Genomic DNA, 72,089 nt, shown 5'->3' with positions numbered 1-72,089 from the left:
CTGTGGTATAACGGTGGAGGGCTTTGAAAGACAGGCTTAGGAGTTTGAACTTTACTCCGTAAGGATACATTGAAGGAGCTGAAGGAGGGAGTGCTGGGATAGGCCAAGTTGTGTTTCAGGAAGATCATGACAGCATCAGCGTGGAGGATGGACTCATATTGGGTGATGGAAGGTGGGTGCCAGGAATAAGGTTGAGTGAAAGCCTAGGTGGAATGTTTGGGGCATCTAAACCTAGACAGGGGCAGTGACATCCAGGCTTCTCATACTGACCTTCAAGGGCCCATTACCTGGATCCTTCATAGCTTCGTCTCCAATGTCATCTGCAAATGCTAACACTATAACCATTTAGTCCCATTTTGGTCACATCAAACTGCTCATGGTCTCTGGCCCTGCCTGGGTTCCTAGCCCAGAGGGCCCCTCTCTTCTCAGCTGAGGTGAACTGACCCCCCATCTCCACCTATACTCATACCTACAGGGCTTGTATGCTCAGTTTGGCTTAGCTCCCTTGGTGCCATACTGACATGAGCTAGGAAGACCTGCCCCATGTATAGTTTATTTCCAGGTCCCAGCCCTCTTCAGTGTGTCCTAGCCTGCTGGGTCTCACACTGCTCTGCCCTGAGCTATGACAGAAGGGATTTTGATAGTTCATCCAGGCCCACAGAAAGGAGAGACAGAGATGGAACAGAGTGGGTGGAAACAGAGTGGGTGAGGCTCAGCTACCCACCTTTCCCTGCCTCACAATTGAATTAGGACTGTTCAATCAGCACTGGCCAGTTCTGTGCATGAGCTTATAGGAGACCGTATTTGCAGGGCTTATTACAAAAAGGCTTAAAATGCACCGACCTAGACCAACTTCTTTTCAATGCAAAAATGGAAGACAGGGTTGGAAAGATTTGTTCTTTCTCTTTGCTTCCTGGTCAGGCGCCTACAGGGGCCCAGGGGCAGGAGCTTAAGTGTGAGGGAATAGGAACCTTGTCCCAAGGCTTTGGAATTTCCATTCAGTCTGTTTCTGGGTACAGCAGTTGTTCAGTGCAACTTATTTTGAGAAACTCTATAATCCTTGACTCAGAAGGTGGTGGCTTTGTGAATCTATATTGAGCGGGAGGTGGTAAAGCAACCCAGTAGAGCCAAGACAGGGCTGTGGTATGTGGTGGTATTAGGGATGGGGGTGGGATGGAAGACTTGGCCAGCCTTCCTTCAGGGGAGCTGGGACAGGAAAACAACCTTCATGCTGCCACCAGGTGTCCATTCTCCCCTTGCAATAGTCCTGTGAGGTACTTCTTATTTTCAGAAGTCAAACTGAAAGTACTTCCTAAAGCACCTGCTCCTGACAAACAATATCTGTTTCAGGATTTATTTTTAGCCAATTTTAGCTGCCAACCAACCCTGCTCCACCCTTGGCAAAGACGTTAAAAAGCTACGGATTAAAGTGGGATCAGGCATCAGGCTCCAAGGTTTACCTTATCAGAGGGAAACACCTAGAACTGGCATATTCCCTTCTCTCCCACATTCTGCAGGGATAGTCAGCCTTTCCCTTGCTTGGCCAAAAGAAAGTGTGGCTACTTACACAGAAGAATGGTAGCTGCTTACAGAGTTCCCTCTCCCTATTGACTGTCAGTGGTGGAGCTGCCCCAATCTGATTGCACGCAGTAAGCAAGCCCTCCTTTACCTCATTTCCCCCATTGTGTGTCTTCTGCTTCTCCTAGTCTTAGACACACACCACGTTTATTCCCTCAGTGAGAGCTGGGAATGGGCCAACCAGGCAGTTTTCCAAAGTGCCAACCTATGATAGTTGCTAAAGCATTACTGTGCTCTAAAACATCACTGAATGTAGTTAAATGAAGAATAGCTTTACCAGAGCATCTGTCAAGGAGAACACTAAATTTGTTTCATCTATTCACTAAATAAATGTCAATTTGTGCCTATTCCATTCACTCATTCATTCAATAGATACTTGTTTAGCACCTTAAATGATTATGTGCTAGACACTGGTCTGGTGTAGGCATTGGGATATAGTAATAAGCAAGATAGACAAAGTCTTTGCCATGTTAGAACTTATATTCTAATAGGTAGATAGTCAATATACAAGGATCTTGGGTCAAGTTCTTCACAAACAGACACTGAGATGATCTGGGTTTAGTAATCTGTCATGAAATCAAAATTAAAGGTTATAAAGGGAGTAAAGAAATATGGGACCTTGTGGGACTGGAAAAGTTGAAACTTCTGGGCCTCGAACAATGGGACTTAAGGTGCAAAGTATATTTGGGCAACAAAGGTTCATTAAGATTTCATAGTTATACAGGAGGACTCAGGCTATGACAAAGATCAGCTTCAAATTATTACCTCCATACTGAACGCTGTGGCGAGATGGTCATAGGGTAGCCTCAGATGAGCTGAGAGAGGCATAAGGGTGAGGAAACAAAGAAATAGAATAGTGCTGAGACATGTGTCTAGGAAAGACTTTTGGGCTACTGGAACATGCAATTGACTGGAAGCAAATAGATTAGAAGCCTACTGTCTTTGAGAGAATTGTGTTGGCAGATAAATCATAATCCTGGCTAAAATAAACAATCAAAAAATACCCTGAAATATAAAACAGCTCTCAGGGCTCCAAATTTGCACCAGCAGGGAGCAGGCTGTGAATGTTGTGTAGTTCCAAGGAAGGCCAACTCAACGATACTCATTTCAGATGAGGCCATGGAAGAAAATGGACACGGAAGAATCTTCTTTTTTTTTATTTTGAGACGGAGTCTCGCTGTGTCGCCCAGGCTGGAGTGCTGTGGCCGGATCTCAGCTCACTGCAAGCTCTGCCTCCCGGGTTCCCGCCATTCTCCTGCCTCAGCCTCCCGAGTAGCTGGGACTACAGGCGCCCGCCACCTCGCCCGGCTAGTTTTTTGTATTTTTTAGTAGAGACGGGGTTTCACCGTGTTAACCAGGATGGTCTCGATCTTCTGACCTCGAGATCCGCCCGTCTCGGCCTCCCAAAGTGCTGGGATTACAGGCTTGAGCCACCGCGCCCGGCCTGGACGCGGAAGAATCTTCTAAAGGTGGAGCTAGGTACCAGGGAGAACAATGGACAAGGAAATTCCCCCAGAGATCAGAATTAAGATCTAATACAGAAATTTCCCCTCATATTGGTGCAGGTGGTTTTTACTGTGTCTATTCAAGCAAGATTTCATCATTGTGATGGACAAGAGACTGCTCTGTAGCTCCCATTCTTCCCTTACTGAAAGAGGATTTTAGAATGTCCTGTACTGTTCCTGTTTCTACCTCCATGTTGTATTTTTGGTGATGTTTAGTGGAACACAGATAGTTGTTTTGAGTTTCTAAGTCAACAGACCATAGGAGGTAGATCCAGACTTGCCAAAAAGAACTGCACATCTCTCAGAGATCCTAGACTTTGAGCTGGATGTGGTGGCTGAGTGGGATTTTTTATTTCTTGGTGTGTGTTTATATTCTAAGTGTTTAAGTATGGGAAGAAACGTGTCCACCGATATTTGTTGACGAATTTTGTATTTTTTTTTTTTTTTGTAGAGATGGGGTTTTGCCATGTTTCCTAGGCTGACCTCTAACTCCTAGGCTCAAGCCATCCGCCCGCCTTGGCCTCTCAAAGTGCTGGGATTACAAGTGTGAGCCACCATGCTCAGCTTGTCATGGAGTCTAACATGTAATTGTTTCTAGCATCACCATAATGCTAAACCAAATGCGTAATTACCATAATGCATTTGCCTGGCAAACAGATAACATTAGACCTAGAGGACTAGCTGTTCGCCAAATATTCATACAGAATTGACATTGGGATTGACTGTTTCCCAGCATCCCTTTCATTTGTGTAACTAGCTATCCCCAATGGAATATGAGTAGAAGTGATGTGTATCACTTCCAGGCTTTGATTTTTAAGAAGCTGATGGGGATTATCCACATTCTCTTCTCCTATCTGTCATCTGAATGCTGAGAATGCTGAGCTTCTAAGGAATACTAGAGCCAAAAGATGGCCCCTGAACACCACATGAAGGGACACTGCAAATCAGAAACATATACTTTGGACAATTTACATGAACAAGAAATAAATTTTCATTTTGTTAAACCACTGAATTTTGTTGCTGTTGTTGTTACAGCATTATGGTAATTATGCAGTTGGTTTAGCATTATGGTGATGCTTGAAACAATTACATGTAAGACTCCATGACAGGCTGGGCATGGTGGCTCACGCCTGTAATCCCAGCACTTTGAGAGACAAAGGCAGGCTGATGGCTTGAGCCTAGAAGTTATATATCAGCCTGGGCAGCAGGGCAAAACCCCCTCTCTACCAAAAAAAAAAAAAAAAAAAAAAAAAAAATTAGCTAGGTATGGTGGTGCACACCTATAGTCCCAGCTACTAGGGAGGCTGAGGTGGGAAGACTGACTGAGCCCAGGAGGTCAAGGCTACAGTGAGCTGTGGTGGTGCCACTGTACTCTAGCCTGGGTGACAGAGTGAGACTCTGTCTCAAAAACAAAACAAAAGATTCCATGATGGTGAATCAAGCATTTGTTAAGCCCGTAAATGATGTTCCTGACAGAAGCATGGTGGACAGAGAAGGCAAATCCATATCCAGATAAATATCTGCTTCAATGAGAATCAAATTGTTGCCCCCTCCATGAAAAGGAATCTAATGTAATCAACCTTCCAGACAAGTGCTAGACTGAGACCTCTAGGCCATGGTACTAGACTAAGGTTTCAAGGTTAGTCACTGCCTCTAAGAAATTGAATATTCAGCAGTAGTGTGGTCAGATCAGCCTCAGTAAAGGAAAGTACTTGTTGAGCTTATCTATGATCATAATCCTACCACCATGGTGATGTTCACAAACTCACTGAGAAAAATACTGGGGTGAGTCGGAAAGAGGTTGACTGACATTCATAAGGCATGAAATCTTGTACACTATTTGAGAGTCTCCTGCACTGTGGACACGTTTGGGAGAACATTACCATGGAATAAATATATTTTCACTCATTATGATTAGTTTGCTTATGTACATTTTCCCCAAAACTCCTTGTCACTAATCCATGAAGTCCATTCCTTCCAAGTTCCTGACTGCTTGAGCAAACGATTAGCCCTTGTCCATGAATTGGCTCAGATCCAGACCTCAGGTCATTTGTCCTTCCACACAAAGTTCACCAAGACAAATACCACTCAAAGCTCTGAATAGTGGAAGGATTTCCCTTCTCTATCGTCCTGCAGGGTCACCCCTAAAGTAGAGCTGTAACAGCAGTCCACTTACTGCTGGTGCCAGAATATTATACAAATCCCACCTGTAAACCAGATTATTTTAGGCTGGCATTGCAGGTAGGAGATGATGCAATTGAAACGAGCTCCCTGATTTCACAGGAGATGGTTGGATCCTGGAGTGGAAGAGGCAACACTCAGCCACCAGAGGTAGGGCAGGCATGGTTACCATAAAGAACATCAGGGCCGGAGTGGAATCAGCAGGTTTGATCCACAGGACTCACTGGAAGTATTAACCTGATTATGGGTCCCTACGAGCAACATAGAGGGGCAGCTCAGTAAATTCTTTCTTTGCCTGGGTAATCAAAGAAACTAGAAGTCTGACAAACGTAAGCCTGACACAAATCACCACGGTAGAGAATCTAGACCAGAATCAATTCAAAGACCCAGAGCTCCTTGAGTAAAAGAAAGGCTGGGCCGGGATTGGTGGCTTACACCTGTAATCCCAGAACTTTGGGAGGCCGAGGCTGGTGGATCACGAGGCCAGGAGTTCAAGACCAGCGCGGCCAACATGGCGAAACCCCGTCCCTAATCAAAATACAAAAAGTAGCCAGATGTGATGGCAGGCACCTGTAATTCCAGTTACTTGGGAGGCTGAGGCAGGAGAATCGCTTGAACCCAGAAGGCGGCGGTTACAGGGAGCCAAAATCATGCCATTGCATTCCAGCCTGGGTGACAAAAGCAAGACTCCATCTCAAAAAAAAAAAAAAAAAAAAAAAAAAAAAAAAGGCTGAAAACACTAGAGAAAGAACTCTGAGATAGTGTCACAAGCATGTACTACAAATCTTTCTATCCTTCCCCATGGAGGCCCTCCTACAGCCATTTCCCAAATAACTGTGCACCGGGGGAGGGGAAATTCACAGACCTTCTCAGAGATTATTGAACACTAGCTCTAAGCTAAATTCTGAGGACCCAGAACATCACTGTAACACACCAGTCAGGATGGGGGGATTTGGGGAATGGGTGTTATGACTTAGAGACCTTTATTTTTTCACTCTCTCAAGGGTATCAAGGTAGGTGGCTTCAGCTCAGGCTTCCTGCCTGACCAAGATAGTGAGGAGGAAATACATGGAATTTACATCTAAGTCCTTATCACAGTAGTCCCAGTAGGTCCACGAACACATCCTATAGTTTCCCCCCAAGTGCCTGAGTGTATATTGGTAATAAAGATACCAAAACAGTAATAGAATCTTCATGTTTCTCCCTGACCTGTAGAATGAGGACTATCCCAGTAGAAAGAAAGTAGAATCCTTGGAATTACCCAACCAAAATAGTGGACCAAAGCAATGCCCTATTTATGGTAGAATCACAGAGATTAGAACCACCATCAAAGTCTTGAAAGAGGCAAGAAGGGTGACCCCCACTATATTCCCATTTACTAGGACAAAGTTAAGGGGTAAATAAGTGGAGTTCCACATGATCCATACATTCCAACATTCCTGTCTCCCTAAATCATTGGATTCCTCCCTCTACATTATACCAAAGAATTACCATTGTTGCCGATGAGAAATCTGCTGTACATTTTTGTCTCTTCCATAACTTTTAGAAATTTTTATTATTTTTAATGTTTTACAGTTTATCTATAATGTGGAGCTTAGAAATCTATCATTTAACACTTGATGAGCTTTATGAAACTAGATACTAATTTCTTTCTTCAGTTCTAGAAATATTTCCACCATTCTATCTTCAATTATTGACTCTTTCCCATTCCCTTAATTCTCTCTTGAAACTCTTGTTAGACTATATTAGAGTGTTCCCCTGTCTTTCAATTTTTCTTTCAGGTTTTCTATCTTTTAATTCATTGTGCTGAAACTCTAAGAAAATTTCATCAGTTCTACTTCTCAAGTCACTCATTTTCTCTTCAGTTCTGTCAAATCTTAATTTTAATGCTGTTATTTTTCATTTTAAAGATATACTTGTGTTTTTATCTCCATGTTCTTGCTTCATAAATCCTGTTTTTCTTCTGTGGGTGCTACTCCATCCTTTATTTCTTTAAGAATTTTCAACGTATTTTAGTCTTTTTTTCAGATTTTTCTGTTATTTGTATTTTCTCAGGTGTGATTTTCCAGTTGGTTGTATATGGTGACTCATGGTGCTGACTTTCCTCAAATGCTTTGTCAAGTTCAAATTTTGAGCTTGTCTTCCATGGCACTTTTTAACAGTTTTATTAAGATATACTTCATATACCACACAAATCACCCATTTGAAGTATAATTCAATGGCTCTCAGAATATGTAAATATCTGTGAATCTACCACCACAGTCAATTTTTCATGACCCCTTCCATGACTTTTTATCCCACATGTACCCCTGGACTATGATGGCCTCACTGTATATAGCACATTTGCAGTTTCAATGCCCAGCACCAAAGTAGGGATTTTGTTTGAAGCTTGGCTCAAGACTCAGCCTCTGAGAAAATAGAATACTGAGCTCTGAACTCACCACAAAGGTCTGTGCCTGAGTATTATGCAGGTGACTTTTCCTTCTTAGCCTCTGGTAGTCACCTTGTTTTTGTGTGCAATTCCAGAAAAGAGGATGGAGCTATTCCAACTTCCTTCTTTAGGTATCCACTTATTCAGGGGTTCTGGTTCAGGCCCTTTGCCAATAATAGGACTCCCAACTAAAACGCTGGCCTCTACCCTTGCTTGGGTGTTGAAACTATGGCCTTGATGATGCTTATGTGTTTCCTCTTCCCATGGATCATGATGTTCCAGTCTTTGCCTGTGACTGTAAGTTCTTTCCATATATTTTTTTCTCCTTTTCTTAAGGATAGAAACTTTATTTTTGGTCCATGAAGACATCTCTTCCTAGCGTTTTATGTATGGATGGAGTTTTAAATACTTGATTTATCATATTGTATTAGTCCATTTCATACTGCTATAAAGAAGTGCCTGAGACTGGGTAATTTATAAAGGAAAAGGTTTAATTGACTCATAGCTTAGCATAGCAGGCGAGGCCTCCGGAAACTTACGATCATGATGAAGGGGAAGGGGAAGCAAGGCATCTTCTTCACAAGGTGGCAGGAAGGAGAAGTGCCGAGCAAAGAGGGAAGAGCGCCTTATAAAACTATCAGATCTCATGAGAACTCACTCACTGTCACAAGAACAGCATGAGGGAAATGCCCTCATGATTCAATTACCTCCACCTGGTCTCTCCCTTGACACATGGGGATTTATGGGGATTCCTGGAATCACAATTCAAGATGAGATTTGAGTGGGGACACAAAGCCTAACCATATCACATATATAATGTGGAACGGAAGTGTGAGGTTCAGCCTGTGCTCAATCCACCCCTGTGCTGTAGAATTGGTAAATGCCCTTTTAAACAATCTTCCAGCTGTCCCCTCAGGTGCTCAGGGTACTCATCTTGTCCTTGACTCCCCAGGATGTTTCCACTGGAGTACCCCATACTTTGAGCCATCATCCCTACAAGATAGGCTCTCTGGAAGCAAAATGTGTTCGCAGTTTTGATGCAAGGCCCTCTACAGAGCTAAAGGACCAATCTTATGTCTCCAGTACACTTACAGGTCAGAACTATTCCTGTCCTTTAACCCTGCTCCTGTAGCATGGGAAAGTGTGTGCAGGGGACCTCATAGCAGGCTGCTGTCTATCTTCATCTCCACATCCTTCTCTCTGGCCTGCTAAGATAAAAGGAGCACAGAGAATCTCATTAAAGCTGCACCTGTGATGGGACAGAACTTCAAACTAGGAAGGAGACACGGGATTGTAACTGATTCTATCACTAACTAGCTCTGAGGCCTTGGGAAAACCACTTTGTTGTCTCAGCTTCTAAAATGGGAATCATGATAACAGCAGTTTATTATGGCAAATTGCTGTCCATTTCATTCGTGCAGCAAGTATTTCAGAGACAGCCTGCCCTGTGGAATGAACTGGGTTCTGGTCTCATCTCTGTCACCAACTCTAACTCACTGGGTGACTTTGGGCAACTCACACAAGATGGAAACTCTAGGAGCAAAGATTTCAACTAAAAGAAAACTAAAACATTTCTAACAGAGCTACCTAATTATAAGCTGGACTGTATTGGGAAATGGCATAAGCGTATCTAATATTTATTCAGCAATCACTTTACTAAGCTATTATACTAAGTGTTTTACGTGCCTTGCTTCATTTAATCTTCACAGTAATCCTATGTGTTAGATACTTTTACAGATGAAGAAACAAGCTCAAAGAGGTTAAGTAGCAAGGCTAAGATCTGACCCCAAGATCCATGAAACCAAGCTGAGTACACTTAACCACTCTGCTGCTTTGCCAATGGAAATGCTCAGAAGAAGCTGGAAGACCATTGGCAGGCAGTGGAGAGATCATAGCAATTAGATTAGGCTAGATGACTGCTCAGCCCTGAGATTCTAGGACTCTTGCTCCTTCCAGGCTCAGTTTCCTGGAAAATAAGAGTTAAATGTGATTGCTAGCGGGGGCTCCTCACCATTATAAAATCCTATGACTCATGTGCTAGGGACAGAGGGCAACAGAAAAGTAGTGTCAGATGTACTCTCTGATGTCCCAGAGTATAGTCGGGAGGGCAAGTCATATGCACACAACCCCCATGGCCCAGCGCTCTGTTGTATGGGAAGGGAAAGTCAGTGGGGTGGATGGAAAGTGTTGGAAGGAATGAGCATGGGGGCTTGGAATGGCAGGGTCTAAGTAGGTGCCAGGGAAAGGAAGCAGAAAGTGCATGTTTGAAAACCAGAGGTGTTTCCCTTTGAAAGCTTAGCTGCTACACAGAGCAGCTCTATCCATGCCGTGACAGCTCCCAGACCCAGCTGTCAGAGGGCGCCTTTCACTCTCTCTAACCAGCTGAAGTGCCCTGGCTGTCCTGAACTCAACACCTCCACACTCTCAGCTCTCCTGCCTGAGCCCGACATGGGAGGCAGAGCGAAAGGCCGCCATCATTTTAGCTGCCCCCTCCCACTCCCAGAGAACCCACTGGGTTAAAGGCTGCTATACATGTTAAAATAGGGACCTCAACATGTGTGAGTGTGTGTGTAGTAATTTTTTATTTTCCTAAAATCTTGAGACTATTTTAGGGGGTAGGGAAGAAGACAGACAAGTTAGTGACAGGGAAGTCCTTGATTAACTGTTTCTTTCCACACTTTAATTTCCTTTCCCATCAAAAATTCAAATAAAACTGGGGGGTCGTCACAGTTTGTCAGCGGTGGTGGGGGGATGGGAGATAGGATGTCTTGGAAACATAGGGGGATATAGGGACATGATAGTAGCAACAAACTTGGATATTTCCCAAGCAGGGCCTTCAGAGCCACTGTCTGGGGAGGAAAGCTCTTTGGATAAAGCATTGTGTCTGTTGGAAAGTGGTCATATTTTCATGCTCAGTGAAAGTTTCCATTGGTGCTACATTTCACCACACACAGGCAGCACAAGGAGAGGAAGAGCATGCCCTTTTGGAAACTAGTTTGCAGATAAAGTGAATCGGCAAAAGACAAAGTAGAATCCAGAAAAATAAGAAAGAACAACTTCAGTTCAACATGGCAGATATTTTTCAGCATCTCTTGCCTGCTAACGTTGTCCTAAATGTTGCAAGGCACAAGGTCTCGGAGGTAAAGATCTATCCAGGTAGATAAGACTCACACACAGGAAACCACAGGAATTTTTTAAAATCCCTGTAAATGCTGGAAAGAATGCTATCAAATGTCAGAATGTTTTCCCTACACACATATACTTGTTCTAGCAGTGAAGGATAGCTGCTAACCTTGATGCTCCAGGCTTAGTCGGAATGTCATATGATTGTAGAGTGAGGAAAGCTACATTTCAAACAGGAATCATTGGCTCAGTCTGGATTCTCCAGGAAGCAGAGCCTGAGGCAAAGGCTGATGTACTAACACATCAATAGGGTGTATAGTTTTAGGGGCAACAATAGGGAATGAGGTGAGAAAGGCAGGTAAGGAGGCAGAGTCAATAAGCAGATGTGTCTTCAAGCAGGACACTGCTAAGTGTCACTGGCTGCTCAATCCACAGGACTGCACCCTTGAGAAGCCCTATCACCCAGATCTCAGAACCACCAGGGGAGTGGGACAGGGATGGAGACAAGGCTTCTGCCTCCCACTGATCAGAGGTTTGCCATGTGTTGCATTAGGCTCACACTTCAAGGTTGCCCATGTGTTGGGGAAAGTACTGAGCAGGGTTCTACCAGTTTCCTTAGGGAAATCATGGGGGAAGTCAGATGCAGTCAGCTGCGCCCATGTGAAATCGATCCACATGGTTTCCAGACAGCTGGAAGAAGAGGCAGGTGAGGTGGAGAGGATCTGTAGTAAAGCAGAGAAGAGTCTACCACACCCATGATCCCTCTACTGCATAATAATTGCCTGACCATAAGCTTTCCTCTCTGAATCGCCAGGTCCTGGCGCTGCATGAGGCATACAGCAGGCCTGCATCTTATGTTTACTAAATAAGTGAATGGAATACATTTTGTTGAATAAATGGTCACAGAGACCTGAAGCCTCTTAGTCATTCCTGACTTCTTCCTACCACCATCTCCCACCCCATACCTGACCAGTCACCAAGTCCTACTGCCTATGTCCCTAGCTCATGCTGACCCCTCTCCCAGCCTCCGCAGTCTGCCCTGTCTCACGTGCTGCGACTCTGAAGTGTAACTCAAGTGTAGCCCCGATCATCCCACTCCCAACACACAAGGAAACTCAACAAGTCGCTACCACTACAGAGTGAAAGTGTCCAGCGTCCCCCATTGCGCATCCCACCTCTTGGCCTCACTCCCTCAGGGCTTCTCCCAGCTCCTAGAACATACCAGTTCTACATTGATTCTGTTGCTGGTGTTTGTTTGTTTGTTTGTTTTAATTTGTGCCATTTTCTTCCACTGGAAAGTCTTCTCCTCTGACATAGGAAATCTTATTCCTCTTTCAAAGGCAATTTCAAGTGCCACCAACTCTATGAAGCCCTTCCTGAGCTCTTCCTCCTCCCCAGGTTCTCCCCTTCCTCTGAAGACCTTCAGTGCCATTTTTTCCTCTTACCACACTGAGCACTGCTCCCTGGTAATATGGCATTGTTCCCCTCCTCTACAAGGTCCTGAGTGGTTGAGGGCAGGCTTCTCTCTTACTGATATCCTCCCAAACGGTGCCTGCCCGTGGCCCTGACGTGGTGTGCAGTGGGCGCTCACCACACTGGGATGTGTAAGAAGAGTTCATGGGGGAAACCATGCCTCCCAATTCACTCTAGTGCTCCGCCATTCCCAGAGGCCGCAGCTGGTGGGCCATCTGCTGTCACACAGTTGGCTGCCAGGACCCTGGCATGGGCACCTCCTGCTAACCATATCCCATTTAAGGGTGACAGTCTGAGCCCAAACAAAACAATTTTCCCAGGCATGAGGATTGCAGAAACTGAAAGGCAGCTCCTGGCAGCCACCCCAGGGGAACACCAAATTTAGCCCAAAAGTTGAATATAAGTGTATTTTAAGTGTGTTAATTTCAAAAATAGCATCTTTACATTAAAATAGTTTACAAAATTAAGAGAATTAAAGCACCCCCACCAATCCACCAAATTGCTTTCATTTTTGTTTGTTTCCCTCAAGTCTTTGCTCTTATAAATGCCTTTTTTTTTGACATAGGGGTCTTGCTGTGTTGTCCAGGCTGCCCTGGGACTCCTGGGCTCAAGTGATCCTCCCACCTCAGCTTCCCAAATAACTGGGACTATAGACGTGCAATGGGATACCACACCAAGCATGAATGCCTAATTTTACACATCATAATCATGCTACACATACAATTTTGTGTCTTGCCTTTTTACTTAAGAATATATGATGAGCACTTAAGAGAAGTATAAGGCAGGTTTGAATCCCAGTTCTACTGCCTAGTCGCTGTGCAAGTTACTGAATCTAAGTCTCAGTTTCCTTATCTGTAAAATGGGGTCAAATAACCTCATAGGATTACTGTAAGGATGAAATAGCAATTCATAAAATCTCTTAGCATAATGCCCAGAAAACAGCAAGCACTTAATAATTGAAGGTGTATTTCATTATTATTATTAAAATACGCAAGGGTTTTTAAATTGGTAATCTTAACTACCAGTAATCTTAACTACCCGGTATCTCTGGGTGGAGCACCTTATCCTCAGACAGAGGCCAGGTGTACTCCTAAGTCTCCATATTGGTGTCATAATATGCGTTCTAGGATCTCTTTGCAAGACCTTTTTTAAAAAGTTTTCCTGCCCTGGTAAACAAGACTGATTGGTAGTTAAGATTACCAATTACCCAGTCAACTACACCCTACACAAGTTTTTATAATGGTTTCAAATGTGCAATTTTGCCTCAAACCTTTGTAAATGTAAACCCCTCCAGGTTATATTTTATCACATTGAAAGACAAGTCCCAGGAAGGTATAAAATAACTTTCTACCCTTCCCTGAATCCCCCTGTTGACTGAAGAGCAGCTGCTGCTGGAGGGGATTTAGCCTTGGCCAGGCTGCAGAGCCCAGGGCAATGAACACTCCTGAAAGGATCCTGCATGGTTCTCACTTTCTCTGAGAAACCCTTTGTTTGCAAGTACATGCACGCAGTCCCATAAGGGCCTTGAATTCGGGTAATGGAAAATTCAGTCAAGTTGAAGGGACTGACGGGGCTTGAGTCTTGTTTCCAAGCCATGGCCTCCCCGGGGCTGTGCTACCCTTAGCTGAAGGTGGTGATAGATAAAGAAAAGCATTAGCCTCCATCCCCCAAATCATCTCCCCACCCGCTGGCTTGATGAGGTGCTTAGAAGTCTCACAGTTGTCATTCCTTTGGTTTAAGGCTTTGAAGGTACTGTATCTATAAACATCATATTTATTGCCACCAATAGCTTGACTCAGTTCATTCATCCACACCTCTGTAATTCTGATAATGGGCCCCACAAGAGTACAAGAGCCTGCTTGTACTCTATCCAAGACGCTGTCCTAGTGCTTTGCTTAGTAACCCAGCTACTAGGATGAAGCTCCACTCTGCCCATGTCAGACTCCCTTCCCTGAGTCTGGAAGTCCAGCTCCAAATCCAGATCAGGGTCTGGAGCCTTACTGCCAGCTGAGACATGTCCCCAACAGTGCCTGCCTGCCTGTCTGGTGTCTTACACAACTTCCGTGGCCTGGCTTCCCTGCTATGTGCTCCTCCACCCTCTGCATTCCCCACCTCTCTGTGTACTTGATGTTTTGCTGCTTTGACTTTCCTGATGCTAAGGCTACTCTGGGCCATGCCCTGCTGACTCTCTCCCAGCGCCTTTGGATTCAGTCTTCTTCCAACAAGCCTGGACTAGACTGCCTTCTGAACCCGAGCACCCCTGCCTCCCCTCTCCAGTCGTACCCCATGGAATAGGCCAAAGTGTGTTATCAGAATTGATACTAGTGGATTCTGACAGTCTTCCTCATCACGAAAAAAAAATAGGGCTTTTAGAACTTAACATATATTTTCTTGTTTTAATTCAGATCTTTTACATATGCTCCTTTTGCTTCCTTGAGTGAAAAGATTTCAGTCTTTTGAATTTTTTGTAGAAAGAGGTATGTGTGTTTTGCTACAGTTGGTGCCAAACTGTGCTGTTTTAGTTACTGCTTGAATTCTGTCTTTCAAAAATGTTGGACCAAAGTGAGATAAGGGAAAACTGTATTCTGGAATTTTCTGGAAGGAATTTAGATTTACCCACCTGGGTTCTTCCCCTGCGCATCAGTGCCTGGCTTCTAAACTGTCACATCTCAGCTTCAATGTTACCTCCTCAGAAAGGACTTTCTGCTGCCCTATCTGAATACTAGAATCTCTCAGCCCACCTTTGTTAACCCCTTGTTTCCTTCATGACACTTGTCACAATTTAAATTATTTTATTTAGCCCTGGGTGTGGTGAATCACACCTGTAATCCTAGCACTTTGGGAGGCTGAGGCGAGCATATCACTTGAGGCCAAGAGTTTGAGACCGGCCTTGCCAACATGGCAAAACTCCATCTCCACTTAAAATGGTGGTACATGCCTGTAATCCCAGCTACTTGGGAGGCTGAGGCACAAGAATCGCTTGAACCCAGGAGGCGGAGTTTGCAGTGAGCCAAGATCGCACCACTGCCCTCCAGCCTGGACCACACAGTGAGCCCTGTCACACACACACACACGCACACACACAAAATTATTTTATTTATTTATTTGTGTTAGAGTGCCTTCCCCACCAGACTGTAAGATCCAAAAAGCAGGAACCATGTCTGGTTTCTAAAATTATACTCCTAAAGCCTAACAGAATGCCTAGCTGAAAATAGCTGGTCAGTAATTCTTTGTTGAGTGACAATATTTTCCACTTGAAACAACAATAAAAAACTATAGACCCTACCTATCTCTGATGACCATCAAGTGACCAATGAAAGGAAAAATCCCTAATCATATTCTACTTAAAAATCTAGGATTTTAAAAAATCTGTTTATTATCAAGGACCAACTGCAGGGGCTTCCAGAACTTCCTGAGGACTGGGACGTGGGCAGCTCCCTCCAGCCTCGCTGTTTTCCTGATTTCCACATTATGACATCAATCCTTCAAGATGCCTGCAAGATGCCTACTGTCCTTGTTCTTCTGTTTTTCTCTCTGGTATCGCAATTTGCTATTAGGAAGAAATCTGAAACCCATTCATACTATGATTTTACATAGGAGTATTATTAGCATTTAACCACTTAAACACTTGAGCCATTGGAATGAAACATTCTGGTAGACATTCTGTTCTTATCTGGCACTGGAGGAAGCAATTTAAGGAAATGGGCCTAAAGGGGCCTGCAACTCGGAGTGTGTTCACTTTATTATCAACCAGATTATGCTCTTTAGTGATGAAGCTTTAGAAGGGAGGGAGAAAGAAAGAAAATGAGAGTAGACATACATGAGGTTGAAATCTTACTATAAGTTCCTTAGTTTTTGCAGTCCGGCATAAAATGAACTATTAAATGTTAATGACTATGTTTATAAAAATGTGAGATGGACTGATTTTTATTTTTCTAGGAGAAAAAAAATGAGTTCCAGGTGCTTTCTTTAGTTAGACTACTGCGGTATCTCTGGGTGGAGCACCTTATCCTCAGACAGAGGCCAGGTGTACTCCTAAGTCTCCATATTGGTGTCATAATATGCGTTCTAGGATCTCTTTGCAAGACCTTTTTTAAAAAGTTTTCCTGCCCTGGTAAACAAGACTGATTGGTAGTTAAGATTACACTTCTGTTTGTCTTTCCTAATCTTCTCTCGGAAATGACACCCATTTGTTGGTGAAAGGCTAGGTGGTCGGTCCCTTGACCCTTTGTTTGCAGCAACAGTTATTTCTCTTCTTCCAAATAGATGAAATATCAATCAGGGAGCCAGTGAGAAGCAGCCCCACTCTCAGGGAACTCTCCTGGGCATCCGTTTACGTATCTGTAAAATGGTGATACAAAGACTTTCTTCACAGACTCATCCTTGGGGTCTATACTTCTCTAAAGCCTTCTCATTTTTTAGGTCCAGGTCAGGTCTCCCCTCTTTTCTGTGTAGTTTGTTAGTTTTTTGTTTTGTTTGTTTTTTATGTATCACCTCCTGGAGCCTATGGTTCCTAGAACTGATGATACATTAATTCCTGTTTAATTCTATTCTAATTGTTAGAATAGAATAATGTGAGTTAATCTGATCACATTAGGCAGATTGTGGGCTTGATAAAGAGAAGTTTTGGAATCATCCCTCAACATCCCATTTCCAAATACTGTGTATTCAAAACAATAACAAAAATAATCAGATAATAACAACAATTACCATGTAATGACTGTTATTTCCCAAGCACTCTGCTGAACTCTTTACAGTCAACTCAGATAACAGCCCTATGAGGTAATTAACAGCTCAGTTAACAGCCCATGAGATAGATATTAACGGGGCCCAGTTTACAGATGAAGAAACCAAGGCTCAGAGATTGTCTTGCTGGAGTCCAGATGTAAGTTATCAACTGGAATTTTAACCCTTGCATGCCTGACTTCAAAGCTCTTTGTATTACTGGCTTACTGATGGGTACAGTCCAAGCGCTCCCTTCCCCACCAAGTCTGCCATCCTCTTGTAGTCACAGCATGAAGTGGACAACAAAAGAGAGACAGATGTAGAGATAGATTTTATTTAGACAAATTACACATTTTACTTAATTTTTCCTTTCTAAAACCCTCACCATCAAAGATTGATCCCACAGAACTTCCAATTCAAGAACGCTCATTTCATAAAACATTTCAGAGATAGAAGGAGAGAAAATATTAATGCTAGGCAATAAAAGTGTCCCCTCCAGGGACCTGGGATGATCAGACATTCCTTCCTAAATGGCATCCTAGTCACTTTCCTCCACTTCCCCACTCTTATTTTTCTTTCCACCCAACAATAGCATCCAAGTATCAGCAGAGGGCCCAGAGACGGGCAGGTGAGTCAGAGGTTGAACCTCCTGAGCCTTTAGCCTCCTCTGTCCCAACCTCTCGTGCCTATCTGTTTAGGTTAATAACACCAAGACAGTGAGGCTTAGCCCCTCTGCGAGGCAGCCGGAGAGGAGAGCAGGAAGACACAAGTTTCTCTGTGGTTTCCTTTCCTTATTTCAGGACTCCCCTAGCCTTTACCCATCCTATCAGCACATACACACACACACACACGTGCATTTTAATAATGCAATAATCTCTCTATAAGTCTCAGTATCCAACAATTCTGAGCATCCTTTACCTTCATCCAAAACAACAGTAACCCATTATGGATCCAGTGAATATAGAAACAAGGCCAGTCCCTGGAGAAGGCAAGGCTTTTCTACAGCCCCCACTTGGCAGTCTCATTAGGGGCACTAGGGAGACATAGGAATTTCTGTGCTCTTTAAATAAAGGCCCTGCCAAGAGAGCTGGAGATTCCCCTACTATTTCCATGCCCCTGCTAAAGCCTCCAGGAGAAGGAGATCTGGGGGCCTCCATAGCTGTCATCACACCTTCTTTTGGCACTAAGTTGGCAGTCAGCAAAGGAAGTAAATAGGAGGGGAATATAGTTTTCCAGTGTTTTCTCTCCTATTTTATTTTCATCTTCACAGCAGAATTTTTTTTCCACAAGGGGAATCTGAGAAGTACAATGCTTTCTTTGTTTTAACAAGGCCTGGGGAAATTCCACTGGCCTCAGTGGCTGGGGATCTGGTCAGGGTTCGAGAGAGGACAACGGCTTCTTGGGTATTCCTGTCGATAAGGCCTTCAGGGAATGGCTGGGTGAACAGCCAAGGGAGAAAGAGAAGGGATGGTTTCTATCATTGGATTGAACTGTAAAGGAGCTGCAGGATGACAGATGTTGGCAGGAATTCCAGTGGAGTTTGTGTGTACAGTGACTCCCTAGCAGAACTGACATCTTCACAGGCTAGGTGTACACCCTGGCAGAAGGAAAGGTTGCAACATCACCAAGGTGCGGCATTTGCCAAAGGTATATACCAAGGCACTTGTAAAGTTGAGGCTGCTGGTAAAGTTCCAAGAAACCCTTTTTAAGACTGAGTAGAGGGAGGAGAAGCCAAAGGCAACCCAAAGCCATCTCACCACTACTCTGAGGAATGGTCCATGGAGACAATAGACTCAAGGAGCACATATAATGCAAGTTCCTTGATTCATGCTCTCTGTTGACTGGGAACTTTGAGCTCTTCCTTGGAGGAGGGAGGGTGATCAGGTCAAGGAGGTAGGAACTTAAAGAATGCATCTGGTATGTTGCTGGTATGTAGAGAGAGAGTCATTCTATCCCCCTGGCTATCCCTTCCAGGCCAGCTTTTGCCATGCTTCCTTTCCCTCCCTCTACCCTGTTTCATGAGTAACCTGAAAGGCTTCATATACTGGGTAGAGGGTGGGGAGGGAACTGCAGTCTGGGTAGATAGTCATGTCTCTTACTATCCCAGAGCCCTGATTGCAGTTTCTAGAATTAATGAGCAATGTCATTGAGACCCAGGGTCCAAAGGAGCCAAGCAGTGATGACAGTGAGAAAGCATCAGTTCAGAAGAGACACATCTTTCCTCTCTGAGCCTCCTTTGTTCCCACCTGGTCCTGGTCCTCCCATAAAGGAGGGTCACACTGATAGGTCATCTGACCTGGCCTTGCTGCTGGCCTTACTAAGACGTCGCTTGTCACTATGATAGCCATGGGGAAGGCGGTGACCTGGTGAGACTCCATTGGGCACCTCAGGCTTCTGGCCATAACGAACCTGGATGAAACCTTCCCCAGGAGTCTGCTCCTGACCTCGCACTTGCTCAGTGGCCAGGTTGTCTGTGTTTTGTTGGGAGGCCATATTATTGCTGAAGGGATTGAAGAATTTTCCCCCAGGGCCATTCTCCAGGCACTGATTAAAGTCGGGGGGTGGTGTGCAACTCTGGACCATGCTCACAGAGGGGCCAGAAAGCTGGCACTTAGCCACGTGCTGCCGCGGCTTGACAAATCGCTGTCTGATCTTCTTCCAGCCCAGGTGGTAGAGCTCAGCTAGGCTAAGGAGGAGGGACAGTGCTGCCACAGCCAGCATAAAGACAATGAAGACGTTCTTCTCTGTGGGCCGGGATACGTAACAATTGACCGGGTGGGGACAGGGACTCCTGCGGCAGACGTGCAGGGTGGTCAGGAAGATTCCGTAGATGAGGTACTGGCCCACAATGAAGCCCACCTCCATGGTGGTGCGGATCAGGATGCTGCACACATAGGTGTTGAGCAGAGAGCCCTGGAGGACAATCCTTCCATTCCCTTCCTCCCAGCAGGACAGTTCTGCTTTCTCAGCCACCGGGTACTCGTAAGAGCCAGAGCGCTGGACCTCTTTGGCCCTCTCGGCCTCCCGTAGCTTGCGCTTCTCCTGCATGCGCACAGTGTGCATGGCGTGGCCCATGTACACCAGAGAGGGCGTGGAGACGAAGATGATCTGCAGCACCCAGTAGCGAATGTGGGAGATGGGGAAAGCTTGATCGTAGCAGACGTTCTGGCAGCCAGGCTGAATCGTATCACACCGGAAATCAGCCTGCTCATCCCCCCAGGAAGACTCAGCAGCTGTGCCCAGCACGAGCATACGGAATATGAAAAGGACAGTGAGCCAGACCTTGCCTACTACGGTCGAGTGCTTGTGTACTTCCTCCAGGAATTCTCCCAGGAAGCTCCAATCGCCCATCTTGGCACAGCCAGGTCACAGATGGCAAAACTTCTGCAAATGGGGGAGAGAGAAAGAGAGAAAAGGAGGAGGATGTTCTGTGAAGGTCTGGAAGGTCTATCATGTTCTGGGATTCCACTGATCCATCCACTGGGTTCGTTAAGACAATGCAACTTAGAAGTCAAAGCAACCAAAGAAAAGCTCTCTCTCAGTTCCCAGCAAAAATAAAAAGAAAGAGAAGATTCAAAGTAGCCATATTAGCAAAATTAGAGCATGGCTCCCACACTTGAACGGATCTAGAAATCGAAGTGTGTTACAATATGGATTCTGCTCTTGCCCCAGTAATTCTACTTCAGGAGGTCTGGGATGGCCCCCAGGAATCTGGATTTACAACAAGTGGCCCAAGTGGTTCTGATGTAGGCAGCGAGGGACCGCACCTGGAGAAACACGATTATTAAAAAGAACACAGGATTGGGATCTGCAAATGTGACTCTGGGCATTTACCTCACGGAGTCTCTTTCTTCATTTATCAGACGGGGGTGGGAATAGCTACACCAGAGAATTCTGAGGATTAAGTGATATGAGGTATGTGATATTCTGAAAATCATTCCACAACTGTTCCAAATGTTTAAATGGCTGTTGGATGGAAAAGGAATATTTTTATGGCTCCAGAGGGCAGAACTAGGTGGAGGAGGAAAGAGTGAGGATGCAGTCGGCAAATTTGGCCCCTCAGGAAGCACTCTGCAAAAATCAGAACCGTCCAGCATAGACCAGCTGTGTTGGGAGGTGGCAAACAAAAAGTGTGCTTTGGTCACACTAGCTAACCGTATCACAGATAAGTGCTCACTTCCTCTGGCTGGTAAGGCAATGTTGATCTCCCATGCCTCAGTGCAACACAGCCATTCCAACCACACAGCTCAGCTCACCCTGCTGCTAAGTTTCTGTGTCTCACTTAGGTAAGGTTCTCACACACACATCTATCCACCCTTATGTCCAGAATAAATGTCTGAAAACTTTATGTCCCTTACAAAATCCTCCCTCATCTGGCACTTGTCTGCTTTTCCAGCCTCTTCCTGCCTGTCCACATGCGTTCCTTTTGTCCAGCCATGCTAAGTCTTTCCAAATGCCCTCCTTCTGTACCTCTACATGTCCCCTCACTCCTAGCTGAATCCCATTTACCTTTCAAAACTTAACCCAGTCATTGCCTCCTCCAACCCCCCCTCCTCCCTGAAGCTGAGCCTCTTCAGCTCCTGTGATGGTCCCCAGGACACTTACTTGTCTCCCAGTGCTTGCCGCCTTATGTTGTAATCCTCTGCCTGTCTGTGTTCTCCCAGTAGGGACTGTTTGAAAATGGGGAGTCGAGTCTTCTGTATCACCAGAGCCTGGCCCACAGTAGGTGTTTAATACATGTTAGTTGAGTGAAGGAAGGAGGGGCTGACAGGCACTGTTGTTTCCTACCCAATAGAAAACCAATTCCCTGCTTCTTGCCTGCCTCCCATTGGCAGGGTGAAAAAGCCAGGTATTGCTTTCTCAATCTCCTCTGCAGTTAGTTCTGGTAGGTGAGGTATGGGGAGAATCTAAAGTAGAGGGAATGCTCCAGAAAAGGTTTTTCTACCTCGCAGTAAATGGAGAGAGCCTCACTCACAGTGCTCCTATCCCGCTGTGACAAGAGGGAACCTCACTCACAGGCTCCCATCCCCTGGGGAACAGGAGGGAGCCTACTCACGGTGCTCCCATCCCCCAGTGAATAGGAGTGAGCTCCGCTTGCCCCCACCGCTTCCTGCCTGTGGACAGAGTTGTATGAACCAAGATGTCTAAAGCTGTCCAGAGAATCTCAGAAATGTCAACCAGTGCCCTGAGGCCTCTGAAGCAACTCTTGAGGCTCCCTACCTCCAGAAGTCTTACTTAGTGAATAATATATGTTCTTACAGTGTAAGTCTCTAATCACTCCTAACCAACAGGATGACAGAGATCTCGCAGGGAATGGAGCATACTATATTCCTTTCTTAGAATCATAAAACCTCAGATTTGGGTGGGACTTTAGAGGTTTGTCAAATTCAAAATTGACCTTCATATCTTTGCTGCCAATGTGCTCCTGGTTTCTGTCTGAACATTCTTCAGGCTTATGGGGAAAGATGGGGTCAGGGTGGTGCGTTTTATAGTCTGGGCTTCCTCAGCTCTTGAGTTGATTGTTGCCTTGACAGGGACCAACCTCCTGGCCCTGTCTTCTCTCAGACCCCAGGTTCCCCACCTTGAGAGTATACAGAGTCCCTGGGAATGAGGGAGTTCCTGAGTGAGCAGAAAGGGTCTTAGCTCTGCTCCTCTCTATATCAAAGACCCATCCATGTATTGAGGCCTTTCCTGTCATTTGTGATCAGACATCTGCCCCATTTCCTTAGGTGGCGAAGCGCCCCCTCTTTCAGCCTCCAAATGTGGAAAATTGTGGAGCGTGTGCTCAAAAGAAAAATGGCTGATTAGATAAGAGTTTGAATTGTCTGTCCTCTCTTCTGGGCACATATACAGTGTTCAGCACCTTCAGGGGCAGCCACACACGTGCGGTGACTGAACTATGGTGAGTGTCTGAGAAAAAGAAGGAGGGAGAGAAGGGGAGGAATAAAAAGAAGAGAAGAAAAGGCAAGGACAAGGGGGAGTTGGAAATGGAGAAAAAGATTATGTAAGGGTTAAGAAAAGACAGATGCGGGAGTTAACTTACTGAGGTTTGACAAATTTCTATTACCATCTGCTGGGCTTAGATAAATGATTCAATCTGTGTTTCACTTTCCTCACCTGCAAAATGGACATACTATTAACTCATAGAGTGCTATGAAATGATGCATACAAAGCACTTAACACAGTGTTCAGCAAATAAGAACTGAATCAAAGGTAGCCATTACTAGCAATGAGAGTGGTGGGGAAGGATGAGAGGTAGAAGAAGGAGGGAGAAAGAGAAATTAGAAAGTAGAGAAAGGTGCATTACAAAGGAGAAAAGAAATGGAAGCAAGAGTAGAAGGGGAGGAAATGAGAAGAAAATGGAAATAGAAAGGAAACAAAAAGAAACAAAGGTCATATTCTTCCAGGATTTGGGGCAAGTTTTCCACACTCAGTCCCTGAAGACTTCTCCCTTGATCTCACTCTGTCACTCATTCCTTGCAAGTCCCCAAGGAAGTATAAAAATAACTCCAGAAAGGGTCAAAGAATGTGACCCTTTGGTCTAGTCTGCCAAGAGGCTTGACTGCTGACTCCTTCACTGCTGTCCAAGGAATTCCACCTGGAAGAGGTAAAGCACAGGTACAAGAAAGGAACACCTTGGAAAACCAGAAAGGCAGTATTAGGAAGGATGTCTTACTGGGAGGGAACAAGAGACACTATCTGAGGAGGTATGGGGGTGAGGCAGACCTCCTGGGCCCAGGCAGAGGAAATAGGGTGAAGGGTTTTTCGTGTATGACTTCCTGCTGACGCTCAGGCAAGGTCAGAGAAACTTAAAATTGCTGCCGTGTGCCAGATGCTCAGTTTAGAATGTGAAAGGTCTCTGACTGTAGTTACTTTTCCAGCTACGTTGGCTCCCTTTGGATACCCCTATCTCAGGCACGGAAATTTGTAGATTAGATACTCAGTGAGTTTACTGGGCGTATAGCATATAAACTACTTTGTAGATTATTATCTGCTTCTTGGCAGGAAGTGTGTTAGGAGGGGCATAGGAAGCTGCCCATGCCATGAATAAATGCTATCAAACACAATGGCAATTTACCTCACTGCTTTAGCAGTTCTCCTCACTGGCTTCCTACCACTTAGAAAGTCTAAGCTGCTTAACTTGCCATTTGAAACCCTGTACAGTCTCATGCTGTCGTTTTTCCGCTTTTCCACTCACACACTCAATACTTAAGCTACACAGTTTCCCATGTACACATACACATCTCACCATTTCTCACCCACGTATCTTGGCTTCTTATGTTCCCTCTGCCTAGAATGTCCTTTTTTTCATTCATTTAATAAGTTTATTGAGTGACTACAGGGTGCCAGCCATCATTCTAGACAATGAGGATACAGCAGGAAGGAGGGGAAACAAACAAGGATTCCCTGCCTTCACTGAGTGTAACTGCCTTTATACCCCTTAATTAAGAGCAGACTTAATTAAGAGCATGTAAATACATGATTTCAATAAAACATGATGTGTGTTAACATTAAGGAAGTATAAGGTGTTATGGGAATGTGGGGCAGGAGCCTGAATCTGGTTTATGGGTTTTGGGGAGGGTCCTAGGGAATTGTGTTCTAAAGCCCTCTGAAACTGATACAAGTTCTGAAATCAGCAAGGCAAAAAGAGATGGTCCCTAGAACCCGGAAGAGAACCATCCCAACTCTAAAGGTTCTTCACTCCCAAACCTCCAACATCCTCTTTCAACATGTCCTATCCTGGGATAAAGCAAATTTTGGAGGGGCCACTAGGGAACTTGTTTGGCAATAGTAACATGATGCTAGATAAGAGGAAGAGGGCCAGAGGAAGGATTTTGTGTATAGTGAGCAGAAATCATTTTCTGCTTTTATTTTGTGTACTATATGGCCAAATGGCCAGAAATAAAACTCAGGCACCTACATTCTTAATCCAGTGTTCCTTTTTTTTTTTTTTGAGATGAAGTCTTGCTTTGTCACCCAGGCTGGAGTGCAGTGGCACCATCTCAGCTCGCTGCAACCTCTGCCTGCCAGTTTCAAGCAATTTTCCCTGCCTTAGCCTCTGGAGTAGCTGGGATTAGAGGCGTGTGCCACCACGCCCGGTTAATTTTTGTATTTTTAGTAGAGAAGGGGTTTCACCATATTGGCCAGGCTGGTCTCAAATTCCTGACCTCAGTTGGTCCTCCCGCCTTGGCCCCCCAAAGTGCTGGGATTACAAACGTGAGCCACCGCGCCCAGCCCAGTGCTCCTTCTTGTGGTGACATTGTGGTCTCCCTACATGGCCAGTGTTTTTCAAAAATCATTTCAGAGCAACCCGGATTAATCATAAACTCATAGCCAGAACCTTTTCCGCTGACTCTGCAAATCTACAGCAAAATGGAGAAGTCTTCTAAAATTGACCTCAGCCCTCTTTGGTGTCTCCTGAACTCCAGAAGACTCTAAATTACCATCCAGCATGCAGGATGCATTCTCACACTTGGTTATATATTTCCTTAGACTTGTTTTCTAAACATTTGTTGTCAGTCAACCTGCAGATACTTTGCTGAGTCCCCTTTATGTGCCCACCACTGTTCTGAGTAATGAGAACAGTCCCAAAGAGGTGCAAGGCCTGACACAGACTGGGCACTCAATGATGTCTATTAAATTAATAAAATCGGCAAGGCGTGGTAGCTCATACCTGTAATCCCAGCACTTTGGAAGGCCAAGACGGGCAGATCATCTAAGGTCAGGAGTTCAAGACCAGCCTAGCCAACATGGCGAAACCCCATCTCCAATAAAATTCAAAAATTAGCCCAGTATGGTGGTGGGCAGCTGTAATCCCAGCTACTCAGGAGGCTGAGGCAGGAGAGTCGCTTGAATCTGGGCGGTGGAGGTTGCAATGAGCTGAGATCATGCCAGTGCACTCTGCCTGGGCAACAGAGTGAGACTCCGTCTCAAAAAAAAAAAAAAAAAAAGAAAAAGAAAAATTAATAAAATCAGGCATGATTCCTTCTGTCAAGTATTTAACAGCTTTTTCTCTCAAATGGGTAGTATGCCTCTCAAAAGCCCTATGTCTTCTACTTTGTATTCTTATTGCATCAGGTTCTCTCATTTGGTACACAATAAATGCTTTCTTAATGATTGAAGAAAATGTTTGGCTAGCAGTAATATTGAAAAGAGGTCCTAAGGAGGCTCAAATCTTTCTTCTTAAGGTCAGCAGTAAAAATAAAGCCTCACAATAAGTAAAAAGAAAAGCTTACATACTGTTCAAAATGTGCTTCTACATTCTCTTGTTGGTTCCAAGAGAGCAGGTTCATATTTGTTCTGTTCAAGACCGAATACCTTCAGAATGTTATAGACATTCAATTTTTATTGTTGAATGAATGAATCCTCATAACCACTCTGTGGGGTGATTGTTATTGCCTGTGTTTTGCAGAGGAGGAAACATAGAAAAGTGATTCGTTCGAAGAAACAATTAATGGGGGAAGAACCAGGGCTTCATTCCAGAGTTTCTGTTCAAGTCTGGTGCATGCCAGAAAGTTTCATTCCGTCTTCCCTCCAAGAGTGGAGCTCATCAATTTTTAGACCTTCGAGAGGACTTCCCGGTGGAGATAACTCTTGTGGCGGAGTTAGGGGTATGTGATGTTTGTAGGGGTGTGGAGTGGGTGGAGGAGTTACAGAAGAGATGAGGGGATTTCAGACAAAAGCAAGATTGCATGAACAAATTCATTGAAATGAAAGCCAGCGTGGTTTTAGAGTACAATGAGCAGAGCATGGAGAGAGAGTGCAGAGCAGGCAGAAACAGATTGTGGAGGGCTTTAACAGCCATGCCTAGGAGTTTGGAGTTATTCTCAACTCACATGATAGGCCATGCTTGGTCCATGATTTGCTCCTGAGGGCCTAATCTGAAGCCTCTAAATGGGGTTGGGGATGTAAAGAACTGCACAATTAGTAATGTCCATGCTTGTAGCAGTCTTTTAGTAGTGGCTGCAGCATCAACTAGGTAGGCTGCCGATGACAGGTACCTCCCAGCACACTTGCTGTGACTGCACTCTCGTCTCTCCTGCTTAAGAAGGTATATTGCTAGTGAGTGAGGTGCTACCGTAGGGATGCCTTGAAAATTCTCTTCTTTCTATTGATTCCCGTTCTGTCCCATGGAGCCACACATCATAGCCCTTCTAATATAGTATTTTACAATAATTTCTGTGTCCCCCAAGTCAGCAGCCAGGCCTTGGGCTGAACCGTAAAGCCTTTGAGGTCTCACACACCTGAGAATTAGTTGCTCTACAAGCCATGTATTCTCTCTCCCACTCAACCCTGAGCTCTTTGAAAACAAACTGCTTTTCTGTTCATCACTGTATTCTCCTCCTGAAATTGCCCCCACCCCAAACCCCTTAGTGCTCAACATCACACCCTGCACAGTGTGGTATGTACTTCGTAAAAACAACAATGGATGAATTGATAGCATTTAAGTCTCTTAAAACACCTAATGCCAAATTGATCAAGGCAATTCTTTACCAGTTGCTGAAGAAAAGGATGAGAATGCACACAGAGGCCAAGCAACACGTTGGGGCCATGCTGCACGTCAGTGGAGGGGCCTCCCTGGGAAGCTGGCCTAGGGACACCTGCCCAATGACAATGGTGACCAGAACACCAGACAGATGGAAGCCACTGAGTCTTTCTTCTACCTGTGACAGAACCATTCTCTCAGCAGGACTGAATGTGTCTCAAGCAGAAATTCCATCACCGTGGACTACTCCCTCACTGCCTCCTCCCCTCATAGTACTGGGGAACTTATCCAAGTTTGTCAAAATTAGATGACAAGACCACTCCACAAAGTCTGAGTCTAATTTTGGACAACGACACATGTTCTGGACAGTATCTAACAAATCTCTGGTTCTCAATAAAGGTTGTTATTCATAGTAATAATAACAAGCCCCTGGGCCCATGCTGTAATTCCACTCGCCATACAGTGGAATGTGGCGCAGGGTAGAGTTCACTTGCTTCCCAATTAAGAGAATTCTGTTGTGAAAGGACCCAAAGGGCCTCACTTAAAGGCTGCCTGAGAAATAGTATCATGTCAGGGCAGTTTAGTTCAGAAAGTGTTTATCGAGCTCCTCCGTCATGCCAGACATCAAGGTAGCTTTATAAAGCAAAGCACCAAGCAGAATCTTCATGTCAGAACTCTTTTGTACCTCATTCATTTGTGTACATTTTTTTCTGATTTCCTCTCACCCCAATAATTTCTCCTTAAAATGGATATGTAGGGAGAATTACATGAGAGAGTGGTCTTGATCCTCAGCGACTTCAGTAATCTTTGTCATCCTTTGATATTCCCAACTACACCTAGTTTACCCAGTTACACACAAAAAAAGAATTTGGATATAGGTGATAATAACAATAATAATAATAATAGAAATAACACTCACTGACACCTTTCTATGTGCCAGACACTCTATAAGTGTCTTTCTATATCTGTGTTCATTTGCTTCTCACAACAACCTGAGGAAGTGGGGAGTATTCTTTTTTTTTTTTTTTTTTTTGAGACAGGGTCTCACTTTGTCACCCAGGCTGGAGTGCAGTGACACAATCACAGCTCACTGGAGCCTTGATCTCCTGGACTCAGATAATCCTCCTACCTCAGCCTCCCAAGTAGCCAGGACCACAGGTGTGCACCACCACACCCAGCTACTTTTTTTTTTTTTTTTTTTAAGAGATGGGATTTTGTCCTGTTGCCCAGGCTCGTCTCAAACTCTTGGGCTCAGGCGATCTACCCACTTCGGCCTCCCAAAGTGCTGGGATTACAGGCATGAGCCACCATGCCTGGCGTCTCATCTTTTTTTACAGGGCTCAGGGTAACTTGAGCAAGATCACACTGCTAGTAAGAGGTGGAGATGGAGTCAAACCCAGCTCCTAGTTCATCTGGCAGCAGTGTCCCTGCCTTAACAGTTGTGCTAAACTCTATCTAAATCACCTAAAGTTTCTTCTTTGGAAAATCCTAGCCAGTCAAAGGCTGGCCACTTTTATATAAGATGATTGAAGAGGGAATGTTCGTTGAGATCATTGTTCGGCTAGGGAGTTGATTGTAAGTGATTGGTGCTAATTCTTACATTTAGGATTTTCATTCTTTCCCTGATTTATGTTTGGGGAAACTACTTCAGCCTCAGGAGAAATGATCAGGCATATGATATAACTGTAGCTACTGAGTTGGGCAGTGTGGGCACCTTCCTCAGAAATGGAAGTCCACTGAGGGCCAGCATCCCTGAACCTTGCTCACTGTAGAGGGGAAAGGAAGATAGAGATAAGAGGGGAGAAGAGATGAGCGAGATGAAGTACTCACTTCAGTCTTCCTCCTACTCCAGCCAGTGGTACCAATGGCAGATAATTAACTCCTTTTTAAATTTAATTATTTTATTCTGACAAGAACAGATGGGTCCACTCAGTGACACCCTGCTGGCAGACAGTTGTTTCAAAGCCAAGGAAGTAGAAGGGAGTAAAGTGAAGAAAGATGTGTGCTAGGATAAATAATTTTCTTAAACCATTGGAAGAAAAAATGTTTACAAAAAGTGAATGAAAGGGAGTAGTAAATCGAGATATTAAGTTACAACAAAATATTGGGAGGTCCTTCTTAATTACTCCAAGGGGGTTACTTAGTACCCATGCAATTAATTGCTAATGAAAATTCTATTATAATACCCACATTTCTTTATTATTTCCCCCATTTGTCATAGATTTATAGTGCAGTAGAGCTGACCGGAATGTAGAGATCAATCAAACTCCTTATTTTTAAACAAGATGACAAGGGTCCAGGGAAGTTAAGAATAGTGATGACAACACTAACTTGAGTATTTCCGATGTGTGAAGCCCTTTATAACTATACTTTCTAACCCTCCCATTAATCCTGCAAGGCAAGTAGTATTGCCCCATTTCACAGATGAGAAAACTGAGGCTCAGAGGCTAAGTACTTGTACTAAGTGCCACAACTGGCAAATGCTGCAAAAAGCGTTTGAATCCAGCTAGCCTAACTCTAAAGCCCACATCCTATGTCTCTGACGAGAAAGAAAATCAAGGACTAGGACTGATAGATGATGGTAAGCCTGTGCCCAGAACTCCAGTCTCTTAACTCTGAGAGCAGAACTTTTCCCACATTACCTTGCCTCATAAGAGACCCAGGGTTTTTCCTTTCAGCTTCTGGCTTACTGGCTGGCCATCTCTTACATATGCTGTTCCTAGAATTAATTATTACACTGGAGCCCTCAGCCCACAGTAGTCAGGATTCCCAGACTCTTTGGCCTCTGCCATCATTTGGCCAGAATTCACATATAGAAAGTTATTTCCTTTTTTAGCCAGCAAGTGTTCTTGGCTGCAGCAGCGTCTACTGCCCGGTTCTTGGCTGGCCAAACAGCGGGCTCTGGTGTTCCATTGATGTGAAATCATAACAAGAACAACAGAAACAGCAATTGTTAGGTGGAGGAACTTCCGGTCTCTAAGGAATAATAGGGCTAGGACCCTGCTTGCATTACTCTCTAGTGGTGTAACCCTAGGCAAGTCACTTATCCTCCCAATTTCTAACTCATCTAACAAATGGGAATGTTTACTTATGGGGATAAGTATGTGGACATGTGGAGGCACCTACAACAGTGGCATATAGGCACTCAATAATATTAGTTCCTTGTTTTCTTTTCTGATATTTGCAGTAAAAACTCCTCTCAAACATGTTCCAACTAGCCAACTTGATGCAGAATCTGATAGTGTCTCAGGCTGGTTAGTGACACAGCAAGGACCCTCACGTGGCACAGGTACAAGAGGGTAACTGTCAAGAGATGGGAAAAATACAGACAATGGAAAGTATAGTAATTAGTCTATAAATTAATTATTTCACTAGGCATCCAGACCTCCTGGGTCAAGCTGGAGAAGCAGGGAGGTGTAGGGACTACTCAAATTAAGCCACTCTCATTCCTGTTTCAAGTCCAGCCTGCCTCCTAATGTGTTTTTAACTCAAGCTTTTAGGCCTGAAGTTGGACTCTACATGGCTCCATATTATAAAATGTATGCCTCATGGGATGCCTCTCTTCTGAGAAGCTGCAGCACTCTTGAATCTGATCACCAAGCAGAAGGCACACTCACAATGAGAGGTTTGAAGCAGGCTCAGTTCTACTTGGAAGAGAAAGGGGGGTTTGTCTACTCCGTGATCTGAGGGTAAGGGACATCTCGATCCCTAGCCACCTCTGTCCTCTCCTGAGGTTCTGAATCATGGAGTTGCCAGGTTGGAGTAAGATTCTGGAAATCCCCTGTGAAAATGCAATGTTATCATTTCATGAAGAGAGGCTCTTTTCTGGTTCCAGCTGTTTCTTTGTGATCCTAGACAAGATATTTCCCCTCCCTGAGCCTCACTTTGCTCACATGTGAAACAAAAGAGTTGAGGCTCTTCCATCTGTAAGTTAGAACATCTGGGGAGTCTGTGACTTGCCCAAGTTGTGATAGTATGGCAAGTTAGTGGCAAAGCCAAGAAGCAAGTCCAGAGTTTCTGACTTCCAGCTTAGAGGACAGCAGAAGGAGTCCTAGAAGAAAAAAAATCTGTGGTCATAAAAACCCAGCAATACCTCCTCGGAAGTATATGTCATGGGAAGCCTTTCTAGTTGATAGCCATTTAAAATACTTTATTTAATCCTCATAAAACCTTATGAAGAAGATATTTATTAGCATCTTTGGCAGATGAAGAAGCTGAGTGTAAGAGACATTAAATAATTTTCCCAAGGTCACATAGCTAAAATCCTAGCCAAATGTGACTCCAAATGCCCAGGTTCTTCCTTCAGCCGTACCCCTCAATGAGATAAACTCTAAGATCCTTCTGTGATTTTTTCAATACCTCTGATTCTGCGACCTCCTGACTCTCAGTGGGCTGTTGAATACTAAACTTTACTTGCCCATTATTTGCTAATATATCAGAAACAATTTATTCTCAAAGTGGCATCAAGCTGGCATCACCAGGAGCCAGAAGCTTGCAACAATAGGAAGGAAATTAACTTCCTTTCCAGGAACCCTGAAGCTTTCCAGGAAAATGGTCATCTCTCCCCTTTGTCCAGCTCAACCCTTGAGCCCAGGTTGGCGCTTATGGGAGTTCGTTCACACAGAGAGCTGCTGGAATCTTGAGTTCTTCCCTAGGACAGGGGGCAGAGCTTTGACCTTGGGTCTCCCTGGCCCTGAAGATGGTAGGTCATCCAGTTCCTGTCCTGATGGATCCACATAGACAGGTCCCCTGTCCTGAGAGGTGGGGTCAGCCAGTACCCGAGAGAGCAGGCGGCACTGTGGCAGCACCCTGCACTGCCTGTGGCACACGAACAGCCAGTGCAGACGATGAAGAGCAGGTGGGCAGGTGGGAGTCAATACCAACAAATAGAATCGTAGAGACGCTCAAGTGAAAGACTCAGGGAGACTCAGGGAGAGATGGAGGCTGGGAAAATACAGCCAGGGAGATGGAGGTTAGAAGAGCCCTTGGTATGAGTGAGCAGGGCAGGGTGCTCTCCCAACTCAATCAGCCCTGACTCACTCTGTCGTCTCCTACAAGTCATGCCCTTTTCTAGTCCTTGTTCTCCTTATTTGCTGAAGGAGGCTGGTAATGAAAGAGACCTCTTTAAGTTCTAATGTTCTCGAACCTTAGGCAGTACTAGGAGAGGGGACGGGAGTGAGGCAGTTAAGACGTAAGAACAGTGACCAGCTTCAGGAGCCCAGCAAGCACGCCTCTGGGGTTCCAAGGCAGAGACAAAGCGGGGCTGCCTGATTCTGTGGCTGCTGTGGCTCTGTGGACGTCACATGTGTGGGTGAGGGATGCTCAGAGAGTGCTGAGTTGGAAGTCACAGAATCCCCTCCTGGTACTCTCTGCTCTGCAGGCTGTGGTCACTGGGACTCCTCACCGGCAGGTGCTGAGTGAGGAAAAGGCTTGGAGGGACAGCCAGGGGAGCAGGCTCCAAACAGCTCTGCCGCCCCGGGCAACCTGGCAGGAAGGTAGAAAGTTCAGAGCTGTCCCTAGAGAGTAGTGAATCAAGGACTGGGCTGGGCTGTGACTCTGGGGACAGTGGGTGGAGGGGATGGAGGCTGTTTGGCTTGCTGATGTGAAAGTCAGGTTAGAAGACCTCTAAATACCAGCTGGTGTCCCCAGCCATGAGACACATCACCAGGCAGTCAGAGGCGCTGCACCTCCACACGCTCCCCTTGGTCTCTTCTCTCCAATTTTGCTGGTTCCAGGTCTCCTGACTCCCTGTTTGGTGCTCTCTCCATTGCCCTGCCTCCCCCCCAGCCAGCTGGACCTCTTTGTGCCAGAGCCTTTTTCCAGAAACAGCAGCCCCAGTGATTTGCTGGGGAGTGAGAACCAGGAATCCCTCTATTATAATGGAATACTACAAGGGAGAATAAGGAAAAAACTTAGCAACAGAGCAAGATGAGAAATCCTTGGGTTGAGCCTCCCTTTTTCAGTGGTTCTGAGCTGCCTTTGAGCCTCTGGAATCACAGCCTTACACACCGTTACTGCTGAATGGAATCAGAGGGAACCTTCCACTTCAAATTCCCCATTTTATAGATGAGGAAACCGAGGCCCAGCATGGGGCTGTGTCTGTTACAAGGCCTCCCAGCCCCTGAGTTTGGGCTCTTTCACTACCTGCTCAGAAGAAAGGTCCAGGAAGAAACTAACAGAATCTTTGTGCCCCGTGGTCTTCTACTTCACACCGCGAGCGGAAAGGAGACCTTCGGTGGGCGCTTTCCTGGGCTTCCTAACTGGTTTCACGCGCCTCTTTCCTCTGGCTGCGAGTGGCAGCCTGGATCTCTCAAATGCGGCCACTGCACAGCGGGGACATGATACTCTGCAGGAAACTAAGCAGGGAATATTTTTAAACCATCCAACATGCCTTAGGGAGGAAAAAAAAAAGCAAAACACTCCCCTAGATGCTTCGAAAAGCATTTTGAAAAAAGATTCCATGCCTAGCAGAAGCATCGTAAAACAGTGTTGGTTTTACTTTTAAAGGGCCAATTCCCTCTAAGAAAAGTTCTTAGAATGGACTGGTGACCCACCTCTAAGATGCCCCCAGAGGACTGAACTCCGCAAGAGTAGGCTGGAACCCCAAGGGCCCTCCACTCGCAATTCTCCTGCTCCCTCTAAATCAAAGAAATAATTTATCTGCTGCTTCGATAAACCTTCCTTTTTAATATATCCAAACCTCACTATCACAGGAAATAGTGAGAGGGGTAGGGAATAAACTCACAGGTAGAAAGAAAGAGCTTTCTTTTTATCCAGCCCAGAATCCAAGTTCCCCTCTTCTGGCTACTTCATATCCACTTGTAGTTTTAGTTGTTCAAATTCAAGTCTACTCTTACCTGCTTCTTTTCCTCCTCCCTGGACTTTCCTTCCGTTGGCTTCTTCACACTCTGGCTGCTGCTTCTCCAACTGCCCACGCTCTTTGCTCTTGAGCCTGTCAGTTGTTCCTCTTCCACCCTCTTTTTAATCGTATCTGTCGCCTTCCCTCCTCCCACTTCTTCCTACTCTTTCTCTCTCCACCCCTTTTCCCCTCTGAATCCCTCCCTCCCCTCTCTCTTTTGTGCTCTTAGAGTCTTTGCTCTAAAAGTCTTATTCCCTCTACCTTCTTGTAGCCTCAGCTCACTGTGCTCCCCCTCCCTGGCCCACAAGGAGGCAGAGCCCCCTTCTCCCTGCAGCCCTCCCCCGTCTGTCTGCCTGTCGTCCTTGTCCTCACGGCAGTCCTCCACATTGCCTCTCCCCCGGGGCCGGGCCGCTGGTGCACCACCTCCCTAGGTCTCTTCCTGCCCACCCCTCTGCTGCGTGGCCTCAGACTTCCCAGGCCATGGCTTTCCTGGAGCATCAGCAGGAAAATTGGCACTGCCTGAGAGATCCCTCTTCCCATCCTTTTCCCATCATCAGAAAAAAAAGAGGGTGTTCACTCACGTAACAAGCCTTTTTTTGGGATTTCCACTATGCCCATACCAAAGAACTGAGCATCAGCCAGCACAGGAAAACACGGTCTCACAAGTCACAACCATCCAGCACCCAGAATAGGCACCAGGACTAACCTGAAAGGAAAGAAATGCTAACCTCCCAGCTCCAAAAGTGGAGGGCATTCCTCACTCCCAGAATCATACTCTCTCCCCTTCTCCTCTAAAGAGAGTCGAGCAACTTCTATGCATCAGGCACTGGGTTAGAGACTTCATGTATATGTTGCCTATTTTTATCTCAATCATTCTAATTTCCAATTCTATAAGGTAGACCTTTTCTGCATTTTACATTTGAGGAAACCGAGGTTCAGAGAAATTAAGTAACATGATTATGGTGACCCAGTGTGTAAAGTAAGTGGTAGAATCAGGATTAGAAGTTTTCACCAGTGCCAACGTTTACCTTATTGCTCCTTCCATGAAAGCAAACAGGTCTCCCAGCTGGAATTGAACTGATGAAAGTAAGGTTGGCTCTTGTTAGATCACAGGTGACCAAATTCAGAAACTGGGGTATCTCTTCCCTCAAACCCTCCCACTCTCCAACTTCTCCCCCAGACTCCTCAACTTAAACAGTTAGCCATGGACCCAGTTGGAATGAGGTAAGTGTCAACAACAGAGGTCACTATGAGTGGACTGAAATCAGACAAAACAATGACTAAGAGCCCACAGATTATAAGAGCTAAAGAAAACTTCAGTGATCATCTGGAACAGCCAGGGAAACTGAGGCCCAGAGAAAAGGCCACTTGTCAATGTCATATACAGTAGTAGGTGGCAGAGGCAGGGCAGGAAGCCAGAACAGTCTGTTTGCTCCACATCATCACCTGAAACATGCCTTTCCCACAGAGCACCGGTCACAAGCATTCCAAGATTCTACAAAGATGTTTCCTTAATGGGCTATATTTTTCATGGGTGAATGAGCTTAGGATCAGCAAGAGGGAAAAGAGCAGGGGGCTGAATTTCCAGTTTCTGGGGAGGCAACAACCCTGGTGAAAGCAGATGCAGGATTCTTGATTCCTTAGCCAGAGTTTACCCCACTTTTATGCAGCATCAGAGCAGATTCTGGAGCCAGCCTGACTGGGTTTGAATCCTGACTCTGCCACTTACTAGCTGTGTGACATTGGACAAGTTAACCTCTATGCATGTCAGTTTCCTCAACTGTAAATTGGGAATATTATCTACTTCACAGGGCTGTCATGAGGACTAACGAGGATGTGAAAGGCACATAGAATGGTTGGGAACACGGAGGTACTGTAGATGTGGCTGCAAAATAATGCAATACAATACAATACAATACAATACAATACAATACAATACAATACAATACAATACAATACAATACAATACAATACAATACAAACACAATACTATACCTACCTCCTCCCTGCCCGTACTTGCCATGGCTGTACCAAAGTCCTGTGATGGAATTCAGCATATGAAACCAATAGCAAACCCTGCTTCTCCAAAACAGAGATTAGTTTCACCAGTTTCACACTGTGACTTTGCCCCTACATCTCAGCCTCTCTACAAGAGCAGGGGACACCTAGGAACATCTTGTTATCTCCATCCAGGAGGTAGCCAGTTAAAGAACCCATAAAGTCTCAGCTGGGAGATGGTCTGAGAGTGGGGAAGGTTTAGTGGAATGTACGCTCCTAGATCACTGGGCTGCCAGAGGAGAGATGATCTCGGGCAGGCCTGGAGATGACAGGAGAATGCCGATTTCCTCTGAATGTGCAGAAGGGAAGAACTGCCCAGATACAGACACACTAACGACCCTGGAGGGAGAGCAGGGCATACAAGGTAAATTTTCCCTTCATGCTTGGCTGACAGAGAACTAAAGCAGTGAAGAAACTGGATGGGTTGTTAGGGGAAGTCCAGGAAGTTTGCCTCAGGGCTGGGAGAAGGCTGAGGTCTCTGACTGGGATCATCCCAAGTCAACAAGGTCAAACAGCTCTCCAGCCGGGACTGTTCAGCATGGCATCTGGGACAGTTATGTTGCTTCATCAAGGCCTTCAGAAATGTGGTTTATTCCTTACCTGGCTCAGGCACCCAGAATAGGCACCAGGACTAACCTGAAAGTTAACTAACAAAAGTTAAAAAAAAAAAAAGAAAAAAAAAAAGTCATTTGGGCTGTGGATGTGAGGTGATTCTCTAAAGGGGCTGAAACTGGCGATCACCACATAGCTAAGAAGGACCCCAAAAGGAGGTGTTCAATGCACCAGAGAAAAGGACAGGACAAGGGCCAAGGGTGGGAACTGAGGTTCTGCCATCACCTCCCCTTCTTCCTCACATTTCACACAAGAAACGGTCTTAGAAAGAAGTATCAAAGTCTGTGTTCCACACATTACAAAATATGGAGGACTCAGAGAGGATTTAGAGAGGAAGCCCAAACCAGTCAAAGAATTAGTAAATCATACCTGAAAGGAAAGGCTGTAGAGGTGGGATTGCAAAATAAACTTTATTCAACATTTATTATGTGCCAGGCATTGTACTAGGCACATTTCACTTCCTTTACTTTGAGAAAAAAGACAGAAAAATGACCTTATAAAGACCTTCCCAACTACAATCAGGGTCTCATCTCAACAAGAATCATTGGCTACTCCTATGGGCCCAGCCTATTCTATGTGAGAAACAAGGGCCCTCCTTGTCCATAAGGAGCTGATGTTCTAGTTGTAGAAAAGAGCTGTTGAGAGAAAACAATTAGTATAAAGGGTAGTATCCTATATGTATGTGTGTCAGTGATGATATAATAAAGTGCTAAATTATGTGAGAAAAAATCATTAGGGAAACAGCTTCCTACAGAGTGAGCTCTTTGTTGTGCTATAATGAAGGGGAAGAAAAAGCAATATTTTTTATATTATTTATTTATTTTAATTTCAACTTTTATTTTTAATTCAGGGGGGTACCTGTGCAGGTTTGTTAGCTGGGTACATTGCATGATGCTAAGGTTTGGAATACAGTTGATCCTGTCACACAGGTAGTGGGTATAGTAACCGACAGTTTTTCAACCTTTGCCTCTCTCCTTCCCTCCTCCTTCTATGCAATAGACACTATTACGCCCTAGGGTCTATTGTTGTCATCTTTATGTCCATGAGTACACAATGTTTAACTCCCACTTAGAAGTTAGAACATGCGGTATTTGGTTTTCTGTTCCTGTATTAATTTGCTTAGGACAATGGCCTCCAGCTGCATCCATGTTGCTGCAATAGACATGATTTTGTTCTTTTTTTATGGCTGTGAGGAACATTTATCGAAGGCCTTCTATGTACCAGGTATTTTCACCTCACAACACTGTCAGATAGACAGTATGTTATTTCCATTTCACGGAAAAGAAAATTCAGACTCAGAGAAGTTAAGTAACTTTCCCAAGATTACTCAATAAGTACAGAAAAGGTTCACCTGGTGTGAAAGATTAGGCACTTTCTCCCCATGGCTGTAGAAGAAATTCTCATGAAACCTATTGGCCTGGTAAGACAGGAAGGCACAGGGCACTCCAGGTAGGAGCAAACAGACCTGCAGATAGGACAAGAATGGACTCCAACCCTAGCAGAAGAGATTGTGTTCAGACCTGATTATGAAGGTGGTTCAGCACAGTCACTGATTTCCAGGATGAAGCACCATCACCTTCTCTACAAGTCTTTTAAAACTGGCATACTGAAAATTGCTTCTTTTTTTATTCTCTCTAGAGGCAAGGGGGCAAATGAGGAGATCTTCCAATGTCTTCTCTACCCAATGAATCTCTGGCTCTACAAGTTTCCTTCCCAAGACACTGTGGTCCAGGGCTGCCTCCCCTATGGCCTACATGATAACATGTGCAAATTATTTGTCAGTATCTAATTGCAAGAATGGTGAGTCCTCTGTGCCTCATTGGAGGGCATAAATGGGTAATTGGAGCCATGGTTAGTGGGCTGAGGTCACACTTTTCTGATGGTTAACATGCAGACACCACAGGCATAAGCCGTCCCGTTTAAGACTTTTACTGGCTAAAAAGGGCAAGAACACTCTGTTTCAAGAAGCAGAAAGCAAAAGAAACACAGACTTCCTTGCTCCTGGTGTTTTGATCTATGAGCCTACTCTCATCATATCTCAAATTTTAATCCCAAAGACAAGGTCAAGATCATGTCCATACTTCTTAGGCTTAAGGCAAATGGAATCCTCAGGGATCCCAGGCTTAAGCACTCTTGTGATGGGCTTGGAACAATAGCCTCCATGGACATGAGAAGAGGAGAGGGAATCCACTACCAGCCCTGCCGAATTCTCTCCCACAGAAGTCAGGGCATGAAGGCAACAGCTGGGTGCAGTTTCACTTGAGCTCTGAGAGTCCCAGGACTGGGGATTTTATTCTACAGCAAAAAATGAGACCTTGGCCTGGGAGAGCTTGGGACGGTATTTGCCCTCTAGATCCAGATGGAAATCTCTGAAAGCAAGAAGACTGAGAGCTTCATATTTTGGTCTGATTATAAGCAAGGTCTACAGTTTGTAGTGCATCCCTGGTACACATTCCTCCCTCCTCTAACAATTTATGCTTCCTTGATCCACCCCACCTACCTACCTCACAATACTAAAAAGGTCTTGCTTTGCCTTTATTTTCAAAGGTGTTTCAGTCATGTCCAAGGTATAGTATTAGGTGGTCTATTGAAAAAAAAAAAAGTCATAAGATGCAAGATCAAGAAACTTTCTGCCAAATATGCTGTTAACCAGACACCCTCAGACCCTCAAATACCTCACTCTGAAATAGAGGTATTTCCTTGTGTGTAAAAGTGAGGTACAACACCCTGTATCTGTCCTGATAATTTAGCCATTGATGTTCAAAGCCTAATTCAATAATGATATAGTTAGGCTTTGTGTCCCTACCCAAATCTCATCTTGAATTATAATCCCCGTCATCCCCATGTGTCAAAGGAGAGACCAGGTGGAGGGAACTGAATCATCAGGGCAGTTTTCCCCATGCTGTTCTTGTGATAGTGAGTTCTCATGAGACCTGATGGTTTTATAAGGGGCTCTTCCCCCTTTGCTCAGCACTTCTCCTTCTTGCCACCATGAGAAGAAGGTGCTTTGCTTCCCCTCACCTTCCGCCATGATTGTAAGTTCCTGAGGCCCCCCCAGCCATGTTGAACTGTGATTCAATTAAAATGCTTTCCTTTATAAATTACTCAGTCTCAGGCAGTTCTTTATGGCAGTATGAAAATGTACTAATACAAATAAAAATGTTTTACATTTCCTCCCAAATTGGTATCTAGAGCCAAAGTTAGCTCCTAGGGTCAAGATATTACACAGGATTAGAGGCATTTAGGAGATTACAACTTTTCCCTGGTTTTTCAAAGATTAGTCGCATGTCCAGTCAGCTGAATAAACAAGGTAGAATGGACAGGACTTGAGGCAAATAACTTTGTGGTTAAGAGTACTCAGGTTCAGATTTTGGCTCCACTACTTGGCAGCAATGTGACCCTCAATTTCTATATCCTTCTTGCTTTAAAAATGAGTATCATAATAGTAGTTTTGGGTTGGCTATGAAGATTGAGCAAGATATGTCATATTTGGCATGTAGTGAGTGCTAAATATTCTCTATCATATATATAAATACAATATATACCTCTCTATATATACGTAGCTAGATATACAGAGATAGACATATAGATACAATGAATCATGCCATTTATTCTGAAGATAAAAATTAAATTATAAATGGGAGAGTACTCTGAAAGGAGATAAGGTTTTACAATGCAAACATGGGTTCTGATGATTATAGCTCTAACTATTGTGCCCACCTTCATTGCCTCCTTTGAGCAAGGCCACCAGATATAGCCAAGCAGGTTGGGCAATGCACACATCCGAAGGCACCACTCACATATAACCTTCCCTTTGTACCTGAGAGCACATGGCAACTACTCTTCCAGGTAAGCCTGTACTTCCCTCACAGCTGTTCCTCCCAGAGTCTGAGGAACAGCACCTGCTCTGTAGAGCCATTCCTTCACTCATTACTCCTTAATTCAGTGAAGGTATACTGAGAACATACTCTGTGCAAGGACTGGGCATACAAAGATAAATGAAACGCAGGTTCTGCCCTGAAGCTCCCAGTGGCTGGGGAAAGTCCTGTGCACCAAGAAGTAGAATGCAATGTAGTGAGTGCTAGAGTGCATTTATGTAAAGAGACTAGAGGATTGCCAACTCTCCTTCTATGTGGCAGTGGTCATGGACAGGGGTAGTGTCGGGATTCACAGAAGCAAATATGAGAAAAGTCTAACTCTCTTAAAAAAATAGTTCTCATAAACACCATTTTTAAAAGTCAAGAAAAAGTCAATGGGGTACAGTCTCTTTGGAGAAATCTAGTGGGGATCTTTTGTTGTGGCAGGAAGGGACTCTACTAAGAACCTCTAGCAGACGCACCTCTGGTAGAAGGAAGGTGCAAAAATAGCTCCCCTAAAACCAGCCCAGACCAGAAGAAAGGATAAGGATTTATCACTCATGCAGTAAATTTCAAATGTAGATTCTTATCTAACGTGAAGATTCCCTTCTCAGGAGATAGACCAAATTCCCTTCTCAGGGAATAGACCAAAGCCCACCAGCTTTAGACAGATGGCTTCTCTTTGCATCTTTATAGCCTCTTTGAGAGAGGTGAACTTGGAGTCAGGAGATCTGAGACGGAATTTTAACCTTGTCCATTTGTTGTTTTGTGATCTCAGGCAAGTCAATAAGCCTCAACTGTGTTGTCTGTAAAATGGTCATAATAAGATGGTCTTCACAAATTTGTTCTTTGGACACCAAACACCTTAGTTATTGTCATATGCTCTGGGATAGAGGTGAGATCTTAGGAGGGAGGCAGAGGCAGAACCAAAGTCCCTCCATTCACAAACAGGGTCTGCCCACCATCCTTTAGGGAGGCTCTGCAGTGTGTTAATAAAGGAGATCTTGCCCCGAGAGCATTATGCTCCTGAGCTGGCCGACTCAGCCCTCCCCTGGCTCCAGCGCCTTCATTTGTAAAGAAGGAATTCTGAGGCTATCAAAAAGGAAGTCAAATTGTTTTCGGAAAACAATAGCAAAGTAACTACAAGTCATTAGCTTCCTCTTTGGGGCCTGAAGTCAAGCTTGCCTGGGTAGCTGAAAGGACTGGTAGCACTGTTTACTTAAAGACCTCTGGACAGGACCCATAAATTAATTCCTGTGCATGACTTTCTGGAATGAGAGGAGGTGAGTCATGGAAGTGGGAGGGTGCCTAAGAGTAGAGATTTCTGTTTCTTAGGACACTGCTAAATCTCTGATGCTGGCCTTGCCTTTTCTGGTCCTCTGGGTGAAAGTTTCATCTGGATATGTACGTGCACCTAACAGACATCTGCTGTCTGAGATGGCTGTTAATGAGTTTTTTTCCTAGAGCAAAAAAAAAAAAAAAAAAAAATACTGTTTCCTGCAGGTCTCCTGAACCGCCTCGAGGAAGCCAAATGCTTCTGAGACAGGTGCTGGAGAAATTACCTTTTGAACAGGAATTTCCTCAGTGACAGGAGCAGACCAAAGCTGGGAATTGCAAAATTCATGACTCCTTAGAGGATTGTCTCAGTGCCATGCAGATATCAAGGAATCACAGATACCAGAACATTGGAGCTTGAAGAGAAACTGAAGATCAAGTGGACCAGATGAGAACACTGAGGCCCAGAGTAGGCAAGCAATTTGTCTAAGGTCAGGAGCAGAAGCCAGATCTCCCAAAGAATCAGGAAACCTGGGGACTTCCCTAAGGGTAGAATGGGCCAGTTATTAATCATAGATACTCCTATGATGCTGTTAGGGCACTTAGCTGAAAGTCCCTGGAGCTTAAATTACTAAAAACTAGAGAAAAGGCATGGTTTCTTGACCTCTCTGCATCCTGGAATAACTTGTATCCAAAACTACAGATGATTCTAGACCCTAAAGTTTTCTGAGAGGAGATGCAAAACTTCTGCTTGAGCTGTTTTTAAACATCTTTGGCAAAATCATGAGGATCTGTTGAGCTTAATGATTTGAAATTTAGTCCAAAGATTATCAGTATTTCCTGCCTGGACCCTTAGAAGATTTTTGGTGGGCTTCATGGAGTGTGGAAACCCCTGTGTTCATCTTAAAGCTTTAGGGGAAGAGGGACCATAGTCTTGATCCATTCATAAAGCACTCTTGACCCAAAAAAGGTCAAAGGTCACTGTTCTAGGTATAGGAGGTCAAAAAAAGTTATTTCACATCAACCTCTAAAGTAATTGAAACAACCACCAAAAAGGCCAATATGTTCTATCCCTTCCCAGCCTAGAAACCTCTTATCAAACAGGTTGAAATCTGTTCCATAGGGCATAAGGCCACTTCTCAGTTCAGAGTCTTCACCTGTCAAATATAAAAAGGTCTTCTGAGATAAGCATGCTTATTCCTTCCTTTCGTAACTTTCCCAAACTCACACAGCTAGCCAATACTGGCACCTCTCCTCATGCCTAGTCCAGTATTATTTCTGCCACCTCAGAAGGTTTTTAAGGATTTATTAAGCACCATTTCTAGATGGTCCTGAAATGGTCCCAAATGCTAGAGAAGCTATAGGATTACGGGAACTGTCCCTGAACTCAATACATTTGTAAATGTGGTAGGTAAACGAGTGCATGCCCCTGAAATGAAGAATTATTTCCTTAATGCCTTTCCCGACAGTGTGGACAAGGGAAGCGAGACTGGCAGAGTGCTGGGGAAGACATGAGCCCTGGCATAACTGCCCCCCATCCCTGGGCAACTCCAGCAAGCTTGACAATCAGTGAGCAGTAATATTCATTCAGTAACTAGGTGCCAATTTCTAAGATCCCCCCAATCTTGAAACCCCTTTGACTGTGTGCTGGGTTAACAAATAAAGCATAAGCCAAAAGACTTGTTCACCAGTTTGTAATCTACTGCAAAATAATAGAGATTTTCCAAATAATTGGTGAATAAAGGGCAGGGGGGCAAGTCAGCAGGTCTCCAAACTGAAAATACTTGCATCCTAAAAGCTTCAATGTAAATTGGTGGTGTGGAATTTGGAGCATGTTTTCCCATAGAAATAATGTTATAAAGGGTAATTAGCTTCCCAGGAAGCCCATAAAAGCTTATTTCAGGCATAATGTTGCTCAACTATGGTGTCGAGAGTTCTAGAGATGCTAACAACCTAGTTAACGTGGTCTCTGGATGGGAGAGAATGATGCCAAGTTCTGGCTGGGGACTCCAGGAATATATCTCCCTCTGAAGGATTTCAGATTCAAGAGTCTCCACCCCACACCTGCACCGAGGATGGCGTCTTCCTGCCTCCCTCTCTTCATGGGGAAGAGAAATAATATTTATTGATCACCTAACTTTATTAATGCAAGGATTGATCCACTCAGCATGGTCCCTTTCATAAACTAATATCTGAGACCAACCACAGACAGAAAACTTTATATTTTTCAAACTGTTTCAGTCTCTTCCTAATTACAAAAAGTGATAGTGTATTATTGTAAAAATGTAGGTAATATAGAAAAGTCTAAACATGAGATAAAATCACCTGTAAGTACTATTAAAATACTGAGAGCTTTCTACCACATTTTTATACTTATAAATTTTTTTTAAAAAAATTGGAATCGTATTATGAACACTTTTTGGTAACCTGCTTTTTTTTCACTTAACGATATGTCAGGGACGTTTTCTATGCCAATAGAAATACATCTTCTTCACCTTTTTAATGATTATCAGGAGTGTAGTCAAAGAGAATGGCACCCAAAGGCAATGTAATGTGTTTGTATCTTTTCTTTCCATAATGATGTTACCACTGCACTAGAATTATCAAAGACTAGCATCTGTGCAGAACTCTTTAGACTACTGTCAGGGTATATATATCACCCCTACTCTTTGCAAAGTCCTTGGGTTACACAGTTTCCTACTCTTGGATTTACCAAAATTCATTTAATGCCCTATTATTGAGCACTTCAATTCTGGGTGACTACATATATCACCATATTGAATGTAAGTGGTGCCCTTTTAATTTCTTAGACAAAGCAACTTGCTGTTAACACGTTTCTTTCTCTGCCCCAAATAAGTTACTCCATGTAATTCTGAGCTGTCCTTTCAAAGCCTTGTGAACAGCTCGTGGGAAAAAGCAGAATTTCTAAACAAAACAATTCAAAACAAAACAAAAAGTACTAGCTTCCTCCATTCAACCAACCTCTTCTCCACCATACACATAAGATGCAAAAGGAAGTGTGCTGAGTGAGTGGTGAAACACTAGGACAGATAAGAACAAACTTGACAGGTTCGGAGAAAACCCCTCATGAATCTTGGGAGATTTCTATGGGTAAATGGGGTAAAGGTTCAGATCCTGAAGGGCTAAACCAAACTTTGCAAAAGCTCACCACCACCATGAGCCTGATGCCCCAGAACAGCCACCGCTGTGCCTCATGCCTCCAGTCCTGCTCTGGTTTCTGTGAACTCACACACAACCCTGGGATTGAAGTACCAGCTCTGCCTGTGGTGGGAAGGACGTGTGTAACTGACAAAAGCTGATGAGGCAGAGAGGGACCAGGGAAATGCAGGAATCAGGGTCTCAGGACACATGGCCTCAGGTCCTATCTCTAACACTTAAAGAATTGAGTGCCCTTGGGTTAAGCTATATCAACTGTGCCTTCTACTTTTAAATTTTAATGTCTCTATGATTCTAAGTAATTGGTTATCTCCATACCAAGCCGAAGCTTGGAAGAAGTTGAAGTTTGTCTTAAGTGCCCAACTATATTTACACTTGTAGCTCCTCCCTTTCTTTACCCATACAGCACTCTGGGGAGCACGGGAGATGTTCTTAGGCCATTTTTTATTCCAGGTGGTGCTGCTGTATTGAAAACTTAAGGGTATTCCAAATAAGGAAAACACAAATAAGCAACACTTGGAGGTGTGTTTCAATTAGGATGCTACCAGCCATCAGTAACAGAAAACCCCGCTGGAGTCAACCACACTGACCACTATACTGTGGGAATGCACAGGGGGTGTCAAAGTTAATGGATGGCCCACTTATAGCTGATCCATTTATTTATTCATTTATCCATCTATCCACTGATTTTAAAAACCCACTGAGTTTGGGATTGTGCTAGGAACTAGATATACTAGTGATTCAGACATGGCATCAGAATTACGAAATCAAAACCTAGGGGTTTTGTAAATATCAATGCTCCCAGGCCCCTCTGAGAGCTGAGTGATGTCACCAACTTAGAATCCCACAAGACTAGCTGGAGACCTAGTTGGAATAAAAATGCTGCCTTGTTTCAGACCATCAAGTCTATGATAACACTGCAATTTCCAAGAAGTCTATCTGGATTGAGGGAGCTGAGCAATGCATGCTGACATGGCCTGTAAAAGGGATTGAGGTGGAGCTCTGATCTCAGGAGAGTATAGAATGGAAACCAGAAACTAGGAACCATGGACATCTGCATCTATTCACCCTCCATACAAGGGAGTGTAGGGAGTTCCCATTTACCTCCAGGTCTGGTTTATGAACTGTGGGCCTGCAAGCAGCCTAATCATGATGGTTGATGCTCCAGTGGACCTGAATGGGCAGGGACCATGACAGGTGGCTGCAAACAGATAATACAGAGCTAACAGAGAATGCCAGGCACTGGTCTAAGTGCTTAGCAGAGTTTGCTCATTTAACCCTTACAAAATCCTTGGAGATAAGAATTAGTATCTATATTTAACATAGGAAAAAAATCAAGAACGGAAATCTTATCCAAGCTGATCAGTGGTAGAGCTGGTATTTGAATCCAGGCAGTCTAGTTTCAATGTCTGTGCACTTAACCACAAAATAAATTATATGACTATGTGAGAAGTGCTACAATAGAGCTACGATCAGAATGCTGTGGGAACTAAGAAAGGAATGAAAGTGCCCGGAAAGGCTCCACAGAGGAGATGGCATTTGTGATATGTCTTGAAAAATAAGTAGAAGTTTCAGACAGAGAACTAGAAGTGGGAGAAGTACATCCCAGGCACCACGGGACAGATGGGCAATGGCACTTTGGAAGACTACAGGGTAGTTCTTTTGCAGGGCATGTGAGCCCCAAATGTGGGGTCTTAGCTCAGGAAGGTTTTTGGTTTTGCTCAAGAAAGAATTCAAGAGTGAGCTAGTGGTAGAATAAAATAGCTTTATGGAGGTGGCAGTGTTACAGCTCTGTGACGGCTCCTGCAGTACGGGGCTACCCCACAGGCTGAGTGCGCTGACAGCAGCAGCTCAGGGCAGTTCTACGGTCATATTTATACTCACTTTTACTTACATACAAATTAAGGAGCAGGTTATTTAAGAGATTTTTAGAAAGAGGGTGATAACTTCTGGGTCACTGCCATGGAAAGGGGCAGTAACTTCTGGGTGTTGCCATGGCAGTGGTAAACTAGTATGGCATGTCTTACAGAGCAGTGCTTCCCATGCCTCTTCCCTGTTTCAGCCAGTCTTCGATCTGGTCCAGAGTCAAGTTCTCCCTCCTAACTCAATTCTACACAGCTGGACCAAAAAGTATGTGGGAGCTTGGTTTGCAAAGAAACCTGAGTTTGGGGCCAGATTGTTAAGAACTTTGTAAACCACATTAATTTGTTCTGCAGGCAGCAGGGAGCCAAGTAAGGGGATGAGTCAGAATCCTCCTCCAATTTTCAGGGATTCCCAGGGGAATCCTCAGTTTGCCTGTCCTGGATCACACCCAGTGCTAAGTAAAATCATTTCTCTGGCCACTTGTTTCTTGCTTTTAGTCTCTTCAGCATTGCAGGTAGAGCCCAGGGCTGGGTAACTTTACTTCTACTGACTTGGAAAGTGAAGGATGCATAGTTGCTTAAAGGCAGAGCATGGCAGGACACTCTACTAGTGTTTCACCTCAGAATCTTGGACCATTCTTTCACCTGGGAGCCCTGAATTCAAGAAAATCCAAATGGAGACCAGGAAAAAAGGGGATGCTGTTTTATGGAGATAGTTAAACCAAGACTGAGGGGCCATTTTCAAGGGATGCTGACTCAGTAAACGTTCTTTGGCAGCAAGCATCAGAAACCAACTGTAACTACTCTAAGCTGAAAAAGAAAAGGAAGAGCAAGAAGTGAAGAGGGGGATGAGGAGGAGGACAGGAACAAAAAGGGGAAGAAAGGTGAAGAGATTTCTGTAAAATCTCTGCAAGAATCTGTAAGAATAAGCCCCTCAGTTAGAAGCTCCCTTGGGCTTCAAAAACATTAGAATGAATAGATATAACTGGACTTCCTAAGACATGACTCTTCCAATGTATCAGTCTATTATCTCTTTCTCCAGGACACACCTGCAGCCTTACCAAACGATGAGTCTTTCACTAAGCTGTGGCTCTTCATCCAAAAGTTCCCCTACTCATAAGCAGGAAGTCTTTAGGTCCAAGGGCTCTCAGGCCACCTGCTTCTAGGTGTCTGTGGTGATCGTTGAGAAAGGGGCCACTGGAGGCCCTGCGGCCTCAAGGGCAAACCGATATAGTCACAGGAATAATAAAACAGCAACAGAAGCCTTCAGAACAAGCACATCACAAAAAACTCTGAACTCAACTCACATGGAAGTTGCGTCACTTGGTGGCTGTGTGATTCTAGACAAGTCCCTTAATGTCTCCAAGCCTTGATGTTCTCATGTATAAAAAGGGTACCCCTTTTTGTAAACTGCAACATGCCAGGCAAGTGATGTTATTATCAACCAAACTCTTGCTCTCCATGCAGTGAAGCCTCTTCCTATGAGTGGAAATTATTCAGCCTTGTCATTGGCATGTCAACAACCGGACAGCTTAGCACAGAGTCATGCCATGGGTCTGGGGAAGGACAAACCAAGTGCAGGAAGTGTGTCTGGTCAGCTTCTGCACAACCCTGGATGGAACGGGCCAGGGGAAGGGGAAATGGTTTTCCCCCTGCCTTCTGCCTCTATACCTTCCTGTGCCATCCTCCAGACCCTAGGCTCTATCCTCAGGCCTGGGCAGTGGGATAGGCTCCAAGACTCTGGAGGGTCTAGGGCTGGGTGAGGTGGGTAAACCTGAACACAAAACCTTATAAAATGCTTGTTTGTGTTTGAGTAAACTAAAGAGGCAGGAAAGTTGAAGACAGGTTTGGATCTTTCCAAGAAGGGCTTGGCCTCACAGGGAAGAGGTCTCCAGATGGGTCAGGGGGAAGCAGGGCATATCGAGCCTGGAGGAAAGAGGGACATGAATATGGCATCTTGGTTTTCAAAAAGCTGACATGACGAGGAAGATTTTACTTATTCTGGGCAGCTCAAAAGGATGGAACTGGGATCTGAATGAGGACGGGGAGGAAGAGGGCTCACATTAACTTACTCTTATCAGGCACTGTTCTTCACAAATATTATGACATGTAATCCTCACAACAATACCATGAAGTGGTTACTATTATTATCCTCTGTTTTATAGATGAGGAAACCAAGGCACAGAAGTTAAACAATGTGTCCCAGCCACGTAGCAAGTAAACAATTGAGTCAGGCTCCAAACTCAAACCTTCTGGTGTCAGAGTCCTATAAAGATTTTTTTCCCTTAATGTGAGGAAGTACTTTCTAAGAATAAGAGTTTACCAATTAAAAAGGGGATGCTGTTTTATGAAGGTATTTAAACCAAGGCTGAGGGGTCATTTTCGAGGGATGCTGACTCGGTACAAGTTCTTTGGCAGCAAGCATCAGAAACCAACTGTAACTACTTTAAGATAAAAAAGAAAAAGAAGGAAGAGGAAGAAGAGAAGAGGGGTCGAGGGAGGAGGACAGGAAGAAAAAGGAGAAGACAGGTGAAGAGGAAAGTGAGGAGGAGGAAGAGGCAAAAAGGGGGGCATTTGTTGAAAGTGGGGTGCAGAAAAAATAGACAACTAAGATTCAAATTCAAGAAGGACCAGAAACAAGGACCACTGCCCTAGGATCCAGGGAGCGGGAACTGATTAACCGTTTCTTTAGGGCACAATTACCCAAATAAATCAGCTCTAATGGATTTCTGTCTTTTTGCCATTCTGCTTAGGATTCAAATTCCAGGGAAAGAACATTCCCTTGGCCTAGCCTTGGGAAAGATTGACAATAAAAATCACTAATATTTATGGTGTTTATTCTCCACCAGCCACTGTTCTAAGCACCATATCTGCATGTATTTTCTTCTCACAGACACTCTATGAGGTAGCTACTATTACAGTTAAGAAACTGAGACAGAATTTGAGCTGTCATTCAACATGAGGCAGTGTGGTTGCCACCATGTTTGCTCTAATATCAAAATGGAAAGGATAGGCTCCCTAAGGCAATATGTTGATGTTGATGAAGAAGGGAAATGGATGCTAAGAGATAAAACCCACAGATGCTCTCTCAGGGTTTGGTCTTGCTAGAGGGGAAAGAGAGGACTCCCGAGGTGTCTTCTGACCCAGAAATTCTACATTCTAGTTTCCATCCTAACCCTCTTGGTTATTGCAAGGAGAAGATGAAACAAAGCAAGGAGGCCAGGTGTGGTGGTTCACATCTGTAATCCCAGTACTTTGGGAGGCTGAGGCTGGAAGATTGCTTGATTCTAGGAGTTCGAGATTAGCCTGGGCAACATGGTGAAACCCCATCTCTACCAAAAGCAAAATTTAAAATAATAGCTGAGCACGGTGGCATGTGCCTGTAGTCCCAGCTACTCAGGAGGCTGAGGTGAGAGGATTGCTTGAGCCCGGAAGGTAGTGCAGTGCACTGAGATTGCACTAATGTACTCCAGCTTGGGCAAAAGTGAGACCCTGTTTCAAAAAGAAAAAGAGAAAAGAAGAAAATCAAGGAGAAAAAGACAACAGAAAAGATATAACAAAGGACTGGATACAACAGAAACATAGGAGAACAAATAGTTCCTGAACAGGATACAGCCAAATGACAAAATCCTGAGAGAAAAAAAAAATGCCTATAAAAGTATAACTTGAAAGACAACAAGGAAAAGATTCCAAGTCCTATAAAAGTTTGAGAATGAAGTAAATTGAAGAAAAGCAGAGAAGCCCATTTCTCACAAATAGTGAAAACCTGATGTGAAACTCTACTACAAGAGGCTGCAACCTGTCATGATTCATAGCGCAAGTTTGGAGCGGGGCTGCCAGAATTAAATCCTGCCTCCAGCACCTCCAGCTGTGTCACTCTGAAAGCGTTACATGACCTCTCTGTGCCTCAGTCTCTTTGTCTGTAAGATTTTGATAATGCCTAATTATTAAATTAACAATTTAATAGTTATTAATAATTGTTAATAGTGTCAGAGGAGTGTTGAGAGGGTAAAAGATGTGTGAGAAGTCTTAAGCACAGTGCCTGGCACATAGCAAGTGCTTACTAAACGTTAGCTACGCGGCCACTGTATGTGAGCTTCTACAAGCCCAACATGGTCTTGGGACAGGCCGACAGGTTGAGTGCCTGGAAGAAGACCCCCTTGGGGAATCATAAACAGAGACCCCAGAACAGCAGAGATCTGGTTTCTGCATGGGAGGTCAGAAAAGCGGCACCACCTGTTGGTGGTGGACCAACAGGTGTGGGTCCTCAGCAGAGAGATGATCAGGTGAGGAGAGGAAAAGCCTCCCAGGAGTTGAGAGTCTGGATAGTGGAATGCCAGAAATGAAGCTCTGGAAAAACATTCTACCTAAAATGTAATTGTAAGAACTCTTCGTTGTAGGCCTCTCGGAGAAACCCTTTGAAATCTCCAAGGAGTCAGAGAACAGGGCCCTGGGTTTGCAATCAAGAGCTCTGGGTTCTGGCTTCTGCTGATGCTAGTAGGCTCTGGGTCCTTTCAGGGTCTCAATTTCCTTGTCTGAAAAAGTGGGCATAATGATATCTACCTCAAATCACTGAAGTGAAGATTAAATGAGGAATGTCTGTAAAGCACCTGGAACATAGGGGGTACTGAATAAATGATAACTTTCCTTACACTTACACTCCCACTCACTGTTACAAAACAACAATGCATAGAACAGGGTGTCCCTGGAGTCAGAAAAATGAAGTAAGTGCATGCTTGTCAAATTCATCAACTTCCAGAAAGTTCCATGTGTTCTAGTGAATCCATATGTGATATAGTTTGGAATGTTTGGACCCTCTAAATCTCATGTTGAAATGTAATTCCCAATGTTAGAGGTGGAACCTGGTTGGGAGGTGTTTAAATCATGGGGTTGAATCCCTCATGAATAGCTTGGTGCCATCCTTGTGGTAATGAGTGAGTTCTTACTTTATGAGTTCAAATGAGATCAGGCTCTTTAAAAGAGCCTGGAATGAGCCAGACACGGTGGCTCACATCTGTAATCCCAGCACTTTGGGAGGCCGAGGCGGATGGATCATGAGGTCGGGAGTTCGAGACCAGCTGGACCAACATGGTGAAACCCTGTTTCTACTAAAAATACAAAAATTAGCCAAGCATGGTGGCACATGCCTGTAATCTCAGCTACTCAGGAGGCTGAGGCAGGAAAACTGCTTGAACCCAGGAGGTGGAGGTTGCAGTAAGCTGAGATCAGGCCATTGCACTCCAGTCTAGGGGACAGAGTGAGACTCCATCAGAGAGAGAGAAAAAAAAAAAGAGCCTGGAACTTCCTCCTCTCTCTTTCACTCTTTCTCTCTTGCCATTTAACACGTTGGTTCCACTTTGCCTTCCACCATGGTTGTCAGTTGCCTGAGGCTCTCATCAGAAGTAGATGCCAGCACTATGCTTCATGTCCAACCTACAGAACTGTGAGCCAAATAAACCTCTTTTCTTTATAAATTACCCAGGATCACATATTCCTTTATAGCAATGCAAACAGACTAACACAGTGTCCTTAGCCATTCTCACAATCTGGAATGATCTCTCCACTCCATTCCATCCTACCTTGATCTATTCCCTATCTAGCAAACATCTTTTATCTTTCAAGGCCAAGCTCAAATATCATTGTCCTCAAGGAATTGAAGAACTTCCTCAGCATGTGACTTGTTCTTCAGTTTTGCACTGATTCCCCTGTACTTTGTGATGTAATTAGTTCTTGAAGAGAGAAAGAATATCTTACTCACCTTGGTGTTAGTCTAGGCTGCATTGCACATTCCTTTGTGGCACTTTACTTTTATGGGGTTATGGGCAGCATCGTACCCCCGGATTTGTATCTCCATCTGAATTAACACTTAATCCCTTCATTGAGGCCTCAATCAATACTCCCCAAGAAAGAAGGAGGGGATTATCTAGTTTGGAAACCTGGGTACAAGGACTAAGCATGCAGGGCCAACTTACCCATGAAGCACAGTAGCTAGAGTCCACAATACTATTAAAGGCCCACACATTTGTAATATTTTTCATGGAAGAAGGAGCCCATGAAACCAACAGTGCCTATGACCCACAAAAGTCACACAGCTCTGTGGGCATAAGTAGCTCATCCTTTTGTCCCCTTCCTCCTAGGGAGCCACCTGCCTACAGGAAACAAGGAGCATTTAGCCCACTCCTCCAGGCTCAGCATTCGACAGGGGCATGACCATGTCCAGCGTTGCTGAGTAACTGGGAAGAGAAGCCCACTGTTGCTGCACACCCTACACCAAGCCTTCAAACAGTCCCATCAGTAATCAAGGTGATATACTGACTTTTTTCTGACTGGCTCCTATGTCTATCTCTCTCATTTTTTCTAACTTAGGCAGAGAATGGGGATGCCATTTGTCAGGCCCCCTGAAATCATATTGTTGATCCTCTAAATGACCTTATCAACTACGTACAATCTTTATCTGACAGATGAAGACACTGATGAACAGAAAGGTTAAAGAATTTACTCAAGGTCAATCATCCAACAAATGAGTTTAGAACCCAAACTTTTGGACCCTGAGTTAAAGCTCCTTCCCCCCACTACCCTATAAAGTAGGGGCTCAATAAATGTGTGTTGAAATGAATCAAAATGGTAAGAGAATATTGCCAGGCAGCACAAAGCTTGGATGAAATTTTTCAAAATTTTTGCTGGTGATTTTAAGCTTCAGATGAAGTCTTTGACATTTACCATTCTCTTAATAAACACGTTATAAAACTCCAAATCCTTGTTTCTGCCTTGAAGGATCACCATCAGTTGGAATATATTTTTACACTATCCTCTGCCATCTTTGAAGGAGGAAAGGATTAGGGAAAAAATGCTTTATTTACCAGTGTACTTAGAATGAAAATATCATGTTTAACTTCCATGGAGACAGACTGAAATATGAATAGTCATGTAGTTTTTTGAAATTAAATTTCTATTCCAGGAGGCCAACACTCAAGATTAGTCCTTTCTACCACCTCTGGCTTTCAAACTTCCACATTAAGAATTGGGAAGTAAAAATGCTTTGGGAATGAAACTGGATGAATGCACATATTTGTGCCAGTATTCTGGGGGCACTCTTTTTCCTCTCAAAAGCCCAGTAGATCACTTGTCACGTTTAGAATCTTCAAATATTTGCCAAAAGAAATGTTTTGGGGAGAAAACAATCTCCCACTCTCCTTGCCGAGATGGAATTCCAAGATTGTTGGGCAAGATGAAGTAAACGATTTTCAGGAGAATCGCTGTTTTCCACATTGAATTGACATGCATTTCTGCCTCACCTGGTTCCTACACACCAACCCCAACTAATGTTAATCTTTGAGTCACTGAAATGCCTGCTGCACCTTAACAGCAAAGATTCAGACAAGATATTGAATAAGCAAGTTTATGATTTTTGTTAAGAGAATGATTTCTTAGACTTCTTTTCACAAAATATTCTAGCATGTGGTTTCACAAATACAGGTGAATCATCTGGCCAGCCTAGGTTAGCTCTCTGCTGTCAGTGCTGTAAATCTTTCATTCTCTTTCACTCATGTTTCACACATGGAATTAACTCTTCTTTGTCCTCCTGTCCTGTTATACAATAGAAGGTCCACATCTTATTCACAACTTTGAGTCTAGTGTGTGGCTGTGTAGAACACAGATTAAGAGCATGGGTTCAAGGGCACAATGGACCTGGATTTGAATTCAACCGAGCAACTTTTTGTGTGACTTAGAGGTAGTCACACCATATTACTCAGTTTTCTCATCTGTAAATTGATAATAGTTCTTACCTCATAGAACTATTGTGAAGATTAATTCATTCATATATGTAAAGCATTTAGCTTGTCCTGGCAGTAAATATTCACTACTATTATTGCATTAAGTGCTAAAAGAGTATTTCAAGTAGAATTTTTAAAATAAGAGTGAGCCTAGGCACAGGGAATGCATCAAACTGGCCTCATTAGGGAGAATTCTCCAGCCAACTGCGATACTGCCTGACTGGGTTCTGGGAGGTCCTCATCTGAGACCACAAGGGGTAAATGAGCAGATCGTAAGCAGTCGTGGAGGCACCAGCTCTTAAGATGTTAGCCCTCATCTCCCCAGAGCAGTGGGAACTGAGTCATGCTGAGACTCTGTTCCCAAGAAGAAACTGATTCAGAGCAACGGAGACAAGCTCCACTGTGGAGGAAGTGTGCCCAGGTCCCTCACCTGCCCCGGACATGCCGGCTGGGAGGCTATCAGCTCAGAGCCCGCACCAGCTTCCTCTGCTATTGTTCAGCACTCACCATTCTCCTGATAACCCGACTGTGGGAACCACTGCCCAGACGCCAGGCTAACACAGCGGCACGACTACAGCTGGGAAGGGTCTCTCCTTGGTGGGAGGACTGAGCTCTGTAGGGGGTTGTGTTGGAGAAGACTGAGAAGGGGCAATCGAAGGCCTAAATGTGGCCCAGTGTTAAGCATATTGAAACACCCAGTACCAATCTGGTGAATTGAGTAGTTTCACAAAACTTAGGAAAATTAATAGTCTGCACAAAAAATGAATGAACACATTCAAGTGTTAAAGTACTTAATTGTTCTCAAAAAACCAAATTATCCCCATTCTGAACATTTTCTGGACTTTCCCAATTGTAGTTAGTCTTCTGGGACATTGAAGAAGGCCAAAATTCAATCATGGAACAAAAATACCTAAGCATTGTATTTAAAAACCTGTGTTAGAGGTTTATTACCTTAGGAGATTTTAAAGTATTATTTATCTATTAAATTTAGTTGTTGCATTAGACATTTTGCTGATTTTTCCCTTTAATAATTATATCTTTATACCACTATCTGAATTTGTGTCTTTACTCTTTTTCACCATGAAAAAAAGGGTTTTTTCTTCTGATTATATAAATAATTGGTACTCAGTGTAAAAAAGCGTTCAACCATAAAAAAACCCATGAAGTTAAAAAGTCACCGAAAATGCCACTACCCTGATATAATCACCATTTTCAGTCAGTTATTGTGTCTATGTAATCCACATATCTAGATCTATGTTCATATAGACATATAGGCACATGAGACTTTTTACAGAAGCTGTGCATTTTAAAAATTATAAGCCCTTTTTTCAGTGCAGTGTCCAGGTATTTCTGACACAAGGATCCAGGAAATAGGTTGGTACCTGATCTGTATCTTAGATTTGTCTACCTATATATAACTAGATATAGAGTATAATAAAATATCTATGAGTAGATAGATATTTATATGGCCAGCTATATACAGCTACCTAGAGATCAGCTTATACAATGTGTGTATTTTTATTTGATATTCTAGTATGAATTCTTAAATTATCAACCAGTCATTATGTGCATATGATAAATATGACACATTTGTTCCTTCAAAAGTTTAATATATTATTTGTGATTTGTTATTTTGAAGGTTATCCTGGCATATGTCAAGGCATGTGGTGGCTATGGCATCTGTCAGAACCTAAGATCAGGAGACTTTACGATGATCAGGTTCTAAACCTACGAGGGTGTTTGAAATTCAAAATCCTGAGACTGCCCACAGCTAAAAGTAAATCAGAACCCAAGACACACTAAAAAAAATGTCAGCTCTGAAAGGAACTTGGTGACCACCTGCTCCAAATCACTTATTTTAGAGATGATGACAGTGGGATCCAGTGAGGCAGACGATGTGTCCAGAGTCACAGAGCGATCAGTGGCTGAATGTATACTAAAATCTGCTTTCCCAAATCATCATGCCGCCTCTTTGCATCAGATTTTGTTTCCTATTACATGTCACCTAAGCCAGAGCCATTTTCCCTTTTTTCCAAATCACAATTGCTCAGAGACAACTGGCATCTGTCTAATTCAGACATTTTCAGAAATTGAGTCAAATGTAGAAACAGGGAAAGCAGAGTCCCTGAGAATTCAGATTGCATTATATCTAGGAAGATAGAGCAGAAGGAATAATAATTATTATTATTATTATTATAGCAAGTGCATTTAGCACTTACGATGTTTCAAACAGTATTCTACTACTTTATGTATATATGCTACTTTACACGTATATATAAATTTATGTAAGTGATACATATATGTCATTTGACCCTCACAACAGCTCAATGAAATAACTACCATTATTATTCCCTCTTTTCAGGGGAGGAAACTGAGGCACACAGAAGTTAGGTGACTTTCCAAGATTATATAACTCGTGAGTAACAGAGCCAGGATTATGGAGTCAGCACTCTAGCCCCAGAGTCCAGCCTCTGGACCAGTACACCACATACTGTCTCACAGAAGGAGGAACTCGGACAAATTATAGTAATGCTGCCGAAACATCAGAAACAACATCAACGTCATTGAGATAATTAACCGAACCTTGTCTCTGTCACCTCACACACCCTGGTGGGAGTGCCACATAGAAGCCAGGCGATTCTAGGGCAATTCCTGGAAGCTTTCTGTGTTTACCTTGCTTAGTTCTGCAACTCCTGGCTAAAGTTTCCGTAACTGGTTTTTGTCCTTTGTTCTTTGTTTAACATTTTATTATAAAAAAATCCCAAACTGATGAAAAAGTAGTCAAAATAATAAAATAATCCCCACATACCCAGTTATCTACCTTCAACAATTATCAACAAATGTTAGCCTGTGTTTTTTTAAAATTCATTTATTCAATTTCTTCAGCCCTCTAAAATATGTTTTAATATATTGCATAATATACTTAATGTATTAATATCATCATACATTTTATAATTTATAGGCAAGTAAACATACATATACTAGAGGGCATGTTCAAACATATGACACTTTAAAAAGAATGGCTATTAGTGGTTTGGGGTTTGGCCAACGTGTCACTACAGAAATACAGTCAGAATGCCTGGGTTCAGGCCCTGGCTCCACTGCTTACTAGCTCAGTGACCTGCAGAAGTCACTTCACTTCCCTGAGCCTTGCTGTTCTCATCTGTGCAGTGGGGATAGTGATGCTACCCACTCAGGGTTGTCGTGTTGATCAAATGAGATCAGGGATGTGAGACTTTACAAAGAGCAAAGAGACACATAAAGGTGAGCAAGAAATCAGATTAACACAGGTGGGGTGGCTACAGCACTGGTGTTGAAAACTGAAATCCAAAGTCGGGAAGGCCAATCAGAGGATCACACCAAGAGTGAGAGGAGAGGCACCAGGTGGAGAACCAATTGCTAACTGAAGTAACCTGGGTAGGCTTTTGTGTCCTCTTTGTCCCTCCTGGGTACTTGAGGTGGCTGCGGTCGCAGCTGGGCCCAGGACCCTGTCAGGCTGAGAACTGAAGGCTGAGCCTTATTTTGTCTTCTTAGCCTTGCCACTTCTTTTTCTTTTCTCTTTTTTTTTTTTTTTTTTTGGCAGCTTATTTGGATGTCTTCTCTGGCTGACATTACCCAGAAATCTTAGGTGAGGAATTCCCTCCTCCAGCCCTGGCCTATTAGCTGGGCTATCCCCAGGTCACCTTGCTAGCCAAAGGGAATTGAGAGACAGCCCTTCTGTTCCAGACACTGGGGGTTCTAGTGTTGAAATCACATTGATAATGTTTGCCAACTATCCTCTGAGCACTGTGCCTGCTCCCTGGCTGAGGACATGGCAAAAGTACGACTGCCGCCTATAGTAGGTGGAATCAAGATGGCACCAGGGCTGGTTTCCGTGGCCAGTGGGAAGAACACGAGCACATTGCCCTTTCTTGGTGGCCACACTGCCACTCAGATGACACCCAGCCCTGCCACTGCTGCCCATGCCCTCCCCCAGCTTCCTCAGGAGGATGAGTACTGCCTGATCTCTACCCCCAGAGTCCAAGAGTCCCCGGCCAAGCCCACGGTTAACTTGGGGTTGCTGATCTCTGTTTTAAGGGGTCCTTGTCCCTTTGGAGGAGGCAGAATGAGACAAATGCAGTGTCTCTGAATAATCACAAGTAAGAGGAACAAATAAACACAGACAGGCCAGCTGCCACAGCACATGGAAACTAAGAGTAACTGAACTTGTACACATTTTATAAACCACTTGGAGAATATTTTTACATTGGGATATTTCTGCCCCATAGTCACCCTCGGGACTTTGCTCATCGACATGCCTGACGCCTGAGAATGGCAACTTTCCAAGTAGACTTATGCATTGGGGTCACAAAGGCCGCATACTCTGTACGTTTCCCCGGTGATCAAGGCCTGCAGAAACTAAAACGGCTGCAACAAGACCCCAGGGTGCTGCCCTGGTATAAGGGCTCAGGGCTTTGGTGGCCCATTCTTGCCATATTGGGGTATGTGATTTCTCTGCAACCCCAAATTGGGATAAGTGTATATCCTTCAAGTATGAGGATGATAGCTGGGGCTATTTGATTCATGTCCCTGTAATTGCAGGTATTATTCTTATCTGCATGTGTACTCATTTGATGCATATTTATATCTCAGTTCCTGAGAAATTATCAGGCTCAGTGCAGACATGACAGATGGAAAAACAGTCTTTAGGACTGAAAGGATTAGAAGCTGCTCATAGCATGTGTCACAGTTTAAAACTGTAGAATCTTAAAGTGCCATTTTCTTTATTCTCACCAGAAAATAGTAATTACATTTGAGAAGCAATGCTCAGCGGTACATTTATTGAGCAACTATGGTGTTATAGAGTGTTTAGCAGGGTTAACAAGACACAGTCCCGCCTTTGAGGAGTTCACAGTCTAGTGGTATAAACAGGTGAACCTGTCATTTCAATACAGAAAGGGAAAAAAAATACTTAAAATACTATTATAAAGTGTCGTGAGCACCAGGATAGAGTGACCAAGTGTGTGCAGAGCAGGATCTGGGCATCGGGGAAGACTTTGCAAAGCAGCTGATGATTAAGGGCAGGCACGGTGGGGCAGGAGGGGGAGTGGGCATGAGGACACTCCCGGCAACAGGAACCAACCTCTTGTGCAAATGTATCCTGGTGATCTGGCACCTCAAGCAGCTGGGACGCCGATTCAGAGTAGGGGTGACAAGAAATGAGGTGAGGGTGCTGGCAGAGACCAGATGGACAAGGGACGATCTGCAGTGATGGGGCCAAGGGCTAGTATGTGGTACTTTACTGCTTCCCATCTCTAGCAACTACCCCCCAAACCAAATAAACGGTGCACGCTTGCCCTGCTAACGCAGCCTCATGGTATTTCTCCTTGGTTCCCTCATCCTTCCTATCAGATTGCCACCCTTAAACCTCTTCAACATAGAAATTCTGGAATTGCCTCTGCTTCTGTGCCTCACTGGGGAGTTTCCTCTAGTATGTGATGGTAGCCACATTTTCAGCAAAGGAGGGATATGATAATAGCCAATAAATCTATCCCCAACAAACCACTCGTGGAAGATTTTGGAAATCAGGAGCTTCAGGGCAGACACTGGTTCCCAGGTACCTTAATGAAAGTTGTTTTTTTTTGTTTGTTTTTTTTTGTTTTTTTTTTTTTAAAGTGTCCCTCCTTTAAGATGCTTTATTCCTGGATGTCAGAAAACTACCATAATATACTATTTTAATTAAAAGACTTTTCCACCACCTACCAGAAAATCATTCTAAATATACAAATCTAGCATATCTAAAATGTGACTAGAAGCCCCTTACATGTGGCATTTTGTGCAGTGTACAACCTGCACAACCATACACAGCAATTCTACTTCAGAGAAAGGCTTCTCTGCGTTCCCAAAAATGAGGCTCTGGGAGCTGGCTGAGATGCAGTGGGGTGCAGGCCTGGAGAAAGGGACCCTGCCAACTGGTCCTATAAAAACAAAATTAACGCAAACTACCCTTTGTTCTCTCTGATATCACCAGGTACTGAGTAGAGCTGAGGCTGGGGCCTGGTAACAAGTCTTCCCTAGAGGCTTCTACTCCCTGCCTGCCCTCATCTCCACCCCCTACCCAGGCTGCCCATGACCTCTGGAAGACAACTTCTTCTTCTGTGGTTTTTGCTCAAATGTCACCATCTTAGGGAGGCATTCTTGACCATCTTGCTTAAAATTTCAAACCCCAATACCCTCCTCCCAACTTCTCCTGCTTTATACACTTTTTGACACACCCTATATTTAGTTTGTTTATTATTACCTGTCTGTCTCCACTAGAATGTGAGCTCCATTAATGTAAGGGTTTCTTTCAATTCACTGCTGGACCTGCAGCCCTAAGAAGAGTGCCTGGCACATGTGAGACAGTCAAATATTAGCTGAATGAATTAATCATCTTCCTTTTGGCCACTTCCTTCCCTGTTTCTGAGGCCCACCCTCTTGGTTCTATTGATTGTTGAAGTTCTGTTCTTCTGACTCACACAGTGTGACTTTCCCAAGACCCTGAACCATCCTGTGCCTCCATAAGAGTTTTGTTCTCTGGAGTAAGGTGTTGGGCCTTATTTAAAAGTCTCTGGAAGGAGATAGTGCATTAATTTAAAGTCCATTATCAATTTGTGTGAATTGATTGATGAGATTCCTTCTCATCATAATATGACTTCACAATGGCTATTTAGTGAGTAGGAATTATAATTCCCTATTTTATAGATAAGGAAATGTTCAGAAACATTAAGGAACATGCCCAAGGTCCCACAAATGGAAAGTATTGAAGTCAATACTCAAATGCAGAACTACCTAAGCCCAAAGCCTAGAGTCAGCTGGCTGTGTAGCCATTCTCAACAGTGGTACAGCCAAGTGAATAGTGACTACGGTTGGCTCACAGCAGAAATTTATAGTCAACATTAACCAAGGGGACTCCATTTCTCTCTTGCTATTAGACACAATTCCAGTGAAAAATCCTTTTCATCAAGGCAGATGGTTTCCTACCTGGGGAATTGCAAGTAGGGAAACCAAAACAGAATCTGTCACTGTTTAACCTGGATGTAAGAAAAAGATGGGACAGAATAAATTTCAGCCACTGAGATACTCCTTTGAGTAGATTTGTTTTTCTTTCTTCCGTGAAGTGACAAAGTAGACAGTTGTACTATGAATTGTACCTGATTCCCTAATACTTAGCCGTTCGTTAAGTGTTTTAAAAAATTAGAGACAGGTAGGTTCAGAACAGGGCACACCAGCCTTGAAGAAATGGTCCTGAGTGGGGCACTGTGGCTGGCTGTGTAAGGGACAGCACCAGGCACCTGAGCCAAGTTCACTTATTCATCTAACAACCGTAGAGGACCTACTTTGCTCTAGTTTAACCAGAGCATATACATATACAAGAAAATGCCTTGTTAAAAACCAAGTGATGCTCAAATTGAACTACAGAATCAGGACTGAAATAGTTGCAGGGCCCACGGGGCCAGATCCAACACCTAGAAAGTTAAGCAAACATGCAAAGAATGTATTTTATCCTTGCTAGAGGATGAGAACTGTGTATGGTTTACTGTGTGGTAAATGGCAAACATATATAGGAGCAAACGTCTCACAGTAGGCCCCTCATGGTGACTCACAGCACCTCCTTCGTGACGACAACTTTTAACCAGCCGTGCCCCAGTGACCATCTCTGGTTTGGTGGATCCAGATTTCGTTTCCCTTTTTCTTCCCCAGATTCTGCTGATCCTTTCCTGTGTCCTACACTATCTTTGTCTCAAGGACTACCCAGGGGAGAGGTCACTTCCTTGTGTCATGGATTCATTACTGTTTTCAGCAAAGTCCAGCATCTTCACGTACAGTTTGGTCTGATAGCACCCCGAGTACAGAGAATGTATCCTCACCACGAATAAGGTTTTCATCTGTTCCAATACATGTGGTGAACCATTTGCCAGCATTCCTTAATCATCCCTCAGCTGCCTGCCTTCTGCCCGCATGTTCTGCATCATCCTACCTGTAACGTGGCAGTGGGGACAGGGACTGTAGGGCTGTTCTTTTTGGCAAAAAGACTAACCAGTAGGTTTATTGGTGCTGAAAATGGATCCCATAACTGGAACATAAACTCTATGTGATCACCATCCCCCACTGACTGAGACCACATGAAGCTTTATTTGTTTTACCATTTCATGCCCAATACTGTGTGGCCCAAGCAGGCTGTACGCTGAGCCCTGGAAATGCAAAGACAAATAAGACTCATCCCAGTGCGATGGTTCACGTCTATAATCCCAGCACTTTGGGAGGCCAAGGAGGGTGGATCATGGGAGGCCAAGGTCAGGTGTTCGAGACCAGCCTGACCAACATGGAGAAACCCCGTCTCTACTGAAAATACAAAATTAGCTGGGCGTGTTGGCTCATGCCTGTAATCCCAGCTACTCGGGAGGCTGAGGCAGGAGAATTGCTTGAACCCAGGAGGCAGAGGTTGCAGTGAGCCAAGATGGCGCCATTGCTCTCTAGCCTAGTCAACAAGAGCGAAACTCTGTCTCAAAAAACAAAAAACAAAAAACAAAAAAAACCGAAAAGACAAATAAGACTCATTCCTACCCTCAAGGAGCCCCGCATTTAGTTGGGGAGACACAGAGTGAACGGGTGACAATTGAACATGATAAGGGCTATCACAGAGCCAAGAAGAGAGGATTCATTGCTTGAAGGAGTTTAAGGAAAGGCCTGAACAAGGGATAACAATGAAAAAGCTTTAAGACCGGGTGAGGTTGCTCACACCTGTAATCCCAGCACTTTGGGAGGCCGAGATGGGCAAATCACCTGAGGTCGAGAGTTCGAGACCAGCCTGACCAACATGGAGAAACCCCGTCTCTACTAAAAATACAAAATTAGCAGGGAGTGGTGGTACATGCCTATAATCCCCGCTACTCGGGAGGCTGGAGCAGGAGAATCACTCGTACCCGGGAGGCGGAGGTTGTGGTGAGCTGAGATAGCGCCATTGCACTCCAGCCTGGAGGACAAGACTGGAACTCCGTCTCAAAAATAAAAGGAAAAAGCTTTGAAATGGAAGGGCTTTTAAGACTAGCTTCTCTCAACAGTACAGTTCTGCCTAAGACGTCCAAGCCGGTTGCTGTTTTAGCAAGGAGTTTTAGCTTCTGCCCTCTCTAAGCTCCCTGTACGCTCAGCATTCAGAGGCAACACAAACTCTTCCAGGGCGCCATTCCCTAATATCCCTGACATATGTATGCCTTTAGTGATTCTTAGGTGATCAGATGGCAAAGTCAGGAGTGCAGACATGAAAATACATTAAATGCGTTTCCCAGTGTGGGAATATCTCCATGAGACGGAGAGCCGGCTGAGCAAGCATCAGGACAACTTGGTTCTCAACACACACTTGGAAAGCTGACAAAAATTACTTCGAGCCATGGAGTGATTCTCAAACCAGGATTAAAAGCAGCAGTGACCATGTATGGCCAGTCTCCATCCGAATCTGGTTTTGTCAAAGGACACAGGTCTAAATTCCAGTATTCTTAAGACAAAAGAGCTGAATGGGAGTAACTCTTCGTTTCCTCTGCTTTCCTGTAGATAACCGGGAAATTGGAATTCGTCTGAGAAACTAGCTCTGCTCCGGAGCTATGTTTTCTCTTTGAGAAAGTCAATTCACCTACATGAGATTAGCTTTCATGTTCTATGTTGGAGACTGATGCTCTCTCTCTTACCTACTTTATAGTATTTAATGAGAATTCCTAGACAGTAGGTTAAGCAAAAGTTTATATGAAGCATTTACGATGAGAAATTATGAAAATCAATGTTTATCAGCAGTTTATCTCCATCCTCTATCCGTGCTGTGAAAGCTGGATATGGAAGCAGCCCTGTGGGTTTAGACAAGCTCTGCCACTACCTGTCTGTGTAAGCAAGTTACTTAACATCTTCGTTTCTCGGTTCCTTCATCATTGAGGTGGCAATAACATTATCGCTTACCTAGTATTTGGTGTTTTAGGAATTTATTCATGTATTCATTTTGCAAACATTTATTGAGCACCTACTAAGTACTATGCAATGAGAGGCAGTATTATTTTCAGGTTAAAAGGACGAACTCTGGAACCAGAATACCTGGGTTCCAGATTCACCACTTACTAGCTGTGTGACTTTAGGCAAGTCATTTAACCCCTCTATACCTGTTTTCTCATTCATAACATGAAGATAACAATAGTACCTGCTTCGTGGAGTTAGTATAAAAATTAAATTTCTTAACATAAGCTTAGAATAGGGCCTGGAACACAACACTACATAAATATTAGATATTTTTCCAGGTACTATACTCCTGGTTGGAACTTACGTTGTAAGTGGGAAGCAAAAAAAAAAAAATCATAGATAGGTAAATTATTTAATACATTAGAAGCTGGTAAGTACTAGAGTGGGGAAATAGAGAACAAACAAGATTGAGTGTACCGGGGTGGACTGCAGTCTTTTACATAATGCTCAGGGTAGGGCTCATTGAGGAGACATTGGAGCAAAAACTGGAGGGGGGCAAGGAAGTGAGTCAGGCATGTATCTGGAGGAAGAGTGTTGGAGCAGCCAGACCAACCAGTACAAGAGCCCTAACATGTGTGTGGGCCTGGCATGTTTGAGAAGTAGTAAGGAAGGCAGTGTAGCTGGAGCCCAGTAATGGAGGAGGAGGAAAAGAGGAGAAAATGAAGTCAGAAAGGTAACAGCACCAGATGACATCAGCCATTGTGAGGACTTTGGCTTTTACACTCAGAGAAGTAGACAGCCATTGCAGGACTTTGAGCAGAGGAGCCACATGGTCTGACTTACACTTTTTAAAAGGACCTATTTGGCTACTATGTTGACAATAGACTGTAGAGAGAAGAGTGGAAGCAGAAAGAACAGTTGGGAAGCTGTTGCAATAATCCAAGGAAGCAACAGCAAACATGGTAGCAGTGGGGTGGTGAGAAGTGGTCAGATTCCAGACATGTTTTGAAGGCAGTGCAAACAGAATTTGCTGAAGGACCAGATGTGGAGTATAAGGGAAAGAAGGTGGGGAGAAAAAGATGACTCCACAGAAAGATACAGTTGCCATCAATTACAATGGGGAATTCTGAGGGTTGATCAGAGGGATGAGTTGAGATATTGATTAGATATGGATATGTTAAGTAGGTTGTTGGATATGTAAGTTCAGGAGAAAGGTTTTTGAGTCATGACAGTAGGCCGGGCTCAGTGGCTCACACCTGTAATCCCAGCACTTTGGGAGGCCGAGGCTGGTGGATCACCTGAGGTCAGGAGTTGAAGATCAGCCTGACCAACATGGCAAAAGCCCATCTCCACTAAAAAAAAAAAAAAAAAAATTAGCTGGGTGTGGTGGTGGTGAGCACCTATAATCCCAGCTACTTGGGAGGCTGAGGCAGGAGAATCACTTGAACCCGGGAGGCAGGGGTTGCAGTGAGCCAAGATCACGCCACTGCACTCCAGCCTGGGCAACAGAGTGATACTCTGCCTCAAAAACATAAATAAATAAAAATAAAAAAATAAATACAAAGTCATGTTAGTGAATGAAGTCACCAAAGATGCAAATATAAATAGAAAAGAGGGGAAAGGACAAAGCCCTAGTTCACATTAATATTAAGAGATGAGAAGGAAGTGGAGGAACTCTCAAAGGAGACTAAAAGGAGGGAACCCCAAAGAGGATAGACCAGTGTAGAAAGTCGAGTGTAGCCCTATAGGTCATTTTAAGTAGGAAGACAACTGAGAACTAACCACGTGATCTAGCAATGTGGAGACCCTGGGATTAACTGACATAACACATGAGGCTTGGTAAAAGGCGTGCTCCGGAAATGTTAGTGATTATCATTACCTTCATCAATAGGCTTTATTAAGCACCCAGTTATAGCAGCATCCCTGCTCCCATCTGTCTGACACCGAAGGATAAGAAGCCTGGGTTTGCATGAGTGCAGCTAGATTTAGTAAGCACTGGACAGAGAGGAAAATCAAGCTGGAGTCTCTCAGGGAAAGTGGGGAAGACTGAACCCAAAGAACCAGAAGGAGGAATCTGAGTAAAGTCAAGTGAAAGGTCAGGGGAGAGTGGGTCAGATCAAGGACAAATTGACTGTGAGCTAGGATGGCCGTAGTTGATCTCAGCAAATACCTAGTTTGGCCTCTGTGGCCTTTCTGGATGGGTGGGGGCAGGGTTCCTACAGGACTGGGTAGTTTTAAAGGTCCAGAGGCAGCCAGATAGTGTAGACACAGTCCTCCCCAGTTCTCCCTCTCTTAAGACAAAAAAAGTTAAATGTATAGAGTTCCATTATATGGCTCATTATACATGGCTTGTCTTTGGCCAAGTCATGTGTGTGCCTGAAAATAACAATTACTAACCCAAAGGCACCCCGCACCATGAAGCTCCACCTGGTCTCTTTTCTGATACTAAGTTATGAAAGACTGATAGCCTCAGGAATATATATCTATGGTCAGCCTGCACGGTGGAATGCTGGCACTGGAAGCTGTTCCCTACCCTCTAAATCCTGCTCATGGTCCCTGCCTCACCTCCAAAATCTTTTCCCACATTTTGACTGTCATCTGCCTTGATTTTGCTAAGACTTGACCTCCTCTTTGTCCAAACAATTACAATTATAGTACCTTCCTTACAAGGTGGTTATAAGGATCAAGTGACGTAATGGGCGTGTATATGGTGCCTAGCACAGTGCTGGGCATAGAAAAGTGTCAGGAAATATTTGTTGGTGTTGTGGGTTAATCCCTTGTTAGGATTCAGATGTGCCTGAAAAGAGTAATGCTTTAAACCTGCCCCCTAGAATAAAGGAAGTTCATCAGAAAAGGCTTTGATAAACTCTGGGGTCAGGGTGGGAGCACACATGAAGAAATGGGGAAAAGGGTGTAAGGAGACCGGGGGCTTCAAAAACAAACTCATCATGTGGCCTGTCCCAACATGTGGGCCTGACCAAAACAATCCTATACACAGGCGCTCTCTTACCTTCCTTAACATTGCAACCTATTGCGGTAATACCAGGCCCTCAGGCATCACATCTGCTCTGTCTCTCTAGACCATCTCCAGCTACTACCTTCATCCGACTTACAATTCAGCTAAACTCAACTACTATGTCTTTGCTCGGGCTCTCTCCTTCCTGCCTCTTCCTCAAATGGCTCCCACTTGGCATTCAAGACTCAGCTCATGTGTCTGAAAACCTTTTAATTCATTTCTCCCAACCTGAGCATTGAGCCCTCCTCTGTGTGACTACGAGCCTATACTTACTTATTGTATAGAGCTTAGCACTTTTAATATGAGTTGGTGCAAAAGTAATTGTGGTTTTGGACCATGAATTTTAAACATTATAACTAGGCTCAAACACATCTTTATTAATTAAAATAAGAACCATTACAATCGACATATTTTTGTCAAAGAGAAATAAGTTTGTTTATTCCTGTAGCATAAAAAGTCTGTGCTTCGGGATTCAACAAACTCTTGGAAAGCATTTTCTGCATCCTGCTGATTGTGGAAGCATTTCCTCTGCAAAAAGTTGTCAAAATGCTTGAAGAAGCAGTAGTCAGTTGGCAAGAGGTCAGGTGAATATGGCGGATGAGGCAATACTTCAAAGCCCAATTTGTTTAACTTTTGAAGCATTGGTTGTGCAACCTGCAGTCGGGGGTTGTCATGGAGAGGAATTTGGCCCTTTCTGTTGACCAATGCCAGCTGCAGGCATTGCAGTTTTCAGTGCATCTCATCAATTTCCTGAGAATAGTTCTGAGATGTAATGGTTTCTGGGATTCAGAAAGCTGTAGTGGATCAGACTGGCAGCAGACCACCAAACAGTGACCATGACCTTTTTTTCAGTGCAGGTTTGGCTTTGGGAGGTGGTTTGGAGCTTCTTCTCCATCCACACTGAGTTGTCATCACCGATTGTCTTTATATGGATTTTAAATACCCACTTTTCGAAGCATGTCGCAATCTGATCGAGAAATGGTTTATTGTTGTTGCATAGAATAAAACAACAGTTCACAACGACAATTTTTAAAATTTTCACTCAGTTCACGAGACACCCACTTATCAAGCTTTTCACCTTTCTAATTTGCTTCAAATGCCGAATGATCATAGAATGGTCAACATTGAGCTCTTCAGCAGCTTCTCGTGTAGTTGTAAGAGGATCGGCTTTGATGATTGCTCTCAATTGGTCGTTGTCAACTTCCAATGGCTGGACACTATGCTCCTCATCTTCAAGGCTCTCACCTCCTTTGCAAAACTTCTTGAACCAACACTGCACTGCATGTTCATTAGCAATTCCTAGCCAAATGTGTTGCTGATGTTGTGAGTTGTCTCCACGGCTTTACGACCTATTTTGAACTCAAATAAGAAAGTCACTTGAATTTGCTTTTTGTCTAACATCATTTCCACAGAGAACAAGCAAGTAATAAGTGATTAGCAAAAAAAAAAAAAAAAAAGCAAGAAGTGCACATTAAAGCGATATATAACATAACCACATTATTTAAGAATGTATTCCAATATCAAAAGGTCAATTTCAACAATGTAAAAACCACAATTAAGTTTGCACCAAGCTAATAACATGCCAACTCCCACTAGGTTTTATGGTTCTCCAGCAATGTATCTGATACCTCTCACTCTGTACAGGGTACAGTCCCTATACAGTGGCTGGCACATAGTAGGTGCTCACTAAATGTGGCAGTATACACATGTACAGAGCTAGGCAAAAACTGGTGTATTTTGGAATGAATAATGCAGAGGAAATAGCCAGGCAATTTTCATGTATGTTTAGAAATAATCAGATAAGAGAGACCAAACTTTCTCTTTTATCATTCCAGAAAGATTTCACAGAAAAGGTCACTTTCAACAGCTATTTGGAAGAAAAATGAGAGACAAAAAGAGCACTTTCAGCAGTGGAATGGAGTGGAGCAGAGTGGGGTTGGAAGGAGGGAGGAGAGAGGAATAGACTCTCCTGGGCTCGTGGGGCCACAGCAGGAAAGAGAAGTCCAATTACACACAGGGAAATTGAAGTTAGCATAAGGACTTCGTTTTCTATTCCTCTTCTGTTGGATCACGTTAAAAAAAAAGAAAGTGGCACATGGCATAACAGTTGGGGAGTCAGATAGACTCCCCAACATTTGAATTTTGTCTGTTTTTGGTTTTTTATAATCCTTTGCAAGTTGCTTGACTTTGCTGGACCTAAGCTTCCTCATCTACAAAACTGGAATGACCCACTGCACAGGTAATGAGGTAACATTTGAAAGTTCTTAGCACAGAATCTGACTTGATTAGTCAGATTTTGCTGCAGTAACAGGTAACTCCCAAATCTGAGTGGCTTACAAACACAAACATTTATTTCTTGAGGGCTGTGCATTGGCTTTGGCTCTGGTGGTCTCCACAGATCTCCATTTATCTTTTCATCCAGTGGCAACCCATGGCAACGAGACGGCCATTGTCTGAGATAAGCTGTTTTCACTGTGGAGCACAGGCTCTGAAGGGGACACAGCCAAACCACACCAGCTTATTAGCATCTTCAGCTCTGCCATGGCATAGGGCACGTCTGCTCATACTCCACTTGACAAGGTAGGTCCCATGGCCCAGCCCAAGGCCAATAGGGATGTCTTCTCCACCTCCAGAGGAGTGCAGCCATCAAGGAGTGCACACATCATTGTCAACAAGTAAAGCTGCCTACCACACGTGGCGTTTCATTGGCCACTGCTCCTGAGTCAGTAAATATGTTCATAGATACCTAGAGATGCAAGCGGCCCAGGAGAAGGATGGGACGGTTATGTCCAAGGAGGCAAAAGGAAATGCACACCTGTGTCAAAACCTATTCCCACTGCCACAAACCTCTTCTATTGCTCCAAATTCCCAGCTTTGAAAAAAAAATGGGTGAAAAAGAATTGATTTTTTTAGTAGGGGTTCATGATAACAGTTCCTTTATCTCTTACTTTCTTCTTCCTGTTCACTTCTCACCAACCAATCTGGCCTCCTTGGCATTTTTTGAAACATTAAACGTGCTGCCAACTTTGCACATATTCTTCCACCTGCTTGAATAAGCTGCCCCAACAACTGCATGACCCCATCTCTTACTTTGTCAGGTCTCTGCTCAAATGTCACCTTGTCCAAAAGGCCTCCTCTGACCAATCTATATAAAATAACCAGCCTCTGCCCCAACCACCCCTCATTATCCTTAACCTGATTTACTGTTCCCCATAGCACTTATAGTCTGGCATATTATATGTGTACTTACTTTGTTGTTATTTATTATCTGTCTCCCTCATTTAGCATATAAGCTGTGCCAGAGCAGGGAATTACTACTTACCACTGTCTCACCAGCACCTAGAAATGTGAATGATACATAACAGGTAGTCATTAAATATTTGTGGAATTAATTAATTGAGCAAATATGCACCATGACTTTACAGAAATGAATCTTATTTTAATCTTCACAGGAACTATACAAATATACATACATGTGGTATTGCCAAGCCCCATTGGATGGGTACGAATCCTTAAGGGAAAGAATTAAAGTAACTCACCCAAGATCATACAGCACAGGGCTGCCCACACTGCCAACACTAGAAGGAGGGGTAGGCAGGGCAAAGGCTCTCTCTGCAGCTAGTAGCTGAGACACAGCATTGCTGCTTCTCCTTCCCAAGACGGAGGCAGCGTGGAAGATCCCTTGTACCCTGCAGGACCAGCAGAGCCCTATGCTCTGGCCACCCTGCCTCCCAGGAAGGTGCCGGGTAGAGAACAGGATATCCTCCACCTGGAGGAAGGGAGGTTAGGACTGGGGAGAGGGAGGGAGACACTGGTCTGCTTTGTGTGACCATGACCGGCAGAAAGAGGGCTAGCCCGGAGCACGTCAGTAGCACCTTGTTCACTTTTAACGCTTCCTCACCACCTCTTCTTCTGTGTGCGCCATCTCTGATAACATGCCACAGCCAGCATAATCTCTTCAGGGTGTCTCTCAGCCCTCCTGCCCTGCTACAGCCTTTCCTCTGCCCAGCTCCAAGCATGCTGTCCACAGACAAAGGCCTTGAAGAAGCTGTATGTGTCCTTGACCCTCACTGACAGCACTTGTTTCTGGACTCCGAGGGAGCCCCAGGGAATGCCCCAGCCACCTTCCGCCTGTT

The 72,089-nt window shown here is 44.0% G+C and overlaps 1 protein-coding gene across 1 annotated transcript; it reads right to left on the bottom strand.

Moving 5' to 3' along the window:
• Positions 1–17,145: 17,145 nt before the first annotated feature.
• GJA5 (gap junction protein alpha 5) lies at positions 17,146–35,122 on the bottom strand. Its single transcript, XM_037998031.2, has 2 exons — positions 34,360–35,122; positions 17,146–20,400 (listed from the first exon to the last, which is right to left on the bottom strand). The coding sequence occupies exon 2, from the start codon at positions 20,365–20,367 to the stop codon at positions 19,291–19,293; it is 1,077 nt and encodes a 358-aa protein (XP_037853959.2). The 5' UTR covers positions 20,368–20,400; positions 34,360–35,122; the 3' UTR covers positions 17,146–19,290.
• Between the last annotated feature and the right edge of the window lie 36,967 nt (positions 35,123–72,089).

The sequence above is a fragment of the Chlorocebus sabaeus genome, chromosome 20 (assembly GCF_047675955.1).
Source record: "Chlorocebus sabaeus isolate Y175 chromosome 20, mChlSab1.0.hap1, whole genome shotgun sequence".
Lineage (NCBI taxonomy): Eukaryota > Metazoa > Chordata > Mammalia > Primates > Cercopithecidae > Chlorocebus > Chlorocebus sabaeus.
Note: the sequence above shows the minus strand (reverse complement) of the source record. Positions and strands in the feature narration are given on the sequence as shown.

What these genes read in the sequence shown, in the direction of transcription:
- GJA5 (XM_037998031.2), bottom strand. Translation starts at nt 20,367, where the DNA reads ATGGGCGATTGGAGCTTCCTGGGAGAATTCCTGGAGGAAGTACACAAG.